The following is a 70,782-nucleotide window of genomic DNA, read 5'->3' on the forward strand; positions in this document are numbered from 1 at the left end:
TTCACCCTCCTGAAGGTGTTCCTCACGGCATGCTCTGTGATGACGAATGCATTTTCTTCACTGGTGCACTCCGAGCACGCGCAGCCGTTTGTTGTTTTAATTGCTGCGGCGTCGAAGCGAGCATAAAACGTGTTCAGCTCATCAGCCAGTGAAGCATCGGCATTCATCATTGAAGAAGCTGGTCGTTTATAGTCCGTTATAGTCCGCAGTCCTTTCCACAGGCTCTTAGAGTCGCACTGTCGTAGCTGTGACTCTAGATGGCAGCCGGAAGGAGCGTGTTTGGAGGCGTGGTCCTGCTCCTGAAATTCCGATACATAATCTCCAATAAATAAAAGATGGGAATATTTCCAAGGTGGAAAAAACAGTTATATTTTGTTTTAGTGTCCCCTAATTCATTTTAACAACTTTGGTATTAGCTTACTTTTATTCACACTGAAGTAATGAGAGACGTAACATTTCTTGCAGTTGTAAAATTTGAACATTCAAAGCCAGTAAACAATGTCTCCCATTTCATGGGTTGGCATTTGGATTAGCTTGTCTTCTTGTCACAGGTTTAGGACATGCTCAGAGAGCAGTTCTGCTGTTCCCACCTGTTAGTGAAGCCTCCACCTCCCCCTGGTGTTCATCTTCAAGAAGAGTTAACCTGTCAACTCTGCTGATGAGCTTTGCGACAAGTCGTGTTACTTAGCAGACTGTTTGTAAAAGCTTTTCACATCTACGCAGAAAATGCAGAGTAGTGGACTTTTGTGACACCGAAAGAGTCCACTCCCCACCCACTAATGCTCATGTACATGTATTTGCCCTAAGAAAAAAATCATAAAGTCTTTATACAACTTAGTTTCACTTCATATATTTCCCTTTGTTGTCCACACCCCACATGTAGTACTTTCCTACCCACCAGTGGGGCCTGCCCCTAAGTCTGAGAACGACCGTTGTAGTGGTTTCTGCTCCTAATTTTACCCACTTTCACCTTGCTTAGTCTTCTGGGAGAGGTGGTGGGCACACTGGGTTTCATTTGATTCTAGTTTTAAACTTAGGGAGGTTTTTTTCTGCACTTCTCCAAAACTGAAATGAACAACATTTGGTTGCTTCCGTCTCTTCCATCTTGTTCAAATGTATGACTCAAAGTAGGTTTAGGTCAACAGAACCTGCAACCCTTAAAAATATTTTCACAGAGCAGAAAATGTCAGAAAACAGCGACAGAACTAAGTGCTCACTGTCAAGATGCACATCCGTTACTCTGATCAAATAATGAATAGAATTTCATTTGAAACTAAAGGTTTTATTAATCAGTCATGCTTTTTCGGTCAGGTTTCAAACAATCAACACAACACACCAAACATGTGATTTCACGTGTGCTTTACACATTGTTTTCACTCAAGAATTCTTTTTTATTAGTTCTTTTTTTGGATGCTGCTGCAGTAGCAGCAGACACGGGGCATGAGACAGACACAAGAAATGATCACAAATGTGTAAATCGTGCAGCTGCTCAGAGTGACATCAGGCTGCTTTTCTCCTCTCAAATTGTGTGACAGGAGCACGTGTGACAGTGAGTAACCATGGTTACAGGGGACGGTCTGAAACTCATGATCCCCAGTAAAAGATCTCAGGTTATTATATCCCTCTAAAATCAAGGCTGTGCTCAAATACTGAAACTTAGTTAAAAAAAATTACTGCTGTAAACTTAATAACACTGACATCATTCCATAGGAAATAATATGTGCACTGTGTCACTGATGTTATTTCAGAAGTGAAAAATGAACCCTTCTCCTGACTGCATTTGGTGTAACTTCCCTGTTCATGTTTTGTTGTGCTTTTCAAAGATATGCATGTCTGGCATTGGGTGCATGCCATGAAGAAGACAATAGAAGTTAATGTATTCTGTTATGCTCCATTTGATACTACTATTCTAAAACCACTCTGTGAAGTGTAAAATAAATACAATGTAGAATCTACATAGAATCTACATTGTATTTACAATGTATTTATCTACATTGTAGATAAATACAATGCAATGACAAAAACACTGTAAAGGGAGAGTGATCATTAAAAAATAAAATACTGCGAGGAGAGGTGGAGAATGAACTTAACCTGGGTGTCTATTGTCTTGTGTAGTCTGGGAGATGATTGGATGATGGGATGGTTGCAGTTTTCTCTGAGGTGGGGTCGAGTGGGCCACCCCGGGATCTGTGGGGCTGGGCGGTGCTGCTGCACCGATCCAGATGGGTCTGGGCCTCCCTGCTGCTGCAGCGCCGGGTGCGGTCTGCTTGTCTGCACCCCAGGGAAAAGGGTAACATCTCCTGGGTCTAGGTGCAGTTTTCCCCACTGGGGGCAAGGGTACCTGAACCTGGGTATAGAGCATGTTTGGGGAGTGTGATTGTGTGTACAGGTCATAATGCTTGACATTTTATATTCATTTAAAAAGTGTTGTTATTAAAAGACAAAAGTCAAAATACAAAAGATTTCAGGGCTGCACAAAGCCCCCAGTCAAAGGAACTTGCAAAGAAAAGCGTCTGGACTTCTTTAAGTTGCTTGAAGACGTTTCACCTCTCATCCGAGAAGCTTCTTCGGTTCTAAGGTCAAATGGTGGAGAGTCCCAGATATAAACCTAGTGGGAGTAACCCCCCACAGAGGGACAAAAGGACCCCCTGATGATCCTCTAATCGCCTGAGCCAAGGTGTGAAACTGGGTGTGGGTCCCAATCAGCCAGGGTTTCGGGTGAGCTCATTGTGAAACCTGGCCCCACCTTATCATGCGAATTCCCGAGGTCAGATGGCCCAGGATGTGAGTGGGCGTTAAGGCGTCTGGGGAGGGAACTCAAAACTGGATTATAGATGGCAGACAGTTGGTGTCGTAAACCCCCGCCTCTGTTCAAAGTAGGGCTGCCACGATTAGTCGACTAGTCACGATTACGTCGACTATCAAAATCGTCGACGACTGATTTAATAGTCGACGCGTCATTTGAAGCTTTGTAAGATCCCAAAAGCAGGAATAAGTAGCAGGATTTAAGAGTGTAATAACGGACTGAAACAGAAGATGGCAGCACTGCATGTACAAGGATGCCAGCTGCCGTTAAACCCCGAAGAAGAAGAAACTGTGTCCCAGAATTCATAGTGCGGCCCAGCGCAGTTGTCAACAATGGCGGCAGCTAGTTAGTTTTAATATTACTCTTATTATTCTTTCTGGGTCACAAAATAAACGTTTAACATATTTTCAGGCGAGAATGTAGCTGTGTAAACCTCAAATATCTGCTCAGTTTATCAAGACACCACATATTTTCAAAAGCGCTCCGACGTTTTCGGAGGCGTCTGTTACCCACTAGCTCGATAGCTAGCCGGGGGCCATGAGAGCACCGGACTCCCGGCAGATCGTTTTCAAACCCACCGCCCTACTCAGGTTAAACATATACAAGTCACTTAGATAACTTAAAAATGTTATTGTTTGGCTTTTTTCAGTATTTTATTTGTTCCTGAGTAAATCGGCTGAGTTTATTAAACTCCACCGAAACAATCTGCACATTTAATTAGAATTCAATTAACTATCATCTTGTCTTTATTTTTAGTTAGCACAGACCTTAAACACTTAAAGCTGTAAGCTAATGATAGTTATATAAGAGCAGATGCTGCTGGTGCAATAAGCTGTACTTTTACGTTCAATGGATGATGATCTGATTAGTCGACTAATCGCAAAAATAATCGGTGACTAGTCGACTATCAAAATAATCGTTTGTGGCAGCCCTAGTTCAAAGATGGTCGCTCACAGTGGACATAGATGGCTTCTTTCACTCCTCTTTCAAACCATCTGTCCTCTCTGTCCAAAATGTGAACATTGGCATCCTCGAAAGAGTGTCCTTCATCCTTAAGATGCAGATGGACTGCTGAGTCTTGTCCTGTGGAGGTGGCTCTTCTGTGTTGTGCCATGCGCTTGTGAAGTGGCTGTTTGGTCTCTCCAATGTAGAGGTCTGAGCATTCCTCGCTGCACTGTACAGCATACACCACATTGTTAAGTCTGTGTTTTGGAGTTTTGTCTTTCGGGTGAACCAGTTTCTGTCTGAGCGTGTTGCTGGGTCTGAAATACACTGGGATGTCATGCTTGGAGAAAACTCTCCTGAGTTTTTCTGATACACCGGCTACATAGGGGATGACAATGTTGTTGCGTCTGTCCTTCTTATCCTCCCTCTCTGGTGTCTGGTCTTCTTTTCTGTGCCTCTTTGCTGACTTTAAGAACGCCCATTTAGGATAGCCGCACGTTTTGAGTGCTTCCTTTACATGTGTGTGTTCCTTCTTTTTTCCTTCAGGCTTAGAGGGAACATGTTCTGCCCGGTGGTGTAGGGTCCTAATTACTCCAAGTTTGTGTTCCAAAGGGTGATGGGAGTCAAAGAGGAGGTACTGGTCCGTGTGTGTGGGCTTCCGGTAAACTTCGTTGTTGAGGTTGCCGTTCTCTTCAATGTGCACAGCGCAATCCAGGAAAGGCAAACAGTTGTCCTTTGTGTCTTCCCTGGTGAACTTGATGTTTTTATCCACAGCGTTAATGTGCGCAGTGAAGGATTCCACTTCTTGTGTCTTGATTTTGACCCAGGTGTCGTCTACATATCTGTACCAGTGGCTGGGTACTCTTCCTTTGAAAGAGCCAAGAGCCTTCCTTTCCACTTCCTCCATGTAAAGGTTGGCTACAATAGGTGACACGGGGGAGCCCATGGCACAGCCATGTTTTTGTCTGTAAAAGCCTTCGTTGTACTTGAAATATGTAGTGGTGAGGCAGAGGTCTAACAGTGTGCAAATCTGATCGGGTGTGAAGTTGGTCCTGTCCTCCAAGGAGCTGTCTTCTTGTAGTCGTTTTCTGACAGTCTCCACAGTCTCCGTGGTGGGTATGGAAGTGAAGAGAGACTACATAGAAGGACATCATGGTTTCATCTGGATCCAGGGTAAGTTTCTGGACCTTGTCAGTGAAGTCGGTGGAGTTCTTGATGTGGTGTGGGGTGTTCCCCATGAGAGGAGCAAGGATGGTAGCAAGGTGTTTAGCAATGTTATAAGTGGCTGAGTTTATGCTACTGACTATGGGTCTGAGTGGGACAGCTTCTTTGTGGATTTTAGGAAGTCCGTAAATGCAGGGTATGGCATCCCCTGGGTAAAGGCGGTGATATGTAAGGCAGTCAATGATTTTGTCCTTTTCAAAGTCTTGAAATTAGCTCACCCTGGCTGATTGGGACCCACACCCGGTTTCACACCTTGGCTCAGGCGATTAGAGGATCATCAGGGGGTCCTTTTGTCCCTCTGCGGGTGGATACTCCCACTAAGTTTAAATCTGGGACTCCCCACCATTTGACCTTAGAACTGAAGAAGCTTCTCAGATGAGAGGTGAAACGTCTTCAAGCAACTTAAAGAAGTCCAGACGCTTTTCTTTGCAAGCTCCTTTGACTTGGGTCTTTGTGCAGCCCTGAAATCTTTTGTATTTTGACTTTTGTCTTTTAATACCAACACTTTTTAAATGAATATAAAATGTCAAGCATTATGACCTGTACACACAATCACACTCCCCAAACATGCTCTATACCCAGGTTCAGGTACCCTTGCCCCCAGTGGGGAAAACTGCACCTAGACCCAGGAGATGTCCCCCCCCCCACCGCAGGGAAAAGGGTAACACTACCTGGCTCTGGGTGCAGTTCCCCCCTCCAGGGGCAAGGGTACCTAGACCCGGTTTGTAGAGTACGCTTGGGGAGTGTGATCGTGTGTACAGCGTCTCTTTATGTCTGTCCCCACGTTGGTTGAGTGTGGAGTAAGTGTATATGAGAGCATGAGGGTGGGAATGGATGTTTGTATCTGTGTGTGCCTGTATGTCTGTGTCTATATGTCAGGTTGGGTGTCAGGTGCCACCTCTCTGGGGACATCTCAGGCCCTCCAAGGTTTGGAGGCCTATCTCCCTACCACCACTTCCCCTGCCAGTGGCGGACTCCCTCAGGTGTCGGTGCGTTGGTGGTTCTTTGTGTCCGGGGATGGGCGTCCAGGTACACACCGGCTCACTCCTTGGCGGCCGCTTATCGGGGCCTGGAGCCTGGGGCTCGCTCGGGCCACTTCGGAGGTGGGGTGTCCCCGGCCTCTCGGCCTGGGGCTCGGTCACTCAGGCACGGCTGGCTGCCGGCGGAGCTCACGGGCGCGTCACTGCAACTCCCCCTGGCTTCTGCTCCGCGGCTGCTGAGTGAGCCCTCATCTGGGACTCTCCTCAGCTCTTTCTGGGACAGTGGCGCGGCTGCCCCTCTGTTGGTCTTCCTTGGTCTCTTGTGTTCTGGGGGCCTCTGGATGTCTGGAGTTTTGATCTCCTCCATACCTGCTTCATGCCCTGGAGGACGGGGCTGTGGCCCCCCCACACCCTCTAGCAGATCATTACATGAAGGAACCTTTAAAAAAAAAAAAACAAGCGCGTCCATGCTCACAGGTGTACACACGGGTGACCACACCCACAAACTACACCCTTTTTGGCTCCTACCTCAAAGCACACTGTGTTCTGTTGATTTTATGTGCTGCACAATAATGTTTAATATTTAGTATTTACTGTCATATTCCCATATATCATTGTCCATCCATCCATCCATCCATCCATCCATCCATCCATCCATCCATCCATCCATCCATCTTCATCCGCTTTATCCGGGGCTGGGTCGCGGGGGCAGCAGCCTAAGCAAAGAGGCCCAGACCTCCCTCTCCCCAGCCACCTCCTCCAGCTTATCCGGGGGAATACCAAGGCGTTCCCAGGCCAGCCGAGAGATATAATCTCTCCAGCATGTCCCTCCTCCCGGTGGGACATGCCTGGAACACCTCACCCAGGAGGCGCCCAGGGGGCATCCTTGTCAGATGCCCGAACCACCTCAGCTGGCTCCTTTCGATGTGGAGCAGCAGCTGCTCTACTCTGAGCCCCTCCCGGATGGCCGAACTTCTCACCCTATCTCTAAGGGAGAGGCCAGCCACCCTTCGGAGGAAGCTCATTTCTGCCGCTTGTATCCGCGATCTCGTTCTTTCGGTCACTACCCACAGCTCGTGGCCATAGGTGAGGGTAGGGACGTAGATCGACCGGTAAATTGAGAGCTTCGCTTTTACACTCAGCTCCCTCTTCACCACGACGGACCGGTGCAGCGTCCGCATTACTGCAGCTGCAGCCCCAATCCGTCTGTCGATCTCCGGCTCCCTTCTCCCATCACTCGCGAACAAGACCCCGAGATACTTGAACTCCTCCACTTGGGGCAGGAACTCATCCCCGACCCGGAGTGGGCACTCCACCCTTTTCCGGGTGAGAACCATGGCCTCAGATTTGGAGGTGCTGATCCTCATTCCCGCTGCTTCACACTCGGCTGCGAACCGTTCCAGTGCGAGCTGGAAGCCTTCACCCGATGAAGCCAACAGAACCACATCATCTGCAAAAATCAGAGATGAGATTCTGAGGCCACCAAAGCGAAAGCCCTCCGCCACTTGGCTGCGCCTAGAAATTCTGTCCATAAAAATTATGAACAGAACCGGAGACAAAGGGCAGCCCTGGCGGAGCCCATCACCCACCGGGAACGAGTCCAACTTATTGCCGGCAATGCGAACCAAGCTCCTGCAACGGTTGTATAGGGATCGAATGGCCCGTAGCAATGGGCCAGACACCCCATATTCCCGCAATACCTCCCACAGGACACCCCGAGGGACACGGTCGAATGCCTTCTCCAAGTCCACAAAACACATGTAGACTGGTTGGGCAAACTCCCATGCATCCTCAAGTATCCTGGAGAGGATAAAGAGCTGGTCCAGTGTTCCGCGACCAGGACGAAAACCGCATTCATATACTGAAGTGCTGGCGGAGCGCTGCTGACGTCGACTGAGAAAATTGTCAGGCGGTGGAAGGAATACTTCGAGGACCTCCTTAATCCCACTGACACGTCTTCCGAGGAGGAAGCAGAGTCTGGGGATGAGGGGAATGACCCGCCAATTTCCGGGGGCGAGGTCACTGAGGTCACTCTTTGGTGGCAGAGCCCCTGGTGTTGATGAGGTCCGCCCCGAGTTCCTGAAGGCTCTGGACGTTGTAGGGCTGTCCTGGTTGACACGCCTCTGCAATGTTGCGTGGAGATCAGGGGCAGTACCTGTGGACTGGCAGACCGGGGTGGTGGTCCCCATCTTTAAGAAGGGGGACCGGAGGGTGTGTTCCAACTACAGGGGAATCACACTCCTCAGCCTCCCTGGGAAAGTCTATGCCAGGGTGCTGGAAAGGAGAGTTCGTCCGTTAGTCGAACCTCGGATACATATATCATTGTGATGTTGTTTATTCTATTACTCTTGTTCTCTTCTGCTTGTTTTCTTTTTTCTTTCTCAGCAGGTGATCCAGGTGATTGATATATGCATTTTTTTTCTTTTTCTTTTTTTTTTCCTGCTCATTCTGTTGGTTTTTGTTTTTTGCCCTTCTCCCCCGTCCCTCTTCTCAGCTGTTTCTCTTTCCCTCTTTCTCTCTCCCCTTCTTTCCCCCAGTCAAGTCTGTCCCGTATTCAGTAAGTGAAAATAAAATGAACAATAAAAGGTGAATCAAATGGACCATTACGGCAAGGCTGGGATGGTCAATTTGGTAAAGTAAATCCGTTGGGCATCTTTCTTTGCCTTTAGACAACAATTCTGATGGCAAAAGAGCCAAACGGGACAGGCCAAAAAAAAAAAAAAGAAGAAGTCCAGACGCTTTTCTTTGCAAGCTCCTTGACTACGATGACCTGGATGACTGAGAACCTTCACAGACAAAGCCCCCAGTGTTTCATTATGCACTTTGTAACATTGCTGTTAAGGACTTTAGACAATTAATGTTTGTTAGTATTATAATAAGTAAGTAAAGTTAATTTATTAAGCATTTTCCACAGACAAACAGTCACAAAGTGCTGCACACAAAAAGCATAAAATAAACAAGAGCATTACCTGGCATAACAGCCAGTTAAAAAGATACAATTAGAGACAATAAATAATCTGAAAAAATCTTTCAATAGAAATCCCGTTTTTAAAAAAAGTCAGAGAAACAGCATAGTTACAGCTGTTCCACCGCTTCTGTCAGAGATCGGAGGTGAATAGAAAAACTGTCTCCAGGACATCGTATTGAAAGGTGTCAGACTTAATTTTCATACTGCCAAGTCAAAACCATGTTTCATGTGAAATAAACACAAGCTTTCGGGAACCCTCTGTGGTGCACAGTGGAAACAATATTCAGAAACTCTCCTTTTTGTCCTTTTGTCCTTTTACTGCCACACAGTGGAAAAGTCTTACTTAAGAACAGGATTTGCTTAATAATACATGTCATATATGTTAAAAACATCCTCTTTATTAACTGCCACAACTCCCCCCCCCCCCCCACAACTTTGTTGCAATTCTGTACTCAAAGAGACAAGAAAAGACGTCACAGACAATTTCAGTAGTTGTTCTGCATTTTCTCGTGACTCACTGCTTACTGCTCTGTGTGTATGTTGCATTTGAGACCTCATAAAATGGTCTCTATTTACAGAAACAGGAAACTATAAAGGGACAAATTTGTGGTTTGGCGGTAACACTTTTATCTGTCTGTTACTAACCTGCAGATGCAAAGGAGATGCATTTGTCAGTATGCAGCTTTGGACAGTGTTTCCTGTCCAAAGCAAAGTAGAAAATTAATTTAAATACTTCAGATTGGACTGGACTATTTAGGACTTAGATTGTTATACATTTTTCAAGGGATTCCATTTTCATTACTTGTATCAAATGCTGTTTCGTCCCTTGAGTTGCTCTGTCATGCCTTTACTGAAGTCACCATCATTTGCTGCCTGTTTTTGGTTCTTAGCATCTTTTGTCTGTTTCAGTTGTCATGAAATGACAAGGGAGCGACTCACCTGATCATTAAACTCCACGTCGGTCTTCTAAAAGCAGACAGCTGTGCATAAAAATGTAATCCATAAAATAATGCAGTACCTTTTGATTGAAGTACTGTGCAAATACTGTGATAATGATCAAAATATTTCATGCCATGCACACATAACTCATAGATAGATGAGAAATTTTTTTGGACATCTAATTATTACATCAGAAATTAGGAAAATGGAAAAATACACTCAATCTTGCTTCCCAAATTTAGACAGTGGAAATTCCCTGCTTCAAATCACTTCACAGTGTAACAGGTACTTAAGCAACACAGAGGAGACACATGCTCACAGTGGCATCAGCAGAAAGAGAAACATTCAGTGTGGCGGTGCACTGCAAAGAATTACTCAGCTACATGTTAACAGTCAGAACGGGGACCACAAGTATTTAAAGGTGAGAACTTTTTTCTTCTCTCATGATTTTCCTTGATTATTGGTAATGACTGTTTATGATCATCTTTAACTACTGAAGTGTTTTTTTATGTTAAGTCTTATTTTTGGATCAGTTACATTTTAGCTTAATTAAATGCAGTTTTTCCGCCATAACATCTAAGTAGAAGTTTTAAATTTGAGTTCAGCTGAAAGGCAATTTAAGGGTTGCATTAAGTGAGCTGAACTTGACTAACAGAAAACAAAACCAGTTTCTACTTCATTTTGGTTAACACTGTTGACATTTTCAGGTGACAGCGTTTGATTAAATCAGCCAAAGCAGTAAATTATGTTTACTAAATTAATTGATCATTAAATGCAAGATTTTCCTAAAACTACAAAGATCAAAGCACAAGAAATATAATCACACAGTGACACAAATGAATAACTAAGACAGAAACTCAAAGTTTTCATGTTGTAAACGACTTGCTCTTTTGCCCTGTAACAGGGTGGACCCTGGGCTATACATAACCACATAAAATATCTTTGATCAAGTGTTCCTGCATTTCAGCAACTGCATTTCATTGCCTTGTACTTGTGACATGTGCAATGACAATAAAGTTGAATTCTATTCTATTCCTGCTCTTCACAACAAAGTAAATGAGCGGTGTTTCTAAAAAAGGAAGTGGTTAACTGTGTAATCCACCTGTAGCTTCCCTTTTAACTTTCAGTAAGCACAGTGCAAAGACATTAACCAGTGTTTTGATTCCTGTTTAGTTGACAGAATAATGATGAATCAAACAAACCACACCGAGGATGTCTTCTCCTGCTACAGTCCTTCTGTTGAAATCTACCGGTACTTCGCTGTGCTGTGGGGATGTGCTGTAACCATCACGGGTACGGTCGGGAATCTGATGACCGTTCTGGCTTTCGTTTTAGACCCACGTCTGAGGACTCGCTTCAATGTGCTCATTGTCAACCTGGCTGTCGCTGATCTCTTGTACTGCACCATCCTGCAGCCCATCTCCGTCGACTCCTATCTACACCTCAGGTGGCGCAGTGGTCATCTGTGGTGCAGAATCTTCGGCCTGCTCCTCTTCCTCTCCAACTCTGTCTCCATCATTACCCTCTGCCTGGTAGCAGTGGGCAGATATCTCCTGGTCGCAAAGAGAGCTGTGTTTGACCGTGTTTTTTCTAACCACGGTCTTACTTTACTCATCATCTTTGCGTGGGCGCTCGGCCTGGTCAGCTTTGGTCCACTCTGGTCTGTCTATGTGTTTGTGCCACAGGTGTGCACATGCAGCTTCCATCGTACTGAGGGTCGTCCTTACACCACCATCCTGCTATTTTTTTATTTTTTTATTGGTCTGGGCTTTGTTGGTGCATTCTACCTGCTCATTTACAAAAAAGTTCAGGCTGCATCACAGGCTCTGCTCCGCTACAGACTCAGCCGCCGGTCATCCAAGACAAAACCAGCAAATTCAGTTCAAGGGACCGACGACAGCGGTGTGGAGAGCGGCATAAAGACATGCACCTCTGATCTGAGCAGCCATGAAATATCCCAAAACATGGATGTGAAAAATCAAAATGTGACCTGTGAAAAGTCTTCCTTTTCCACCACAAGCAATGACACAGCATTAAATTCATCAGCAGCACAGAAGCCTTCCACTGATATCATCGAAAAACCACCTACAACCACACCTGCTAAAACAGCTCACTCATCGCATTCTGCAACCTCAGGGGACGACAGTGAATTCAAGCGTGTGACACGGATGTGCTTCACTGTTTTCCTCTGTTTTGTGTTCTGCTTTGTCCCATTTCTTTTGCTGAACATAGCCGACAAACAGAACCGCGCTCCACAGGTATTGCACATGTTCTGTGCCAATCTCACCTGGCTCAACAGCTGCATTAACCCTGTGCTGTATGCCATCATGAACCGCCAGTTTCGACAGGCCTATCATGTGGTGCTGAGTAAGATGGCGGCTCCCTTTACCCGCCTCTACAGCAGGTAAAACATGCCGCTACTGGATCCTGATTCCTTGGAACTGAAACTTGTCCGACATACAACACTGCTTTTATCACTCTTGTTATTCATGTTACATTACAGCTCTTTAATACGCACAAAAATCTTAACAATTATATTTTTATATGTTGTCATCTTTAGAGGGATGTTTCACAGTGTTCTGTACTTTGTATATACCCAAACCAGAACATGTGTTTTTGTTATGTAATAAATTATATATTGTAATACATATTACATTGTTGTATTTGTTACACGTCATTATTTTGTGTCACTTACATCATATTTAAAAAACCCTCCAGGATTAAAAAATCAGTGCTGGATATTGCTTTTCAATGCAACACGCCTTATTTCAGCAACTCAGGAACTTAGGACTCTACACTGTGTCTCAATTCTGTACTTCCTTTGCTGATAGTGACTAATGGTAAGAATAGGTCAGGTCATGCAGCCTTTAGGGTAATATGTGGGTGAAACGTGCATGTACAAACATGTTCGGGTTATCAGTATTTTACTCACTTCAGCACAAAGGAAGCTGATGGAAAAAGTGCCAGAAGCAGCAATGGTTAATTCAAATGTGAAAGTTGTGACACAGCACAAGTCAAAGCGTAAAAGCAGTGTATGTGGTGCTTTCCTTGGAAATTATAAGTATAGTATAAAGTATGAACTGCTTAACATGTTTAAGCTTAACAGTAACTACAGTAACTTAACCTTGTAAATCTTATCTTGAGTCAGCCTTGTCATCCAGCTGCTGAAAGTAAGTAAAGCCTGGTTGTAATCTGTGGTGAAAAAGTTTGCTGTTTCCACCTTTAGTGGGAGCAGTTTTCTTGCATATTGTGCTACTTTTGATATTGAAGTGTTTTTTCTGTGACAAGGAAACCATTAACATGGCTCTTGCTCTTGGACATGCTTAACCTTGTCTCCTTGTTAGAGGTGGGTGAATCAATCTAAAATACCAACACTGCCATTGGTATTGGATACTAGATAGACAGACAGATTTTTTGCAGATCTATTTATTACATCAGAAATTAGTAAAATGGAAAAATACACTCAGTCTTGTTTCCCCAAATTTAGATAGCAGAAATCCCCTGCTCCAAATCACTTCACAGGGTACTTAAGCAACACAGAGGAGACACGTACACACAGTAGCATCAGCAGAAAGAGAAACATTCAGTGTTGCAGTGCACGGCAAAGAATTACTCAGCTACATGTAGTCAGAACAGGAACCACAAGTATTTTAAGGTGAGATTTTTTTTTTTTGTGGTAATGATTTTCCTTGATTACTTGTTTACGATCATCTTTAACTCCTTTAAGTGTTTTTTTTTTTTAAGTAAGTCTTTCTTTGGCTCACTTACATTACAGCTTCATCAAATGCAGTGTTTCACTAACAGACAGCCAGTGGAAGTTTTAAATTTCAGTTCAGTTGAAAGGCAGTTTAAGGGTTGCATTAAAAAACACACTGATTCTGAATTTTTAGTAAATTGAACAGTAAAACAAAACCAGTTTCTACTTCAATGCATTTGCAGGTGACAGGGTTGGATTAAATCAGCCACGGGAGTAAATCATTTTTAATAAATTGATTGATGATTAAGTGAAAGATTATTCTACAATTACAAAAATCTAAGCACAAAAAATATAGTGTCACACTATATTCATTAACCACAACAAATGACGGATTCTGCTCTTGCTCTTGACGAAGGCAGTCGCACTTTTCTCCTCCTCCTCCTCTCCCTTAGCTTCCCTTCTTAGCCTCTTATGTCCTTGTCTAGTCTCGTGTTTTTTTTGTATTTTCCCTGGAACGTTCTCTCACAGTCTGTTCTTGTCATGGTCCTGGGTCTCCTGACCCAGCGTTTTTAGTTCCTTGTGATGTTTGTATTATTGTACTTGTGTGTGATTTATTCTATGGTTTCTAGTTTTGATCCGTTGCCCTTCATGTCTCTCTGTGTCCCCTCTGTTCTGTGTAAGTCTGTGTCTGCATGTTTGAGTTTCCCTCTGTCGTTTGGTTCATCGAGTCCTCTGCCTCATGGTTTATGTCTCTGTGTTTCTTAGTTGCTGTCTCCACTGTGTCAAGTTCGCGTCTCTGTGTGATCCTTCCTGTTTTACTTTGAAGGTCCGTGTCTTATGTGAATGTGTCCTGCTTTGTTTGTCTCGTCTGTTGATAGGAGTTATGTGGGTAGTTCAGCTTCACCACTAGGGGGCTGTCTAACCAAATTCAGAATCAGAATCAGAAAGGGTTTTATTGCCAAATGTTGAGCAGGTTTACAACATTAGGAAATTGCTGCGGTGCTTCAGTGCAAACATACTGTCATAAATTGCGCTTAAATAGACATGAAAAAATAAAAGTAAGAATAAGAATTAAAAGTGCTACGTAGAAAGATATATACATGAGTGCAGGTGGTGATCAGTGCCAAAACATGGAATGATGCAGTGAACACAGCGTAGGGTCATGTGTTAGTGGTGGGAACAGTCGTACGTTTATTGTTCATGTGTCCAACAGCAGAGGGGAAGAAACTGTTCTTATGGCGAGAGGTTCTGGTGCGAATGGACCGGAGCCTCCTGCCTGAGGGGAGCAGGTCAAACAGACTGTGTCCAGGGTGAGAAGGGTCAGCTGAGATCCGAGCTGCACGCCGCAGTGTCCTGGAGGTGTACAGGTCCTGCAGAGATGGGAGTCTGCAGCCAATCACCTTCTCAGCAGAGCGCACAACACGCTGCAGTCTCTGTTTGTCCCTGATAGTGGCTCCAGCGTACCACACAGTGATGAAGGAGGTGAGGATGGACTCGATGATTGCGGTGTAGAATTGCATCATCGTCCGTGTTGGCAGGTTGAATCTCTTCAGCTGCCTCAGGAAGTACATCCTCTGCTGGGCTTTCTTGATGACGGAGGTGATGGTGGGCTCCCACTTCAGGTCCTGGGTGATGGTGGTACCCAGGAAGCGGAATGAGTCCACAGAGGTGATGGGGGTGTCAGTCAGGATGATGGGGGGGAGTGGGGCTGTGTGCTTCCTGAAGTCCACAATAATCTCCACTGTCTTCTGGGCATTCAGCACCAGGTTGTTGTGGCTGCACCAAGACACCAGACGTTCAACCTCCCTCCTGTAGGCAGACTCATCCCCGTCCGAGATGAGCCCAATAACGGTGGTGTCATCTGCAAACTTGATTAGCTTGACAGACTGGTGGGTGGAGGTGCAGCAGTTGGTGTACAGGGAGAAGAGCAGAGGAGAAAGAACACAGCCCTGAGGGGAGCCGGTGCTGATGGTCCGAGAGTCCGAGACATTCTTTCCCAGCCTCACATGCTGCTTCCTGTCCGTCAGGAAGTCAGTGATCCACCGGCAGATGGGATCAGGCACATTCATCTGGGAAAGCTTGCCTTGGAGATGGTCTGGAAGGATGGTGTTGAAGGCAGAGCTGAAGTCCACAAATAGGATCCTGGCGTAGGTTCCTGGGGAGTCCAGATGCTGCAGGATGAAGTGTAGGGCCATGTTGATGGCGTCATCTACAGACCTGTTGGCTCTGTATGCAAACTGCAGGGGGTCCAGGAGGGGGGCCGTGAGGGTCTTGAGATGGGAGAGAACTAGGCGCTCAAATGACTTCATGACCACAGATGTCAGAGCCACGGGTCTGTAGTCATTTAGTCCAGTGATCCTAGGTTTGTGATATATAAATTGTGATATATACTGTGTCGTAGAAGCAGCGGCAGGTTATGTTTGCGTGCATGGATGTGAGCCACGTTAAAATAAAGAAGCTTGCTCACTACTACTGATGTTTTATTGAAAACACGACATCGTCAGTCCTGATTTCTCCCAGCTGTGCCCTCCTTCTGTGTCTCATTCCCCTCGTTACTCCCCAGTGTATTTAAACCCTGTGTTTCTCTGAGTCAGTGTTGTGTTGTCCCTCATGCTGTGTGGATCTCCCTGTGTCTCCTTGTCTCCCTCCTTGTGAGTTTTAGTTTGTTGGTCCCAGTTTAGATTAGTTTAGTTTGTATGTTTTTCCCCTGCCAGCAAATAAAGCTGTGTTTTGAGTTCACCCCCCCGAGTCTGTGAGTCCTGCATTTGGGTCCAACTCCTGCCTGCCGCACAGCGATTCATGACAGTTCTCTAAAACCTAAAAGAGGAATTATGGATTGGATCAACTGGTCCTTAAATGCAATTAGCACCCCTTTCTCAACGAGAAGTTTGGGCTTGGGTGAGCCTGAGTGCTGAAGATATCTACCTATTCGGAACCATGGTAACAGGGTTCTGGCGGATCGGAGCTGGCTTGGCCCTGACTTATCGAAGAATTAAGGAAGCGGAACCTGTTGTTCAAACCCCCACAAGGCTGCCCGCTGGGATTGAAACAATGGGAGAGGCGTGAGTTTCTCAAAATGGGTTTGAGTGCAGCACGGATAAGATCTTGGAAAGGCTACGGCTGCTATAAATACTCATAAGATCTCTGACTGCAGACTGGATTACACCTCGGAAGGGTTAGCTCGGAATCTCTGTGCGCAAATTGGATGACATCTCGGGGAGACGCACTGCCGTGAGTTCTCAGAATCTGCTCCTTGAGCACAAGAAATGACAACATCACAGAACGACTGTGTTTAGTCTGTTCCTTCCCATTCCATGCAAGGCCACCTGGGTTGGCTGGAAGACTGTTTACTTAGCCTAGCAGGGCGAAGGACACTGTCTCAGCTGAACTCTGGACACGCACACACATACATATACACTGATATGCACACACCCATCATTTTTTTTCTGTTCTCAAACTGATCTCCCTGTTGGAGCTCAGTCTGTGGGGGAGTTATTTTTTTTTCTCCTTATCTTTCCTCATGTGGTGCATTTTTCCATTGTTATACCTCTCTGACCTGTCTTCCCCATGTGATGTTTTGTGTAATGTATGTATGGTCGGAGGGTAAGATGGCGCAGCCATTGCGTGCAATAGGTCGGCAGCCTTATGAAATTTCCCCTTGTGGGACTAATAAAGGTATATCAAATCAAATAAAACAGAAACTCAAAGCTTTCATGTTGTAAACAACTTGCCCCTGTAACAGGGTGGACACTGAGCTATACAGAACTACTATTGAAAGTACAGGAAGTAGCAGGGTGACACTAATTCATGCCATTTCTTTTTTTGTTAAACAAAAATATTTAATCTATTATCACTAGACATAGCTTGTAAATCTTATCTAGAGTCAGCCTTGTGAACCAGCCTTTGTTTCTAACCTCTAAGTTCAGTATGTAGCCCACTGAATTGTGTTTTGTTTTGTTTTTTTGTTTTTTGAATTGTGTTAAATAAATTTCCCTTAGTTATTTTGGAAAATTCACAATACAAAAACATTCACAATATCACAACTATTTTATTTATTGCTTTAAAGTGCTTTAGAGACAAGCACATTTACACTCCAGGTCTCCAAAAAAAACTAGTTTCAATTTTCTGACCAGTTATGGATTTATTAAGAAAATTACTCACATATAATTAAATTATCAGCTCCATCACTGATTTTTTCTTTCAGCTTTATTAGTGAAATTTTCTCTCTCTCTCTCCCTTACTCTATGTGCAGTCGATGGATCACAGCTGTGATCTGTGAAATAACCCAAATACAACCAAAAACAACCCAAAACACCTTGAAATTATCACAAGGGGAACAGAAACATGGTAAACAGTTTCACTTATTGGTTGCAGGCACGTGCTGCTAGTGGTGACCTATACTGAGCCTCTTCGCTGAGATTTGCATCAGTTTTGCCCTTAAACAAGTTATGCACTGTTATGCAACAGTCTGTGGCACCTCGGACTAACCAAGCAACCTGGGGGAGGGTTTCAGCCACTGAGTATGAGTCTCAAGATGACAATCAGAAAGGTAAATTTGGTGTTAGCATCCTTAAAATCTCTCCAGCAAAATAATGAAAAATTACATCTCAACAAGGACATGTTTCTTTAGGCATTAAGCGATCAACTCAGTCACATTTGAGGTTTACTAATGGGAAAGTAGAAAAGAAAATAATATTTCAATGTGACACTTGCAATTCTCAAGAAGTAAATATTCATTCTCTTTTTTGGGATAATTCATGGTTGATTGGCCATGTAACTAATTTTGAACTTTGCAACCTGAAATTAGAAAAAACAAGTATTCACTGACCTTTCTCCTTTGTTTCGGGGCTTTCTGTCATTGAAATATCTGTTTCTTAAGTCAACTAGCTTCCTACTTACTACAAAAGGCAGCGTCATAGGTGAAAGATGAAGCCAACCCTGTGACACGTACTGCAGCTCCTCTAGCTGCCTCTAGATTGTAAGCTATTCCAGAGAAAGTGACTTTTTCAGATTCCTCCTCCTCATATTCATGAGTCTCTCTTAATTGTGTCTATATACAGAGCATTGTTAAATTGCATAAACAGACAGCCAAACAATTTTGTGCTCTAGTGATTAAAATGTAAGTACCAATTAGCAGGCATGTGTGATGCAACTAAAAGCCAGCTAATGACTGAGGGCTTCACCCGTTGTTCAAATATGGCTGCAACAAACTAACATGACAGCATGACTTTCATGTCCAGCCTGTTTCTGTGCAAAAAAAAAAAGTTCTATCAGCAGAAAATCATCATAATAGTCAAAATATTAGTTCTAGTCCACAATTTTTACAGGTAATGAGGTGCAGGCTAAAAATATAAAACCAGTTTCCTACATTTGTCAATGTACAATTTGTGTTAATAATCAAACCACACATTTCTTCTTTACTGGTGCTTTTATTGTGACTTAAATGACAGTGTTACTATAAAAGGACAAACTAAAACAGGAAGTGTGATGTTCACGTGAATTTTATCACGTTGTATGTGCCAATATTAAAACAATAACAAAGGGTTCAAAATAAACAAAGATATAATAAATTATGTGCAGTCTATGCAGTAATAGCTCATACAAACCTTTCCCGCCTCCTTACCTGGTCAGTTTTTAAGCATGATTTAGACTTTATGCCTAATCTTAAAATAATAAAGTATGGACTGATATGAGTGCGGCTCATTCGATGTTCTTACGTGTATCTCTTCATATAGCAGTAAAAATAGTTTAGGATTCACAGGGATGCTCTATAAATTTATACAGTGAACAAAAACATCAGTTATGTGTGATTTTCAGGGTCATCAGATGGGCTGTTGAGCATCTCACATGAAAACGGAATTAAAAGCAAACTATTTCATTTATGCTGGATTTGCCACGTGTGCCACATTTTTCTGATAGAAATGCTGTACTGTGTGTAAAGCTAACAAGTGCATTATGTACAGTGATATGGTTGAATACAAACAGAAGCTAAGGGAAGCTGCCACAGGACTGTGGGAGCAGACAGTTAAATCCTTGAAGGCTGAAATCAGGCAGAGATTGGTCATCTTGCAGGAGGTCGTTGTCAAAAAGGTTTGGATTGTTGAGATACATCAGCAGATCCTGCGGTGGTTCTGGGTCTTCAACAGAGCCATTCATCATGGGATCAGGGTCATAAGATTCCAGTGGTGGCGTCAGAGGATAAAGATCCCCGTCTTGTTCTAAGAGTGAAGAAGGAAAAAAAAAAGTTGAATCTGTTGTCATCGCTGTGTAGTTTATTTATGCTCTCGCTAGGGAAATGAAACTGAAAAAACATGTGATTTGCTGTTGAAGCCCAAAGCAGAAAATAGAAAATCACAGGAACTGATTTTGTACAGAACATTTAAACGATGTCTAACTTAGATAGTTTTTTTTTTTTTACCTCAGAATAGCTCAGTTGAATCGATACTAAATACAAATATCACATACCCTTTGTAAAGGAATAGTTTATTTTATGGCATATTAGAAAAAACAAAAATGAGCATTTTAACCATCCGTAAAATATTTAAATCTGACTGAAAGTGTCTTTTAAGCTCAATAATTTACATGTTACTGAATAAATAATTAACCCTGTACATAAAAATCCTACACATGACTAAATCTGACTACTACTACACCCTCACCCCCATATTTTTCCGTCATAAAACTCAGACGCGCATAGAAAATACTGTTAATATTATTTTCCCTGTGAACCCAGAATCACGGAAATATTAAAATCCGAGAACATCAAGTCACTTAACGAGTGCAAAACCTCAGAAACTGTGAGAGTTTGACTGCAGCCATGAACAAAGCACTGACGCTATATGAATAAAACTAAATTGAACTGAATTGTTCTATATTACAGCACACACACATTTTCATATCTTAGTCCAGACATCTCATTTACATTACACTTTCCCTAGCCGCTTAGCCTAAACCTAACTATAACAAAACAGATTTTGAACCTCAAAAATGCCTTCAAACGCGTGGGGACGGGCATTTTATTAAAGTTAAGCTATCTATGTACATGGTCTAGGACTTTTTTTTTTTCATTTTCCAATTCAAATTATGATTCAACCTCATAGCTGTTTGCCTTCGCTCAAGGCTTAAGTCTTTCTCTAAGGATTTTCTGACGTGTCAATAGAGAAAACAAATGGAAAATTTGCTTCTGAAAGCGGAGCCATTAAAAAAGCGGGCAGTCCCTGTTGCACTCTACAGTTCTCTATGACTTTAACCTTTAAAGCTTGAAGAGATCCAGCATGCATTGCAGATGAACAATTGCAAGTGATGAGAACAGGACTTGTAGGGATCAATGCAAACAGGGCAAAAGCACTTTGAGCAGTGAGGACAGCAGAGAAGGTGACCTCAAAGGGGAGATCGCAAAGATTTAAATCAGGTAAGATTTTTGCTTGTTATGAATGGGATCAAGCAAGGTTTTGATTTGACCAAAAAGTCAAACATAACGTACTGTAAACATTTTTGTAGTAATTAAATGAAGTAAATATAATTTAATTGTGAGTTTTAGAGATGCAAGTATGTATATTACTTCAGTAGTCATTTTAATAGCGACTCCAAGAATGTAATTTAATGTAAAAGGACCAAAAAGCAGCAGGATAATAAAACGTGTTAGTGATTCTATTGCTTGGCCAGAACAAGGCTTTATGTTCACTGCACCATGTGCATGCAGTAAAAGCAGCCAACATTCCCACAAAAGTTCAATTCAAGGATAAAAAATAAATAAATAAATCTTTTAAAAAGCTGTCACCTGACATCTACTATATTCAGACAGCATGCTACGCATTGATTTCATGCACTGCAAGACCATCACAGGGATGGTGACAGAGATTTTTGATGGAAGGTGAGTAATTTGTTTGACAAGGTCTTAAGCTGGATTGGACAGCAAGGAGAGGCATGACTCACCAGCTGCCTCTCCACACAGGCCATTCATTGGCTCCAGGCCTTCACCCTGTGCCATGTCAGAGGGCATGGGTGACCTGGCCTCCAGTGTGTTCCTACATGACCAATGATAAACAGTCATTACAACCATTAGCTCATGACATAAAAAAAAGGTGTGGGCACACCACTTTTTAAGTGAAGTGTATTTAAGTTTGTTGTATTAATGGGATGGGTTTTTTTTTTCTTTAATTCCAACAAGCAAGACACTATAAATTAGCCTGAATGTATATGGACCGCATACTTACTCCTTGGAAACAAACACCAGCTTGGTTTTGATGTACTTTATGTATGGACTGTCCTCTGAAACAAAAAGAAAGAGAAATTTGATTTAATGGGTCATCTGCAGGACTAACTTCAATAATATTTTAAATGGTGGCCTTACCTCCACTCTTCTCAGTGTAATACTTTCCAAAAGCCTTATCTTTCGGGGTGTCCGGATACAGGTAGAGTAGAGGATTTTCTGGGACATTTTCAGCTTCTAAGATCTGGTAATTTCGAATGATTTCATGGAAGGGAATCTGGGAAAGGTCAACTTTGGTGAAGGGCTGGACTGTCTTTACATCAGGCTCACCTAAACAGACAGTGGATGATGTATTAAACAGGTTACCCCGGCCACTGTGAAATGCAGCTTAGTTGTATTTCTTTCAGACATACAAGCAAAAAAAACCCAAAACACTCTCACCAGTCACAGTGATCTCCACCCAGGAGAAGGTAATTCCCCCAATGACGCTTTCACTGAAACGCAACAAGAACGTGCCTCTCTTTTTCTTCTTCAAGAGAGATTTCTCTTTGCCTTTGGTCACAAAACCCATGATGAGCCTGAAGCACAAAAGGAATTTTATTTTAAAAGGCAAACATTTCAGGTTTCACGGAGACTGACGTTATGAGCTAAACTGGACCATGCATATTAGAAACAGAGTTATCCAGATTACAATACTGACAGTGTGGCAAGTGGCTGGATTCTTTTAATCTGCTTAAACATTAACCTGACACTGCTGTCAGACGCTTACTTTTCTTTACATAAAACAGACATTTGTTGATAACATTTGGAGGACAACCTGCAGATTTTTCCAAAAAAGGATTATCCAATATAGTTGTCACGAGTTAAGAGGTACCTATTTGTTCTGTGTGACGTACAAATAATATGGAAGGTACAGTACTGTGCAGAAGTCTTGAGCCACATCTCATTCATTTAGAAAGTCAAAATCCCTTGTTATTTTGTAATTGTGTAAGCTGTCTTGAGCAATAGTTCTCCAGGCTTTCTGAAGGTCTTTCAAAATTTTTATTTGGACACTGGTTTGTTTTTCAGTCATTCTCAGTCCAGTCCTTAAAGTTAACCATGATCAGAGGAATGTTTGTTTTGTTTAACCCATTAAAACTGACCTATGAATCATTCAAGCAAAAAAGCTTCTAAGAATGTATAACAATCATACCCATCCCTCCACAGATCCTCAAGGTATGTTTTCACCATCATCAAAATGCCATCAAACCACACCCAGAAAGTGTCAGGAGTATTCTCCTGTAACACAAACAGCAGAAAATGTCATTTGGACACACTTACAGGCCTATGTTCTCTGCAACGAAATGCTCAGATATATTTAGATGAGATGTAATAATTGTTTTTAGTGGTGAGGCTTAAGGTTAAATTACTCAAGACTTGCAAAGTATGGCTTGAGGGATTACAAAAAAACCAGTAGCTTTTAGGGCTCTTACCTTGGTAAATTTTGACCACGGGACTGTGCAGCTGTCATAGTTTGGCTTTTTGCCTGGAGATTAAAAAAACACGATGGACAATCACAAGCATGCTTACAAGCCACAAAGGACAACGAATTATGTCAGTCTTGTGCTACTATCTATAAATGTAAAGTTTGCAAAATCAAGATACATTTTAACAGTACATGAAAGTAGGTGTTGTCAACAATGAGCAGAATGAAGCAGAAGACGGTGGAAGAATTTACCAAAGAGCTTGTTTGCAATCATTTCCAGCTGAGTGTCATCCAGGCCACGTTTTGTGGCCGAGAGAAACTGCCAGCTCAACATCTCTCCAAACTGAGGCCAAGTAGCTGCAGGAGTGTTGGCGAAGAACATAACATCCTGGGAAAAGCAGACATATGCACATCATATGTACACGATTAATTTAGTCTGGCCCGTAATTGTATTACAAGGGAACTTGAATGCAAAAGCACAGCATGTCTGCCAGTAACAGTGACTTATCACCTTGGGATCCTGACTGAGCATGTTGAACCAGAGGACAGATGCCCAGGCACTTTGCTGCTGGCTGGAGTTTGAGATGATGACCACAGGGAGGGTGGAGGCCTACAAGTGTGTGTGCCATAAAAACATATAGCTTCTACTTAGGTCATAGTTCTGTCACCAAAGCTGCAAATTAATGATTAATTTTTAAACGGAACTAATATTCTTTATCTGTGATGGCAGCCATATAACATGAAAAACGCAGAAGAAACTCCACCTGCAGCTCAACAGAGAAGCCTTTCAGCTCAAATACAGTGTTGAAGTAGATGATATGCAGCTCCTCTGTAACACTCAGAGAAATCTATAAACAAGAAAGTAACACACAGATCATTATTCCTTTATTATGATGTAACATTAAGAAGAGATGGTATCAGCAGGGTTACCGATATTAACTCACATCACTGACTCCTTTGCCACCACCTCCTGATTTCTGCTCCTTCAGAGTCTACAGACAAATAGTATTTATGAATTAACTAGTAAGAACGCACACACAGTCACTCCCAAATAACAAATAAAAATTCTCACCTGCCAGTAAAGGCTGTATATTGATATAAATGTTATTTTTTGAATTACTTGAGTGTAGCTGATGTATTACATGTTAAATACATTGTTAAATATTTGGTTTTAAACCATTTTTGTGTCACAGTTGTATAAAAGTCTTTGTATCTAATTGCTTATGAATTCATTATTGAATATACCAGATGTCTGAAGTCTGCCACCATGCCTCCATTCGTGCTCTCAGCCATGTTCAAGGCCTTAATTTTAGTCCCCAGGACATTGAAACGTCGATACCTACAAAAGACAGGAGGTTTACTAAAAACAAGTTCACAGCAAATGTCAAAGCTCAACGTGGCTTCTGAAACTTAGATGTAAATGAAAAAAACTTGCCCTTTGATCTGAGGAGCCTCCCTATATTCAAGGGTGAGAAAAAAACACAGCAGACGTGATCACAGGGAGGAATTAGACATCTTTCTCTAATGTTAAATCCTGGAAGTTTGTTTTAAGGGTAATGAAAACAACTAAAGGTCTGAAAGAGAAAACTTACTTGTCCATGGATACATCCACTTTCATGGAGTGGTTCAGTTCCGGAAACTTCACAAGAAGTCTGAAATGGTTAAGTCAGGTGCAAAATGTTAGAGCTTGAGAAATATGAAGATGATGAAGACAAAAATGTAAAAAAAAACAGGAAACCAGGAATGCTCCCAAGGTCACAGCATGGAAGAAGATGAGATGGCTCTGCAGGAATGCAACAAACTTTCAGACTTACTCGCATTATTTCACAATTGATTCTTTGTTTACATGGTGGAAATAAAGGCCAACAAAACCACTCTCTATACCAGTCTGTTTCTATAAAGATACAGCAGCTTGATATGCACATTATCCTAATAAGTACAGCATAGTACAGTAAGATAAGGGGGGCGCAATGTCAAACATATATTCTTACTTTGTGTAATATGCTGAGATATTTATAATTTATAATTAATTAATTTTTTGTAACTTTGTAATATACTGTATTATTTAATTTGGTTTAGTTAGTAAATGTTCTTACTGTCTTGGAGCACAATAAAGTATTCTGATTCTGACATTATTTACTGTAAGCTCATTAGTGGCTCTACAGGTTTAAACATTTTCCTAAAAAGCAAAAGATCAAAGTTCAATCCCAGGAGGAGACACAAATCCCTCTGGGGTTGTGCCAGCCAGGACACCCAGTGTAAACAAAATCTGCCAAATCAAACATGTGGATTAGGGAGCAGCTGAAAGTAGCTCTCTTATTAATGCAGATAAGTCCATTGAAACACTGCGTGCACGCTGATTTCTGTGCTGGGCACTGACCTGGCTTTGACAGAGAACTGGACATTTGTGCGGAGAACCAAAGATCCTTTCCCCTGAGGCATGGATGGCTGAGTTTCAACCACAAAGGAGCTAAATGTAAACGTAAAAGAAAAAAAGGGAATGTCATTTAATTAACTAAAAAAAACATAAAAGTGAAAGAGAACATCATAGAGTGTCCTAAAAGAAATACCTCTTGAGTAAGTCTCTTAGAAGAGTGTCCACTCTCTTCTGCAGTGTGGGGTTTTGGGCCTTCACAGGGTCATTTTCATAGGACACTTTTCCTACTAGCTCCTCCAACTTAGTAAGAAACTCCCACACCTGGAACAGACACACTGCCACACAGCTGAACCTAGAGATTCAGAAAGAGAATTTATTTTAATTTCATGCAGATTTTAGAGAATGGGGGGATGGACTTTGGAAATACAAATTCAGCTCAAAGAGAATAAACATACCACTTTTCCAGCTGATCCAGGCAAACATTGTCCAGAGCACCAATGCATGCTTTCTGCTGCCTCCTCTGCCACTCCACCAGCTCCTTCTTCACAAGCACATCAATGATGTCCTGAATCCTGTCCAGAATATCATTTAGGCCTGACAACGTGCTCTAAAAAGTGATAAAATGAGATAAGAATGTAAATAATTAAACAACTACAATAAAACATTTAAGAATATATTTAGGAATATTACTGACTCCATACCTTCCTGCAGTTATTCAACTTGTTGACAAGCAACTGAAGCGCTTTAATCTGTTCTTTTTTCCTGGCCTCGTCTACCACAGCTGCTTAAAAGTTTCCATGGTGGGATGAAAATTTCCACATGACAAAGACCAAAACAAAAGAGTACATGTAGCTCTGATTTAAATCTTTTTTAGATTTATTACTAACTCTCACAGACATTAAAGCATGCAAATATAACCAGATTGTTTTCATTTGTTTACCTTCCAACTTCTGGGTTTGGAATTTAAAATCAAACTCATCTTGCTGCTCCTCCAGACATATGATTGTATGTTCCATACACTATAGCACAAAAAAGGAAATGAAAAAACTGCGACATGCTTTATCCATATAATACAAATAATAACACAAAGGAACATAATCTCCACCTGCACTTCATTCCTCAAGCCAGCCAGTTTACGTTCAAGGTCCTGCTGACTGCTTGTCTCCATTGCCTCTGGCTCAACTTGCAAAAGCTGGACCTAAGAATAAACAAAGGTGGAGCTAATACCAAGATCTTATTGTCTTTCAGATGTAATACTGGGTGAAGCTGTCACAAGGGAAATAGTAAGTGAGAGTGTAGTGTAAAAACTGCTGGGGGGAAAATCTTCACGTTTTAGCCCACACAGTGAGTTTCATGGTTCTATTTCGCACACACAGCTCTTTTTAAAAAACTGAATGGAAAAAACTAAAACAGGATAAAAATTTACACTAGGCTCCTTGAAAGTTTGCATTTAATTTTACACTTAAAAGCTGAATTGCAATACTACAAACACAACAGCTAACAATGGAGTCATAACATAAAAAAAGCCAAAACATGGCAATACACCAATAGATCATATGATATAATGTTTTCCTGTAAAAAAAAAAATACCACATACAGGTATATCCAAGTGTGCAAGTGTAGTGTTGGGGCACTATTTTTAGCAGAGCATTACCATTTTACAGTACATGCTAAATACCTATGCTTTTCTGGGTTTATTTCTTTTCTTAAGGCACTTAGCTACATTGTTATCAAAAGTGGCTATACATAAAGTTTATTTTTAATTACCACAATGAGACGTTACACCAACCTTTTCAGCCAGTTCAGCGCTCTCCAGGATTTCCTTCTCTTTTTCCAAAAACCAAAGGATGGTGGTTGCCAAAGCACACGGATCATCCACATACCTCTGTAAGAGAGAAATAGCAGAGGCTGGGAGTCACATGTGTTAAAGTATATTATATTACACTGATACAGTATATAGGCCAATCAACTGTGCAGACTTACTGGAGGTCATTAAAAGGCTTTTTTTTACTTTTGTCACTTTTTATAAACCTTTACTGTCATATTATCATTTCTCATCAGCCAATAAAGGATTAATAACAGGTTAATGTTTTCCTATGTCTAAATATCTCTCACTTGGCTAAACAGGAAATTCTGAGCATGTAAACACATAAGCAAATCATGGTAAACGGAGTGGTTGGAATTATGATACTATTATTCAAAATTTGCTTTTCCATTTTAAACCAGAGACGTCACTGGGTTGCTCCTTTACTGGACACACCTGAAAGTTCTGCTTATAGCGCCTAATGTTGTGCTGCAGTAAAAATGACTCCTCCTGGACAAAGCGGCTGTGTTGGATGTCCAGATTCTCAAGCAGGACCTGGAACAGCACCATAGCAAAGGCATGGTCCCGTGCTGCCCGCTGCCTGTAGAAAATGACATAATAAGAGCTTTTCACAGCCATACTCACTTACAGTAATCATTGAAACTCGTTGAATCACAGGGTTCCTTACCACTCCTGCTTCTCTATCCAAGGGGCCAGGTAGTGCCGAACATCCATGGGTAAAGCATCTCTGTCATAGAGCTCGTGTAACTGCTGTCGGTACGCAATAGGAAGCTGTCTCAATCTGTCCCACTGTGCCATCCTAAGGCACACAAACAGCCAGCAATCACATTAAAGGCTGGATTCAAGTCAACGGGAACGAATGTGTATCTATGCCGGGTGTTAACTTGTCATCCTAGAGTGCGACTACTTTATAAACAGTGCCATAAAGAGTATAGTGGGCGAGTTTGTACCAGTATGAAATCAACAGCTGAGCGAACAACAGATGACCGTTGACCAAGTCCTTACTGCATGACGTGAAATCCGTGCACACTGTTTAAGAGCGATACTGAAAATTTAAACTTTATATCTGCAGGTTAGCTAGCTGCGGAAAAAGTGCCAAGACCACAAATACCCGTCGATAATGACCCGTCGATAATAACACATTTACTCACCTCAGTGCAAGATATCAGTGCGAATCCACTTAGTATACCTTATTAGCTTTCCGCTAGATTAAGACAATGTGCATATCTAGCTCTTCCGTCGAGCTACTTTGGAACGCTGGTAAAACAAAACAACTGTCAAGAGCAACCAAGCGTGTAAAGTGTTTCCCCGTCAAGTCTTTATTTTACTGCTTTTTCATTGGATATCTATTTGTCCCGCCCAAGAAGACCATGACGTCTAAACTCCCGACGCCATTTTGGCTCTGAAAGAATTTCCACCAAAGGCAGTTAAAGAGCCGAAATGTCGCGAGAAGACTCGCAGATTCCTCGTGAGTTCAGACTTAACGCCTGATTGGTTAGTCCGTGGACAGGACCACGCGTTCTGCTGGTTAACGCATCTGTCAATCTCTCGCGTTGCATAGCAGTGAGCAAAATAGAAACTTACGGCCGTGTAACCAAGAGATTTCCCGAGAAATGACGTTTCGAAAGTGACAAAGCCAAAGAGGAGCATGTGACTCACAACAAACCTCAAAACAGGTTGTGTGTCTTCGTAGAATCATCTGAGAAGAAAGCGTTTTTTATTGTATTCCCACGTCGTTTTTATTGTATTCCTTTATGCAAACACAATGAAAATGAAAAAAAGTACCTTTACGTTTATTGGAGTAAAATTCGAAAAGCATGACGTTTTATCCTTCATACCTAGTATTAACAACAACGTTAATACTACTAATAATAATATTAATACTAAGAAGAAGAGTAGTTGGTGTTTTTGTCTACCAGTGAACTAAAACGTTGACACACATGGAAAGTCTCCAGTTCTTTGTGCATATTTTCAGTACAGTAGCTGCTCCCCAGAGCTGGCGTGCAACGAAGTACTTAGAAGTACAAGTACTTCGTTACTGTACTTAACGAGAATTTAGAAAAATCAGCATACACAGACTGTCATTTTGTGCGCAGTTTGTACAGCTTGTTGCTAACTAAAGGTCCAGTGGAGATGAAGAAGAAAGGGTAATATATTAAAGGCAAGAACTGCTCAGAGGTATTTACGCAAGTCCTCATGTGTGTAAATCAGATATTGGGTTTGTGCATGTGACATTATGTTTTTCATACTGTGAAAAGTGCTGAAAAACAAAATCTTTGTGTTTTTAAAGGTTGAAAGAAAATACTCAGCAATTTACTGCTCCTTAACCCACAGGGGCTATTCACAGTGGGTGGCTCCGCATGTTTTGATTTACAAGCCAGGCATATTTTGCTTATTAGACGACAGCACACTGTATTTAATGTGTTCATTCTCTCGATTTCTACTGTCACCAGTAGATGTCACACTTCACTCAAAGAAATTAAGATGCCAGTTTGGATTTTTTTTTTTTTTTTAACTTTGACTCAAATGCGCCATGCAGGTGTGAAGAAATTCCTAAGTTCTAAATATAATTTCTCTTTTGCAAATCTAATATAGTTATTATTATTAACTTAACCATACATTCTATAGGTCTGTTGGGCCTATCAGATTAAATATTTTGATTCTTATCCTTTTTTCAGTATATTTAGAGTGTGGCAGGTTATTTTAAATAAATAATATGTTGTGTAAGAATATCTTGATCAAGTCAGAGGGAATTAGGCAACAGACAGGCAACACTCTGCACTGGTCACTGGTCAGTCACAGGGCCAGCACCAAACACACACAAAAAAAGAAACACAGTGGGTTTCTTTCTTTTGGTTCATAAATAATCTGCATCAACAGAGAGAACAGACAAATTCACAAACGTCTCAGACAGCTGGAATTAAATAGAAATTTGAGTGTATCCTGTAAGCCAATACCAAGGAGCGTCTCTTAAATCTAAGTCTAATTTGCAACAGTGTGGCCAACTGCAAAATGTCAAGGCCCTGAAAGTGAAGCAGTTAAACAGAATTTTTCACCCCCCTGAAGGGAGGCAGTATGTAATCAGTTCGGTTTGTTTGTCTGTCTGTCTGTTTCTTAGCAGCATAACATCCACTGTTTTGAAGATATCAAAATTTTGTGTGATGGTAGATATCAATAACAGCTCGAGCTGATTTAATTGTGCTGAAAATTGGGCCAAGGTTAAGGTCAGGGTCACCCCAAATGATAAAATCAGTGAAAACTTTAAATCTACCGACAATTCTTTATGGCTTATCTTCAAATTCCACAACTGGCTAAGCATTTGACCTTGAACTTCATTGTTAGCGTTTACTTTGAAAAAAATTTAAATAAAACATAAAGAGTTTTATTGATTTCATTTAAGTCTGTTCTAGTTATATGGGTAAAGATAATAAAATACATCACAATCACACACTAACACATCTGCACTTATGGCCAGTTTGTGTTATCTGTTGGAGTGTGAATGTTAGGTAAAAGTCCTTAGGTATTGCAAAAAGCCTTGTACAAATATGTGTGTGTGTGTGTGTGTGCGCGCGCATGTGTGTGTGATCGGCTGACTCAAATTTACAGTATGAAGCATTTTGATTGCTTAAATTGAGTTTGAAGGCGCCTTATAAGTGCCAAACCCCATGCCACTTATTTTCTTCTTTTTAAAGTATTATGTAAATATTCTTTAAAGCATCATTTAGCGTCAGCTGAAGTACATACACAGTTTAAATTCCCATGATTAAGACTGTGTTAGGTATGTACTGCAGTTCAACACGAGCGTGCACATTAAATATTTTCAGCACAAAAAACAATCTGATAACATTATACACTGCCACCAATTTAATGTAAAATTTAATAACATTTACAGGAAAACATATACAGCAACAATATTTTATCATGAGGCTAGTGTCCCTGCAATTAAATCCGAGCTGAGAATATGACTGCGACCTGACAACCTGACTGTAGGTTTCAGCTGAAGGAAGAGACAAATTAAAAATAAAAAAGATGATAAACAGAGACGGGCAAAATCAAAGTGTTGAGGGACTGAAGGTTTTGTTTCCTGAGACCAGTCATCAGTGTTGCTGCCTAATACGATTAACTAGTAAACTACTTTATAAAGTATATACTTAAAATATTATTTCTAAGCAATGGCTTAAAGCTTACTTTCTGAGGATATAAATTATTGGATCTGTTTTCAGCTCATGTGGACATTTTTCACTCTGTGGAATGACTTTTATTTCATCGTTAGCTTACATTGTCTCTTTTATTATTTTATATATGCAGACAATTTGGAATCTGTCTTAATAATATTCTTTCGTTGTGTACACACTTACAAAAAAAGAAAAGAAAAATTGCACTGCAAATTATCACTAATAGTTACTATGCAAACAGGTAAGCTATCAATTATTGATCCTCTATCTTTACACATGTAGCTATGTCAGTATTTATTGCCAGAGTTTAAGAGGGTGATTCATTGATTCTTCAGTCTATGGTGATGACACCCTCCTCCACGCTGAACTGGTTCACCAGCATGTCATCTTCCTCCTTCATGGAGTTGAGCAGATACTTGACCCCAGCTTTCACTCCGGTCTTCACCCCTGCACCCAGAGCATAGCCTGCTACCCCAGCAGTCCCACCCGTGGCGACCATGAGGGCATCTGTTCCGAGGTCAACGGCGCTCAGGATGGCTCTCTCCTTGGCTGTTTCAGAACAGTTGACTGAGGCGTAATACACAGCTGTGCCAAGGTTATAGAGTGTGCTGACTCCAGGGATCCACTCCATTACACTGTACACGCGCTGCTCGCTTTTGTTGATGCAGTTCCTCTGGGTGCTGCGCTTCCACCGGTGACCAGTTGCTGCTGTGGCCCTGCACTGATGGATCCAGGTCTCAGATTCTGTGGATTCAGATGGCAATATGCGACTACCTTTTTTCCACACTGCCTGGTACATCCCGGGTGTGTGACGCCCACTGCTGGTCACACCAGCACACAGGAATCCCAGGCTTTCACAGCTGCTCACAGCATCCTCCAGTCCACCTGTGCCTCCCTCCACAGCGTTTCCTATCAGCACGGTCCCATTTACTCGACTCCAACCCTCGCAGTGCCCCTCCTGAATAGTGTTGCCTTCTCCCACGAATGCCAGCTGCTCAATGTTAAACATCACAGCTTTTATGTGTCGCTGAGTTTGATCTCTCCCTGAAGGCAATGATGCTGATGTGGGTGTTGGTGCAGCTGCTGATTTACTCATCCTTCGCTCTATTAGGCCTTCTACCTCCATCAGGAGCTCCTCTGTATCAGCCACTCCCAGCAGATCATACAGCTTCAGCAACAGGGTCTGTGCTTCCTTTGGGCACCCTGCCACCACCAACACAGGCACCAAAGAGAGACCCAACAGCTCCTGTGGAAACATGGAGGACAGCGAGTCATCCACAGCGCTGGCTGACAGCAGCTCCTCACAGCTGATGTTCCCCTGAATATGTAAATGAGCTTGAATCTGCTCCTGAAGCTTCGCCCCAAGGACCGATGTCATTCGTTGGGCAGATCGGATTCTTTTAGATTTTTCCTCAGGTAAGAGACCAGACTGAACTTGAGATCCCAGGAGAGAGTCCAGATTCTGTTTGGACACCTCCTCTACAGCTTCATGGGTGTCACTTCCTGGAAGCAGAGTGCTCTTTTGCACCAAAGGAGGTGGGACCCTGCACAAGGCCTGTTCATTCAGCAGGAGCTGGATCACAATCAGCCACTTCAGCTTGGAGGACATCATCCTGCTTTAAAAGAACACTTTTCCAAAGCCACTACACTAAATCGGAATAGTAAAAACAAGGGAAAAAAAACATTAGGGTTATTATTGTATGTGCTGAGTAAATAGTGCAATCAAAGACCTGGATTATTTGGTTAGTTTGTCATCACAGTAAATGTAAACCACTTTGTCTTATAGATGAGTTCATAATTTTTTAGCTGCCGTGCAGTGTTATTCTTGTGGTGTTAAATCCTTTGCTGCAGGCACTAAGCAAATATTGACTTAATGGTGTTTATGCATTTGCAAAGGTATGCTGTGCAGGAAAATAACCTTAGTAGAACATTTAACCTTTAAATCCAGAACAAAAATGCTGTTTGTAAAAAAAAGAGTTAATCGCACTGTAACTTTAACAAAAAAAAAATGCTATTAACAAATCTATTCTACATCTAAAGTGAAATTAAACCCAAAAAAAAGCAAAAGCAGTAAAAAAATGATTTTGTTTAGCAAAGCAAGAAAGAGCAACACGTCCTGAAACTGGCCTCTCACTCGGAGCTGAAGCAATTGCTCATGTCCTGTTTTGTTCTCAAAAACAACAAAAACATCCTGTTCCATATGTTTATCGTACACCTACCTTATTAATAATTAGTGTTGCTCATGAAGTCCTGAGCGTCTGACCAAGATGGCTTCACCATGTAGGATGCTTTTTGTATTCCCCTTTTTCCCTTTTCTCCAAACGTACATAGTGATCTTCTCTCCCTTTGCCTCCAATGAGAATCTCTTTCTTTACACATGACATCCCACAGCCCTCCCTCTGTATCATCCGTCTTTCAACTCCCTCTTCTCTTTGGCCTCATTGCTCAACAGGGAGATCAGGGCTTGAATATTGATTCACGTGGGGGAAAGTCCATGTGTTCTAAAGCAGTTTTGTTTGTCTGCCCCGCCATCCTCTCATTCTCCCCGCCCCCCACCTAGTCCCTCTGCTCCCCCTGTTCCCTCTCACACAGTCGCCAGGTTTTGTTTTTGACCCAAATACTTGAAAGAAATCTCCCCTCGTGCCATTAGCGAATTTATCTCTTACAGAACCAAGTGAAGGGGAGGGAGGGGGGGGGGGGGGGGTATTTAAGGTAAAGACCCATCACAAAAGCCCACATAAAACTCTGTGTGCTGTGTGTGCGTTTCTTTTCCTTGTGCCATTATTTTACATCCTAATGCATTACACACTGCTCCATTTACAAACATACTTTTTCTTTTTCTTCTTTTTTTTTTGCCCTGAAGCTCTGTTGACACACAATATAACACTGGTAAAAGTCCATCTTGCACCCAGAATAGTTCAGTTTTGACCTGGAGCATCAGTGTCTTTTAGAAATGTGACTTTATCAGAGTCATTGTGATGACGCATTTAAGTCGTTACCTTTATTACATTTTTAAAATTACAATCTAATGAATTGCAATGCCTGCTTGTTTTTTGTTTGTTTGTTTGTTTTTTTGACTGATTTGAGGCGTGAAACATTTTCAAAAATAAGCACATATCCTGTTTGTTGTTGCTCTTGGACCGGCATTAAGCACAAAAGAACTTCTTATCCAAAGAACTTAACTTCTTCTCCTGATCCTATACCACTCACTCATTATGGCTACTCTCTTTCTTTTGTTCTTTACACACCGATTTTACCCTTACACAAAAATAGCTTTACCCTGTTAGAATCCTGCAGAACTCTCAAATAACAGGAATAACCCATATTTGGTGAGGAACCGTATTCGGTAACTTAAATAGACATCAAAACTGGCCTCCCCGGGACTCACTCTGAGGTTCCACATGGATTTCTCCCACTTATTCAGCAAATTCAGGTTATGTGACAGAGAGTGATATTATTGCATTTAACCAGTCAGTAGTGGACTGAAGCATGTCAGACTTGTTCAGTGTTCTTCCAGAATTTGGAAAACTAGGTTTTTCATCCCTATGTTCTCCCACACTTATAGTTTCCAGTAGTAATAGGTTCCTTGTAGGTTCCGATAACACTCTAGAGTTAAAGTTTTAAATTTCCATGTATGTCAATGAGTGTCCTACAAATAAATAAGATCATTCAGAACCAAATTGTCCAACTACCATAAAAAAATGTAAAAAAAAACATAAATAAATAAAAGTTAATCAGTCATTTCATGTGTTCACAAGTCCTGTTGTCATTCTTGCATGTCTGGTAATTCAGTAATATAACGCTCTGCACAGACACATAAAATTCAGAGCTGCTTCCAATTAGACGATAATCAATCATATCACATGAGCAGATTGTTTTGGCCCATTTATGTTAACCAGCAATAGTTTCTTAAATATATGCACTCACTGGCCACTTTATTAGGTCAAGAAGACCTGCTGAAGCTCTGCTAAGCATCAGCATAAGGATGAAACATGACTTTGAATGTAGTGGGTTGATGGTGCCACACTAGCTGGTCTGAGTATTTCAGAAACTGTGCATTTGCTGAGATTTTACTACACATCCATCTCTAGGGTTTAGAAAATGAGCAGAGGTCAGAGAAAAATGGGCAGGCCACTTCAAGCTGATTGGAAGGCAGCAGTAACTCAAACAATTACTCATCATAACCAAGATATGTAGAAAAGCATCTCTGTGCACACAGGACATCACATCTTTAAAGAAGATGCGCTACAACTGCAGAAGACACCATATATGTCAGCTAATGGTGTGAAAATATTTCATAGCATACCACTTTGGATCCCTTTATGATCACTGTATTGACTACCCATCTTACAATGGCTGCTTTCAGCAGGATAACACACAAAGCTCAGATCCTCTCACACTGGTTTCTTGAAGATGTTAATGAGTTCCCCCTATTCAAACAGCCTCCACAGCCACCATAACTCAATCTGACAGAAAACCTTTGAAATGTGGGTGAACGGGAGATTCACATCATGGATGTGCAGCCAACAAATTTGAAGCATGTGTGATGCTGTCATGCAACTATGTAAAAATGGACAAAAATCTCTGAGGAATGTATCCAGCACCATGTTGACTCAATGGCATGAGAATTAAGGCAGTTCTGGGGGTAAAAGTGGGTTCAACTCAATAGTAGCAAAGTGTACCTAATGAAATGCCTGGCATAATGTGTGATAGGAGGATTTCTTGGCACTAGGGGGCGATGTTGGAAATATTTTCTTTTTCATGGGAGCAGATGTCAATATAAATAAAACTTCTGCTTCTTCAAGTTGCTTGAAGATGTTTTCACCTCTCCCACTGGGTTTAAATCTGGTTTGACCGGATGAGAGGTGAAACGTCTTCAAGCAACTTAAAGAAGTCCAGACGCTTTTACTTGCAAGCTCCTTTGACTACGATGACCTGGATGACTGAGAACCTTCACAGACTTAATGATTCGAGCAAAATGTTCTGAAAAGAACGCTGTCTGTTTTTTGTTTTTTTTTACATCTGACGCAAGAAATATGAACCACCTGAATGTTTCACCTATTTTTTAAATATTAGTATTAGTTGCTGACTATTTACATCCCAACAGAACAGATTAGGGATGTGGTAGAAGGGGAGAGTGTCATCGTGGATGTGCAGATGATGAATATGGAGCAACTGTGTGATGCTGTCGTGTCAGTATGAATCAAAGTTTTAAAAACTTTGTTGAATCTGTGCCATGAAGAATTAGTGCAGTTCTAAAAGAAAAAGGAGCTCAATCAAGATAGCAGCAAGATTTCTTAATGAAGTGACCGATGAGTGTACAACACAAATATATGACGCTCTTGCCCGGACACAGGAAAGCGGTCCTATTTAATGTGGTTGATAAATTATATAAAATGTCTAATTAGAGGACTGATTGCTTACACAGTAATTTCTGCAAGGAATTCAGTGGAAATGACACATATGGATATGATTAAGACCCTAGGGTCCAATAAAAAATCCTCAGAAGCTTTTTCATATAAGTGGAGCACTTTATTTACATCAACAGGTTTTGAACCACAGGTTTTTTAAGTGCCTGCTTCACTTTGTTTGTGCAATGTATGACTGAGCACGACTGCAGCCATGATACCGTGATACTAATGAGCATTTGTTTTTGTGTAGTTAGAAAGACTTTAAACATTTAGATTTATTGTTGCAATAGAATATTTTTGCCTATGGCAAAACTGAATTCAAAGTAACTGAGGTTAAAAAAAGAAGAAGAAAGAAATAGAAAAGCTCAGAACTTTTATTTGTGTCTGAATGACAAAGTCCTTCAGCGAAAGATGAATTGTTCTCCATGCATTTCATGTTCTGTACAAAATGAAAGCGTTAACATTCTAGATCAAGTTTAAGAGATGCTAATACCAGGTTTCAGCAACTATGGACAGAGTTAGCTGGGTGATGCCTACTGCTAACTGCTAGAGTCATTTGAAAATAAATAAAGCTATCAATAAAGCATTATCAATTTATCAAATTAACCACCGACAAATTGAATAAAAGTGTTAAAAATATTTTCCATTTAAAATTAAAACAAAAAGAAAACGAAACCAATTGTTCTGCATGTGATGAGTCTGTAGGGGTGTTTCTTCTGTCTCATCAAGCCACTGATGAGCTGTTGGCACTGTAATTTAATTCAGTTCAGTTTAATTTATAATCTGACCTAATCACGACAACAATCGCCTCAATGTACTTACAATAATGCAGAGAAAACCCCAGCAATCAGACAACGCCTTATGAGTAAGCGCTCAGCAACAGTGGGAAGAAAAAACTTCCTTTTAACAGGAAGAAGCCTCCAGCAGAACCAGGCTCAGGGAGGCCATCTGCTGCGACCAGTTGGGGGTGAGGGGTGGGAGACAGGTGAAAGACAGAGATTAATAATAAGTAATAATTAAAATCTAGAGAGTGAATCTAGAGAGAACACATAGTGAGTAAAAAAAAGGTGACTGAAGAAGAACCATTGCATCATGGGAAGTCACCAGCAGCATAGGCCTGTTGCAGTGTAACTAAGAGTGGATTGAGGGTCAACTTATCCAGTCCTAACTATAAGATTTATCAAAAAAAAAAAAAAGTTGTAAGACCAATCTTAAAAGCAGAGGGTGTCTGTCTCCCAATTACAAACTCACAGAGAGAACTGGTTTCACAGAAGGAACTAAATGCTGATGGCTCTGCTTCCCATTCAACTTTTAAATACCTTACGAACCACAAATAAGCCAGCAGTCTGAGAGCGAAGTGCTCTATTGGATTACTATGAGGTCTTTAGGATGAGACGGGGTTTGATTATTTACTCTAATTTTAGAGATTCTGCACAAATGCAAGAATATATATATATGTATATTTGTCTAATGTGCACACTGAAGAAGATATCCTGGTCAAAAACAAGTCCACCTGGTTAGACACCATGTTTCTAGGATTTTTACAATAACCTCAGTTTTGTCTGAATTTAGTGGTCATCCCAGTCATTATGTCTAATAAGTAATAGCTTAAATTTTGCATGTGTCATCTGGCTGCACGGATAGCTAAAGCTGGGTTTCATTTTCATAGCAATGACAACATACGTTGTGTTTTGTGGCATATGGTAAACAAAACTGCCAAGGGAAAATGTCTAATGCAAATAGTTTTTCCTAGCAACGAGCAACCAATTCTGTGGAACTCTGTGGAGCAAATAAACTGTAGTGTTTGACAAACAGGAAGGCTGACTGACATGTTTGACAGGAGATAATAGTTAAAACTTTATGGCACTTACTTTGGAATGAACAAGTTTCATAATGTCTTGTGGCAAACACTACATGCTCATATATGTTCACATTTAATGTGGTGATGTCACTCATTACATTAAAGGGAGCAGCGATGCTAAATAATTAAAAACACACGCATCTTTAAATTTGCTCTTGTGAATGTCTGTCACTGTAACACAAGTCATCCTAAGAGTAACAGGCAACAAATATCTGCAAGCTACAACGCCCTAAAACGTTAGTTCACACCCTGACCACAAACGTAAACTAAAGCTTCAAACATGTTACTGTAAGCCATCTGACACTGTGTTTCGTTTTCTTAAAGAGCATGCATTTCAGTGACAAAGAGATTTCATGTGAGAGATACAGAAGAGTAATTCTAACAAGATAATCGAGCAAAACCTATTCCACATAATGAATAGATTAAAAAGTATGATTCATTTTCCGATGGCTGCTTCCAGCTGGATGATGCACCATGTCACAAAGCTATTATATACCACATTAAACATTTTCTTTTAATGTCTCTTGCATTAAATAAGGAATGGACAAAGGTCTGTACACAATTCAGCATACAAATAAGCTCCAGATTACTTTCTTTTTTTTTCTTTTAATGTTTAAGCCAAAGTTTTATCCACATGAGGATGAAACATTTAGCTTTATTGTTAGATTTGTGTAGATTTTTTGCCTGTTTCTTTTATGTCTTAATGGGAAAAAAATATCATTTTTTCAATGAGGAACATCTAATGAGGCAGTTACAACAAATTATGTGTATACATGTGCTAGGGTGGGACAGAGTTTTGGGTGGTGGGTGGAGTGCTAATCAGATTAAAAATTAACTCAAGCTATATAAAATTTGAGAAAGAGAAATCCTGCTGTCTTAAAAGACAGGCTTCAACGTGACATGGCGCTGCTCTGATGCGAAGGGAAAAGCTGGAGTGATTGTTGGTTTATACATAAAGATCAGCTCAGGGTAAGATTTTTTACACTTTTGGTTCGTTACATGAGTCTTTACATGGCTGACTGCATGAATTAAATTATAATGTGGGATTATGTGATAACACAATACTCCATGGCTATTTTATTCCATTTTGACTTAAATCATAAGCAATTAGGTCAAAATGTATCACTTGATGCACTATAGTTATCTGATTATTTAAAACTTGCTATATTATTCCTTAATTATTCATATTTCTAGCAGCCAGTTGAGATGGGATGAGGTGAGAATAGATAAATATAAGTATAGGTAAAAAGCAATGGAGTGATAGCAAATAAAAATAATTGTCATACTATATGCACAAAATATGGCATACCTACACATCACAGCTGCAGGAGCTGCTCAGACATTGAAATCCATGCCATGAAGCTCCTAGCACAGTTTTTGTGTTGATGCCAGAAGAAGTTTGTAGCCTTTCAGCTCACCTTTTTCCACCTCAGGACTCAGCAACTCGTCATCGCAACTTGGTTGCAGCTGGGATAGGCTGCAGACTATCACAAAGAGCTAACACAAAGAGCCAGACAACTATTTGCACTCATACCTACAGGCATATAGAATTACCAGTAATTCCATGTCGCTGGACTGCGGGAGTGAGTGCTAACAGTGGCACTCACCCATTCCATCATAAATATTTGTAAAGGTGGACTGCGTGGCTACGTATTTGACTTTCGTCTTTGAATACAACTGAATTCAAAGATTAAGAGGTGTGACACAATACTTCATCTACATGGTGTTTGCTCAGTCAATAAGCACCTTTCAAGTTTTTATGAACAGCATAATGTTTCAAAGGTTAAGCTCCTCCTTAGACTTCTGAAAAGAGAGAAAAAAATGTAAACAATAAAATAGGAACTGCTCATGTTGGCTAATAGACAAGTATTTGACGTTTATTTGACAGAGATTGACAATAGACAATGCCATCCTCCTATCACTTATCTGGGTTTGTGTTGCGTGGGCAGCAGTTCGAGCAGAGAGTCTTAAGCCATCTGAGAAATATGATCTCTCCAGCCAGTCATTGGTCTGCCCTGAGCCTAGGCAGACAATAGACAATGTTGTGTATTGTCCATATCCAGCTGACGTGGTTATTAGTTCAAAAGGTGTTAGAGGAAGCACTGAAACAGTAGTGTTTACTCTGTATTCTGTTATGAACACACTAGAGAAAGTTCACTGTAAGCTTGGGTTTCAGCTGTAACATACAAAATTCAAGAGGAATGCTCATGAAATTCTGGAAGAATGTCTTGCTGTTAACAGCACGAGATCTACAAAGTCATTTGAAGCACAATAAAAGGGAACAAGTGAATTATTTTATGAAGAAATGGCTGTGGTCATGGACAGCAGAATAGATTAATAGATTACATAATTCACACGAAAGTTAATGGACTTTATATAATGATGGTGATGCCACAGAGGCAAATTGAAGCTTTACCAAACCAGTATTAGGCCTTTAGAGACTCTGACATAATATTTAAGGCTAATCAGTGGGCAGATATTTGCTATGCATCTAAAACCACGTTTTATCTATCCATGAACCAAGATGACACACACCAGTTAGTTAAACTGCATGAGTGTCTTTAAAGACATAAAGACCTGGATGATATCTGATTTCCTGCTTCTATATTCAAATCAAACTGAGGTTATTGCACTCAGCCATAAAAATCTGACATCCAGCCAGATGCTTATTCTGGATGGCAACATCCTGTCCCAGAGTGATACTGAAAAAAACTAGTTCCTGCATTTGTTACTTCGAGACTGGACTACTGTAATTCATCATTATCAGGATGTCTAAAAACTCCCTGAAAAGCCTTCAGTGGATCCAAAATGCTGCAGCAAGAGTACTGATAGGGACTAGAAAGGAAGAGCATATTTCTCCTATACTAGCTTCTCAAATCAAATCAAATCAAATCACTTTTATTGTCACATCACATGTGCAGGTACATTGGTACAGTACATGTGAGTGAAATTCTTGTGTGCGAGCTTCACAAGCAACAGAGTTGTGCAAAATACAATAATGTAAACAAGCAAAATACAAGAATGGCTACATCTGAAACTAATAAATATATGCTTGATTCCCAGTGAAATCCTGAATTGAATGTTTAATCCTTCTCCTTATATGTAACGTCTTGAATAATCAGGCCTCATTAAGACCTCACAGTACCATGTCACTTTGAATCAAGCTCTTCACTCTCAGACTGCTGGCTTACTTGTGGTTCCTAGAGTGTTCTGAAGTAGAATTGGAGGCAGAGCCTTCCATTTTTAGGCCTCTCTTCAGTGGAACCAGCTTCCAATTTGTATTCAGGATACAGACACCCTCTCTGCTTTTAAGATTAGGCTTAAAACTTTCCTTTTGGATAAATCTTATAGTTAGGGCTGTATCAGGTGACCCTAAATCCATCTTAAGTTATGTAGCAATAGGCTTAGGCTGCTACATATTAAATGTTTATATTTGAGCCAAATGCAAAAATAGATGTGCTTTAAACCAAATACTCAAAAACTCATATTTTAAGACACTCTGGGGTCAACAATAATTTGATATGCATCATTCATACAACTATATGAAAATGAATGCCACAGTTCTGCACAAGACAGATGAGTACCACTAAGATAAACTGGTGCCTTAAAGAAGCAGTATTTAACTATACTCAAACAGCTTTGCTGCATCGTTGTAAACTGAAGTTACACAACAGATCGCTAAGTGTTGTGGAGGACAGTTCAACAGAGAACAAAGAACACCTTAACCACAGATACATGGAGACGCCTCCCATCTGATTCCCTAATGTGTAAATTCACTTGTAGCTTACTTATGTCTTTTGTTTTTCTTTTTACCTTTAATCCAGTGATTCACAGTTCAGTGAAGTGATGGAGGAAACACATTTTTCACTGGTTGCATTGAGTATCTTCATTTTACTGACTGTGAGGTGCTGTTGTGAAGAAAAGGCCTACAATCCACTGAAAGAGGTATGACTAAGTCAAATGAGATGCACTCACATTTCCACGCAGAACTTCGCAGCCACTTCAGCAAACGTATTAAATAAGAAGTTGAAAAAATAACAACACTGAGCAAAAGGCTACAGTGGGGCAAAAAAGTATTTAGTCAGCCACCGATTGTGCAAGTTCCCCCACTTAAAATGATGACAGAGGTCAGTAATTTGCACCAGAGGTACACTTCAACTGTGAGAGACAGAATGTGAAAAAAAAATCCATGAATCCACATGGTAGGATTTGTAAAGAATTTATTCGTAAATTAGGGTGGAAAATAAGTATTTGGTCACCTCAAACAAGGAAAATCTCTGGCTCTCACAGACCTGTAACGTCCTCTGCAAGAAGCTTTTCTGTCCCCCACTCGTTACCTGTATGAATGGCGCCTGTTTGAAATCATCTGTATAAAAGACACCTGTCCACAGCCTCAAACAGTCAGACTCCAAACTCCGCCATGGCCAAGACCAAAGAGCTTTCGAAGGACACCAGGAAAAGTATTGTAGACCTGCACCAGACTGGGAAGAGTGAATCTACAATAGGCAAGCAGCTTGGTGTGAAAAAATCAACTGTGGGAGCAATCAGCAGAAAATGGAAGACATACAAGACCACTGATAATCTCCCTCGATCTGGGGCTCCACGCAAGATCTCATCCCGTGGGGTCAAAATGATCATGAGAACGGTGAGCAAAGATCCCAGAACCACACGGGGGGACCTGGTGAATGACCTGCAGAGAGCTGGGACCAAAGTAACAAAGGTCACCATCAGTAACACACTACAACGGCAGGGAATCAAATCCCGCAGTGCCAGACGTGTTCCGCTGCTGAAGCCAGTGCATGTCCAGGCCCGTCTGAAGTTTGCCAGAGAGCACATGGATGATACAGCAGAGGATTGGGAGAATGTCATGTGGTCAGATGAAACCAAAGTAGAACTTTTTGGTATAAACTCAACTCGTCGTGTTTGGAGGAAGAAGAATACGGAGTTGCATCCCAAGAACACCATACCTACTGTGAAGCATGGGGGTGGAAACATCATGCTATGGGGCTGTTTTTCTGCCAAGGGGACAGGACGACTGATCCGTGTTAAGGACAGAATGAATGGGGCCATGTATCGTGAGATTTTGAGCCAAAACCTCCTTCCATCAGTGAGAACTTTGAAGATGAAACGAGGCTGGGTCTTCCAACATGACAATGATCCAAAACACACCGCCCGGGCAACAAAGGAGTGGCTCCGTAAGAAGCATTTGAAAGTTCTGGAGTGGCCTAGCCAGTCTCCAGACCTCAACCCCATAGAAAATCTGTGGCGGGAGTTGAAAGTCCGTGTTGCTCGGCGACAGCCCCAAAACATCACTGCTCTCGAGAAGATCTGCATGGAGGAATGGGCCAAAATACCAGCTACTGTGTGTGCAAACCTGGTAAAGACCTATAGTAAACGTTTGACCTCTGTTATTGCCAACAAAGGTTATGTTACAAAGTATTGAGTTGTATTTTTGTTATTGACCAAATACTTATTTTCCACCCTGATTTACGAATAAATTCTTTACAAATCCTACCATGTGGATTCATGGATTTTTTTTTTTTTTTTTTTTTTTTTCACATTCTGTCTCTCACAGTTGAAGTGTACCTCTGGTGCAAATTACTGACCTCTGTCGTCATTTTAGGTGGGGGAACTTGCACAATCGGTGGCTGACTAAATACTTTTTTGCCCCACTGTAACTCTTTTTCCCTGTCCCCCAAGGCTGGATCGGACCGTGATTTGAAGAGATTTGATGACATCGGTTATGACAGCTTTCTGGGTCTGATGGGACGGAGAAATGCTGCTCTGACAAACAGTATGCCAAGAATTTTTGCTCCACTTTTCCTAAGAATGAAACTCATTTAACCTGTAGTTGTTTTAACATAAAAAGCAGCTGAATTTGGTGTTAAACAAGTTTTCATCATTGTGCTTTACTGAATGCAATATTTTTCTTTTGCAGGGGACACTGATCACAGCCTTGCTGATCTGTTGGGGTGGAGAACAAGTGAGTGCCTTTGGAATCAGTAGAACAGTTCTCACTAGAAGGAAGATGCGCTGATAAATGAATTAGATGCATTTTCTTAAATCTCAGGTCACTTTTAAGCAACTTCGGAAGCACTTGTTAGTTAGGTTCAGACTCCAAAAACAACATGGTTAGGCATAGGTGTTAAAACAGTAACAGTAAACCACACTTGTTGATGGATGAGCTGGGAGCAACTGCTCGCTCTCAATCAAGAGGCAGCATTACACTCTCTACAGCCTCTCCTGATTTTTTTTTTTTTTCACGCCTATCACAAGAGCTCAGGCTGAGATTGTGAAAAGGTGTGGATCTGTCAAGTCTGGTATTCCATGGCAAGTGACAAATCTAGTTCCAGGAAGCAGTGAGCAGTGTTTCTTGGTCAGTGTAGATAGCTTGAAGGCACTTTACTTTTCTTTGCAACAGGTATGACTAGTCTGCGTGAAAACAGGTATTCAGAAAAGAGGAGGCGGTTTCACTGATGATGGAAGGCATAGGTAAGAAACCCGCTCACTTGAGAAAAAAGAAATACAAGAAAGAAAGTTATGTATCGCTTTTGTGGAAATGTTTTGACTCCATTTTGGATTTTTTTTTCCCCCCTCAGGATGGAACGCTTTGTTTAATGGACACATGACACATACTTGTATCATGAACCCTCATGGTGAAACTTCGGCTTTTCCATCGCGCTGTAAACCCTCAGGGCTACTGTGGACAATGACCATCCGCCCATCAAATATTATTCAGTCATAGTAACCCTGCATGAATGTTCCTCTGCTGTGATGAGAAAAATGCTCTGTGCAAATACATGTAAACAAAATCAAGATATAAAATAAAATATGCTTTTATTTATAGTGATTAAATTACCATTTCACTAAAAACAATCCTGCACACTGATTATATCATGTGTGCTCACACATTAAAATGAACTCATATCCACACTGAAGTGTATCGACTCAATTAAGATTTCTATTCCAATATAAATACGTTCCAAATATAAATATAGCACTGTACACCATTCCCTTTAAGAAAACTCTGAAATGAGAAGATTGTCAAGGACCATTAGAAATGATGCGGCTGATATCAAATGTGAACGTGAGCAGCCAAAAGAAAGATGAGAAGAAAAAAACATTTTTTTAAACCATGCTCTGGTGAACATGCATGTGTTCGTGCACATACTACAGAAACCAAGTGTAAACACAAAGTTATATTTGAAAATATCAACCTCATACATTTTTAACCTTGAAGAAAATGTGGTCATAAAAAGAAAAAAAAATGGCCACCGTTCCATGAAAACCTTTAGTCACTCTGCAGATATGTGCCAAATTCCTTCTTCTTCTTTCAGCATTTAAGCTCACCTTTGGTGATTACTGCATCTACCACAGGTTTAATGTCTGGTTAGAAACTAGCAAAAGAGCTGTTATTAATTTTATTTTTTACATGTGCAAAGTGTACCAACTTCAAATGAGGCCTGACTGGCAAAGACTTTCAAAATAACACCACCTTTGTCAAACTTAAAAAAAACCAAAAAAGACATTCACTGACTTGAATGAAGCTCAAACACATTACAACAGATGGATTCAGTAAAATAAAACAGCCATCTGAATCAACACTCTCTTCACGCTCATGTCACAGTGCTAAGTCAAGTGTGCAGCTAATGGCTGGCTCATACAATCTCAATTTACAAGGCACAAGCTAATGACTCCACTGTAGGAAGATGCAGGAAACTGTGTGCAGCACGTTACACAGAAAGGTAACAATGTGCTGTGGGTCGGTTGATTAAGATCATTTTTCATTCCAGAGAAGACAAAAGAAGTTTGACTAACTTGTTCTTCATCCAACTGACTTCCCAGAAAGTCTTTGCTGACTAAACAAAGTCCTCTTTAACAAAAGAAAGAAAGAAAGAAAAAGACCCACAAGCGCCACACAATTAGCCCGATCACATATAACAGCTGAAAAGGCTCATCAGCCTTCACTGTGGTCTTGTGTGAAATCTTTGGCTGCATTGTAGAAATTTAGATTCCTTTTAAAGCATAACAGTCACCTCACTATTGAGGAGTATGCAATCAAAATATTTTCCTAAAATACATTTAGTAACGTATGATATCGGTTATATCAAATATTAATACAATCAGTTGCCAGTTTATTAGGTACACCTAGGAACACATGTAATAAATTCTTCTTTCTACACTAATTTCAGACATGTTTTATGTGTAGTTTGAACATTGCACAGCTGGATGTGTTAATTAAACAGAGAAAACTTCAGGATGGATTCTGTTTCAGCTCTTGTCTACCTAATAATCTGGCAACTGAGATCATTTTTAATAGCTGTTACTGTTTAATTAAGGCTGAATGTGTGATAAAAAAATTTATTTTGCCAGATTTTGAGAGTGTGTGTATATATATATATATATATATATATATATATATATATATATATATAACCATCCATGGGACAAAATATTTCATTTGATAGAGAATAAAAGATTGACCTATTCATCACTTTTTTAAAACCTTTTTTTTTCCACTGTTACTTTGAAAAATAGGAGATCCACTTTGATTAGCCTATTTACTTTTTAGGAAAACAGCAGTTTTTCACCAATTCTGATGTCTGGTTTACCAAGAGATGCAGACTAATGGGTACATAAATATTATTAGTTAACTGTAACTACTTCACTTAAGTAAACCTTTTAGACTTATGCAACGTCTTGGTTTAAAACATGTCTTCAAAGAAGGAACTTGTCAAAACACAAAATAACCAAAAATAAAAAGTAAAGAGATGCTACCCTTGTATTTTATGTGAAAAGGCTTTTAAGCACAATCCTAAACGCTAGTGTTTGGGAGGCATCAAACTCTCGTAAACAACAATATGATCTGACATAAACCAGGTTTCAGGCACATAGCTATAAGTGTGAACTGAAGCCTAACAACTCCAGCAAGCCTTAAAGAGTGTTAGAACAAGTTTTACTGGGACTTTGTGGTAAGAAATGAAAGAACAGAAAAGTCACTTTTTTAAAAATGCACTGGAAATACTGGTTTACTTTGTTTTCAGAACAACAGAAAGGTGAGTCCTGTTATGGAACAATCTGTGAAAACACCTGACAAAACTGACATACAGAGCCACAGGTCACCTTTTAGCATGGGGAACACCCAGTCTTGCTGTCAAAGTTCACTAGCAGTCTAAGTGGACAAAGTTTTTATACTTCACTTTGATTATCAGAATGGATACCCAAACACTCAACACCCCAAATCCACCGCATATCCTAATGATCAGTACCCTCAACACTGCTACAAAGTCCTACTGTTATTTACCCTCTGCAGCAGCAGGACCATCTTTACCATCTACAGGAGGGGGATCTTCATTCTGTCTCTTGTCAGTTCTGGATAGGTCTGGATGGACTAGTTTTTGTTCCAGCTTTTTGTCTTTTTTCCCAGCATCCCACGATTCAAACTTATTTATACTGTAGCCAGGTGGGGTGGGAGGCTGATAGCGATATCTGTAGCCAAAGGCACGCAGGTGATAAGTGTAATATTCCATTAAATACATCCCTACAGCATCCACGTAATGGAAAGATATTGACATGTCCGAGCAGCAGTTAGGACCCTGAAAAAAAAAAAACAAGATATGGTTATTAATACACATGGAGGAATGTTTGTTTTGTAAACAAAAGAAAATGTCAATGTGAATGGGTGGAGTACAAAAGAAGACTAATGGTCTTGCATCAGACTATTTATTCATGCTTGATAAATCCAGAAATGAATGCAAGACTCCATCAGTTTGGTTAAACAGTAGGGCTGTAACAAAACTGCAGTACCCAGCCCACAGTCTTGTTGCGATATCACCATTTTGTGGGTCTAAACACCATGTGTATAAATGCTAATTGACAGTGACAATGTTGGTAACACGCATCATGTTCAAGATGCTCATGCAGATTATGATTTAACCAGGTGTAGCTGTGCTAGTTAATGACTGATTAAAGAATGCTAGTCTGGTTAAACATATAATGTTAAAACTGGATCTATTGCGGATTTTATTCTTGGACTCTACTAGAGTAGCTTTGCAAGATACAAAATTTTGAATTAGTTCAACCACTCTCTTATATTAGCTGCTCTTCCAGTAAGCTCACTTTATTGAGACTGGCTGCACCTCACAAGCAAGAGAGTGCAGTCCAAAGCTTCAGCGTTTGGCTAATAGAGATTAAGCATATAATGCTAACCTCAATATTAAAGAATCCATATTAGCTTCCACCACTTTGCACGCATGCCAGAAAGAAAAAACAACAAGCATAACAGGTCCACTTTAAACATTGTTCTAGTATGGAGTGAAGTGGAAATGCATCCAAATATTGGATTTTATTTTGCAGGTGAGAATTCAGTTAAAATATTAATAGTGTTCAGCTTTCTTTAAACCTCTTTAATAGTGATGTCAAGAGTAAACACAATGTCAACGGTGTTTGCCACACTTGCCTCTGAGATGGGGTAGTAGCAGTAGCTCCAATACCAGAAGCTCTTTGGAAATTTGGCAGTGAGGTGCTGCTCAAGGACAAAGGGGTGAAATGTCTCCCTATGAAAAGAGTCTCTGGAGTCTCCAGCCAGCACCCCAACTTTCTCCATGCACTGCCCCATTGCCAGGTCCTCTACGGAGGTAGTATGAGTACACTGTTTGCTTTTAAAACCTTCAACAAATCTTCGCAAAGCCTCTTTGCTCAGTACGTAGCCTGCACCACCACTCATGTAGCCCTGCTTAGTGTAGGGCTTGAATCGTCTGCCGAAGTAAATAGGTTCCTCAGGAGTGTGGTTTGCAAGAATCCAGCGCAGGTTGTCCACTATGACGTAGGTGTCGTCATCTGCCTTGAGGAACCAATCTGCCTCATCTGCATAATGCTCATAAGCATAATGGTAGGCCCGAATTGTTTTCCAGTACAGCTGATCCCGACCCTCCTTTGTACCTAATCCCACTGTGGGAAAGTCGGGGTCATCCACAGAGCTCATGAAGACAACAATATTGCAATGGCGACTCCAAGTGTACTTCGCATGTCGAGTCTTCGTCTCCAGGTTTTTGGGTCCAGTCATCACCCAGCAAAGAATACGCACCTTTTTGTACAATTCATCAGCCATGCGGCTATCCTCACCTGGTAAGGACACAGAGACGTTATTATCATTTCACTGACTGAAACAAAGATAAGTCCAACTGTTTCAGGAACCTCCTACAACTACTGATGGTCCTGGAGGGTAAACTAATGGAAAGATGTTTTGCTCACATGTTATTGTTGTTGACTGTGCTTCCAGGTTCGCAAATAATCAATGCAGAAAAAAAGACAAGATTTCACATTTAATTTGCTGATGGCAACTTGGAAATACTGAGACTAGTTATGGTTGGTAATAATTCTGTCACAAAAAAGCAGTGCAGATCAGTGCAGTGCAACAGCTATTTAGATAAACAGTTTGGGCAAGTTACCAGTAATGAATTACTTCACCTTAATTTCACATCAAATCTGAGTACTAAAGGTATATTTGCACATACATAAGATACCAGATTACTGGAAAAGTGGGGATCAATCAGGTAATAACATGCTTTCATGCACTACAACACCCCATGAAGTGTACGGACCCCTGCAACATTTTACTATAGCATACAAAATCTGTCTGCCTGTGAGATCCTCCAACATAATCAGGACTTGAGCAACCAAAATTGGCATAGTACACAGGTACTGCACATATTAACCCGATTAAATTCATGAATATTATGAAATGCTTGGCAACCACCTACCAACGGGTAAAAGAATCCATTTCAGCATTTATGCACCTATATTATTTTATAAAAGTGTTATACAATTGATTGGTCTGATAAGCAGTGTAAGGTGATCAAACCCTCTCGTCTGAAAGATTCAAAAAATTTATTTAACTTTCTTTCCAGTTTTATCTGTGATCTTCTTTAATAGGTGTCATGGATGCTTTGAATATTTCATTTCACTCTTATGAGTGATTCTGTGTGTATTCACTTTTGTCTTTGCAGGGAGAACAAAAAGCTCTAGTAACTAATACTCATGACTCAGTACGGTGATATGCACCTTTATTCACAGCTTAAGTGAAACTGTTACTAAAATGGTTCTACTTATCAGCGGTCTGCTAGAAATCTGCTGACTTAAACAAATTACAGAGACATGAGAGGTTTTTGTTCCCCTGTCCTGGATTACAGAAATCAGCTTCCAATTCTCACTAACACAGTTGGACTCTTCCCTTCAATGTATGCTAATACACTCGTTTCCCTGTGCTTTGTGTTCCTGAGCTTTCACATCTTTCTTCTTCCTTGTGGATTCCAGTCAAGACCTGGCGACTGCTGAGCTTCCTGAGGGTGTAGTCAATCATCTCCACTTTATCCTCATGATTATATGACTATTGATTTCTTGTTTGTTCTTGTCCACAGTTCTCACTTGGTAATGTTCAAATCTTGATTGGTTATAAGGGATTTATACTTCTTTGCTAAATCTACGCCATAAGCACACTGTAACCACAAACCTCTTTGAAATCCTAGATTGTGTCCTGACGTGCACGTCCCTGGAAATGTAAACACACAGCTGCCCGTAAAGCCCACTTTTGACTACATTATTGCATCATGGGTTTTACATAGATTCATATCATACAGAAAGTACTCAGGTATAACAGGAAAGGCTACTTAGCAGTTATAAACAAGGCTTGAGAGAGTTATGGCTGCAATAAACGAAAACAGCTGCAATCTAAAACAAATGTAACTTGGCTCTGTTAATCGTCAAACACAGAGCACATTTTTGTTAATCAAAATAAAAAATATTGAAAAATAAAAAATGGATTACTGCAGACATTTCAGTTAAATAAGGCAACAAGGTGACTCCGAACCTGTGCTCTAAGTAAGTGAATATGTACAATCTTCAAGGATATAACTATGTAGCTCGTGGTCACGTGCAAGAGATAAAGTTTTATAAACCGGACTCAACCCTTTTCTTTGTTGAGAACATATGTCCTAAAAGTCTGAAGATAAATAGAATCACGTCCTCACTTGGCCTGAAGATAAAATATTGTTCTGGTTTAAGACAAAACATTTCACCCCTTTAAAACATTGAAAGGTTTTTACCTATATTTGTAGCTACTGAAGCAGTCCATGGCTTTCTATGCTTCACTACCTATACATATAATGTACAAACTTGCCTAGCAGAAAGTGAGACTACTATGGTATAAAAGAGACTACAATGAAGAAGTGAAATTTAAAAAGGAAGTTTTCATTTATGCTGTAAGTGTAGCTGACCAAAGTCCAAAGCTGAATACCGTAAATTATTAATTTATCAGAAGATTCAAAGTCTGAAACACACAGATTGGTGTTTAATTAAGGCATTAAAGAGGCACATGCTGTGATACCTATGTGATGAGGGTGCTCGAGGTTGAAAAGTGCAGACCCCTCTTTCTTCCACATTTTCTTTTCCTCCTCGAGCTGTTGCTGGTAGTCCTGAATTCTAGCCAAGGTGGTGACTTGATGCATTGGCAGAGTCTTCTCAAACCAAAGCTGCCGCAGAAACACGTACAGCGTAAAAGTTCCCACCACAAAGCCCGCATAAAATGAGATTCTGGGTCCGAGGGTCTTCATGGTGGACCGGATATCCTCACGGGCAGAGACTTAACTTGGCAGCAGCTGCGTACGAGAGCAAAGGAAGCATGGACCTAAGTTTCACTACAGTCTCGAGCTGTAGACGTGTTGACTATGAGCGTGATTACAAGTGTTTGTCACTCCCTGTTAAAGGTGTGGTTTACTCACCAGCTTTAGCCTATCAACCATATCAGCTTTATGACAGCACACAGCTAGTCCATAGGTGTTCAAACACTTCTGCGCATAAAGCGGCGTTTTTCTTCAGGTAGCCCAGCTAGCCACACTTGCTAAGTTAACACGTATGATGGTGGGTGTGGGGGTGGGGTAAAAACCTGCTAAAAGAATATGTATGTTAACCGAGAAAACAAAATTTCCCCGGAAGAAAAATAGAACTAAGTACAGTCACAGTCATAACCAGTTAATCGGTTTCTCCAGTCATGTGTGTTAGGACAGCTGGTGATAGCTAACTAGCTAGTCCGTTATTTTTCCGAGTGCTAACGTTAACTTTCCATCACGTCGCGGTTACACGGAGCAAGAGGAAACTACTAAGCCCACCAACGGGCTGAAAAAAATCCTGACAGGAATAAAGTCAGAGAGTTTAGTGAAACTGTCACGCAGATTACAATAGTATTACTAATATTATACGAAACACGCCAAGAACTACATCTAACTTGTCTGCCGCTTCCTTCCGTCTAAAAAAAAGTAACTTCCGGTCAATTTATTCAGAAGAAAAGCGCTGACATGTTTTCACATAAGTTAATATGGAGAGTGGTGTGTTTTCTTTATAAAATAATACGTAATAATATGACTTTTGTTTTCTCAGAAAAAGATGTGAGTTGTGGAATATGTTTGACTGTGAAAGTTGAGCATAAATACAGTTATATAAACAAAGGAAGCAAAGTCTGGTTGCAGTGACAAAGAGAAAATACAAAAAAAAGGACTGACATTTGTTCCGCCTGTGTCAACACACGACTGGATCATGTGTTGACCCCATCACCTCTTCTTTGTCTGTTCACTTCTATGTTTCTTCCTTTTCTAACTAAATTGATTTCGTTAACAGGGGTTTACATATGTGGTAGGATAAAACTTCCAGTGCATAATTACTGTTCTTTAAAGTGTGTTGATATTAAATAAATGAATTAAATAATTATAAGAGTCATGTATCAACAAAATTAAAGCCGAATGTTAATTTATACCTTATTTCAACTGTTATTTTTGTTACCCAATTTGGGTACAGGACAGGTTTTAAAACTGAATAAAATTTTAAAATTCAGAACAAGCACTGCAGTCAAAAATGTCCAATACACACATTGTTACAAGCAGCTTTATTGGTATACAGATACATATAAATCAATTAAACACTTCCACTGGTCCTATAGGGATTCACTTAAGAAACACGAGGCACAGACAGAGGTTGTGGCACAGTCTTAAGCACTAATAAAATGACCGCTCACCCTAATTCAGAGATCACACTCTAATACTACTGCACACAATCCCACAAGAAACCCAACTGATCCCAGTGAGCAGACAGGCTGCCACCACGAAGCTCTAAAGCACACAGCAGGACCCAGAGATAAAAATCACTAACGAAATAGGCTAAAAATACCAAGAAAAGAAAAAGTTGTATGTTAAAAATACAAACAATTAAAAACACTGGTGGATAATAATCAATACTTGACAAAAAGGAGATAATTTTGCTTAGCTTTTCTAAAGCATACCTAGTACAGGAAGTGCAACAGGGTTTTGAATTGACCAAACCTCAACATATCCCTTATATAGAGGACTGTGTTGAATCAACTTCATTCATTAAGCAAGGAAAAGGCCTGACACTGTAATTCTCTGTCTATTGCACAGTGTCTGTCCTATATTTATCAGCTGTTTTATTACAGCGATATGGCAGCCTCGCTTCTGTCAGTCTGCCCCAGGGCAGCTGTGGCTACAACCGTAGCTTACCTCCACCAGTGTGTGAATGTGAGAGTGAATGAATAGTGGCATTGTAAAGCGCTTTGAGTGCCTTGAAAGCGCTATATAAATCCAATCTATTATTATTATTATTATTATTATTATTATTATTATTACAGGAATAATCAGGAAGATTACAAAAAAATCAAAGAAAAAGTATTGTAGAAGTTGCCAGATGATACATGTTTTTTTTTTGTTTTTTTAAGATTGTATGTTTCACTGTCAGCCCCTTTTCATACTGCACACTATGTGTTCTCATTTCAGATTCCACTCTATAATCTTGGTTAACATAGAGAGGTTTCTTATTTCCAGCTAAAATTACAGTGCAAACATATTCTTTAGAGCAGGAGTCTCAAACTTGCACATATTGATGTGAAGAAATATAATACAATTCGGCCCTTGAAGTTGCTTTTATTAGAGAGGATTTGTTTGTTGTTGAGAGCAATGTTAAAATAGGTTCTTTAAAACACCCAAAATTATTTAATATGAAGGCAGAGAGTAAACATGTCTAGGCTGTGTTAGTTAAGTGAGAGTTATTTGTAAAGAAAACAATTTTCACTTGCAGTCAAAAACTAATGTGTACACTTATATATCTGCATTTTTATTTTGTTAAATACAAACAAAATTATAGCAGAAGTGCTGCCACGTGTCTGGCCAGAAAGACAGTATCAGTTAGTTTATTTGGTAGTTCAATGAAAGGCTTCAATTAGTTAAGAGTGAGGAAAGAAAATTGCGTTCACGTTTGCGATTTTGTCTTGTTATACAATATTTGAAATTTAGAAAAAAAAACCACTACATTTTCAGAAAGATTTGTGGGTGTTTTCTTGTTTGTTTCTTTTGCACTACTTGAACACTAAAGTGGCCCTCCAGTGAGATGACAGTGCCAGCAGTGGCCCACAGCTCATTTAAGCTTGAGACCCCTGCTTTAGAGCATATTTGTCTCCCATCTATAATGTACATTCTCTGCACTATCATTAAGTAATTGTTACACGTTTGTCAGACATTCAAACCACAAGAAGTTTTGATTTCTCACCCAAAAAGTGTTTTTATTTATTTATATCTGAACACACTATATATACACATCTAGAAATAGACTAGTGTATGTGAATCTCTTATGCCTGTTGCACACTTTTACTCGTGTCATCATTGTTATCTTTAATTTTGCATATTTGATTTTGGTGTTGTCTGTGAAGGTTCTCAATCATCCAGGTCATAGTAATCTAAGCAGCTTGGAAAGAAAAGCATCTGGACTTTAAGTTTCTTGAAGATGTTTCACCTCTCATTTGAGAAACTTCTTCAGTTCTAAGAGGAACTGGTCGAGTCCCAGATTTTTAAGCCTTTTTGGGAGTGTCCCTAAGAGGATCACTGACCAACTATTGATCGTCTGTCCAATCACATGAACCAAGGTGTGAAAACAGGTATAGGTCACTATCAGTCAAGGTTTCAGGTGTACACATTGTGAGACCTTGCCCTATCCTATCATGTGACTTACTGAGATAAAATGACCCAAAATGTGAGTGGGCGTTAAGACTTCTGAGAAGGGATCTCAAAACTGGATTATAGATAGCAGACCGTTGGTGTCATAGGCACAATGTGTTCACCCGTGAGAGTGTCACCTTGACTTCTGTGATTAGGCAGAGGATCAATACTGGGTCCTTGACCTTCCAAATAAGATTTTTAAACAGTCCAGATGCTTTTCTTTATAAGTTTAGACATAACACCTGATTTGTCAATCCAGGTTTCTATCAATTTTTCATGCTGTACCACAGCGAGCAAAATAGAACTTTATGGCACTAGGATTTTTTTAAAACTAAATTCAACAAAAGATAAGACAAGATAAGACAAGATAAGACAAACGTTTGCTCTTTTTCATGTGGTACTAATAAAGTGTGAGCTAAGAGCTGTAGCTACCTCAGTAGCACAAAGACATAAAATATATACTGTACAAAATCTTTTCAGAACTTGAACATTAAAGGAATGCAGATGTGCCAGCGTGAGCAAAAAAGAAAAAAGCGACTACTGAGGAAGTTTTTTTCCCCCTTTCCTCCTCATTTTGTATCAAGTACCTTTTTGAATATTTAATTGAGAGCAGAACAACAACATCTTAACTGCTTTATGATTAGAGGGAAATTTGATAGTGTCAGTTTAGTTGAGGAATTCCATCATGAAAATGGGGAAAATGAGTTTTCTTGTGAATATGAAATTTGGTCCAAAAAAAAGAAAAAAAAATAGAATAGTAAAATGATGTATTTACTTTTTTTTGTTTATGACTGAGGTTTACCAGCAAGTGAGGATTGGTAACAGGAGGAGGAGACAAGTTCAACAAATAATATAAATAGATCACGTCAGACACTTGTGAACATGCATTCAAGTGTGAAGAGAACCCGGCACCAAACACGCACAGCACGGAGGAACAGTTCCTCAGAAGGCCATCCACCACCTTCAGCTCTCAGCCTGGACACACACACACACACACACACACACACACACACACATTTATTTAAGCAATGCTTGATCAAACATTGCATAAATAATAATGGATTGGATTTATATAGCGCTTTTCAAGGCACCCAAAGCGCTTTACAATGCCACTATTCATTCACTCTCACATTCACACACTGGTGGAGGCAGCTACAGTTGTAGCCACAGCTGCCCTGGGGCAGACTGACAGAAGCGAGGCTGCCATATCGCGCCATCGGCCCCTCTGGCTAACACCAGTAGGCGGTAGGGTAAAGTGTCTTGCCCAAGGACACAACGACCAGGACAGAGAGCCCAGGGATCGAACCGGCGACCTTCCGGTTACAGATGCGCGCGCACACACACACAAAAGATCAAAACACCCAATTAGGGAATCAAACGTAGTTGCTGCGCAACCAGCGAGGCAATGTGCAAGGGCCGCAAACCCAAACAATACCAAAGAACAAATGAAGTAAAACTTAAAACAAGACAAGAAGAAAAAAGAAACAAAAAAGAAAAGAAAGATACTGCGAAAAAAAACGGAAGCAGCTCCAACATCTGCAAAATGACAAGTTGCATTTAGTGGAATGCCGCTTTAAATTTGAAGCTGAGTTCACGGGCAGCTTACATATACCTGGCCCGCTAAACTACTTCATTTGGACAAAAGAGGAAAGCTTCCCAACCAAATGCCCGGTGGGCCGATGGTGATTTTTCGTTTTTATGGGCCAATGGGTTTTTTGTTTTTTTTGTTTTTTTTGGGGGGGGGGGGGGGGTGTTTCGTTTTTTTCCGTAACGGTATAAACACTGAAAGGTGGTGGATTTGACCGGATGCTGGGAGATGTGTAAAGTAACTCAGTTGTTTGGTGGTGGCTATGGCAGAGCTGCCACAGATTCAGTAACATTAGCAAGTGATGGAGGCCAGCAGATGCAACATGCTGGTAGGTGGATGACGGAAAGGCAGGAGGAGCAGAGACCCAAGGCGGTGAACTGAACTTCAGGTAAGAAGTTATGACCTGCAGTCTGTCTGGGTCAGATATAAACCAAGTTTAGGTGTAGTTTATTTTCGTTATGCTGACTTTTTACAGTCAGTTATAATAACTCCTACTTTGTACTAGCTAGCATGATGGAGTTTATATACAGCTGGGCGGGTGCTATGATGTTAAACTTGTTTTATCTTACTTTATTTGTGAGGTTAGTTATTAGAGTTTCCAACCGTCCCGTAAAAAACGGAATCGTCTGGTATTCAGAGAAAATATTGCACATTTTGTGTTGAGGTGAAAAGGAACACAGTTTGTCCCGGACTTCAGCTACAATGAAAAAGACACAAAGCTGGATTTATTCTGTGTCTTTGCTGCACAGCTGCCTCTTCTTCTCTCATTCTCTCCCCTCCCGCTCCTGTTTCTTATTTCAATCATGAAACTGATCAATGATCAGCTGATCAGTTTTACTCTCCTGTTTGTTTATCGCCCACTTTGCGCCACAAAGAGGAAACCAGCGGTTGTCGCGCTAAACAACGGCAGCACGTTTAAGCTTGATCAGCTGTTGTTAGAATTTATTTAATATTAATTTCTAGTATCAGCTGATGTTTGCTGGAGCCACAGCTGTAAAAGCTGCTGGTCATGATATGGGTTTGGTTATCTGGTGAGAGGGAAACATGAAGATGAAACCAGGAGATGTCCTTACTGAATCATCAGAGCTGAACAGGTGATGGAGAAACAGGTTTACCTTTTAGGTGACATGGATGAGTTGAAGGGAAGTTATGAACTGTTTCTGAGCGACAAATAACCCCAGGATCCTTTTTTATGTAGCTGACAGCTGGTAACTGTGCAGGGGCGGATCTAGCAAAGTTTTGCCAGGGGCCAGGTAGGGCATTAACACAGAAAGAGGGGCACAAAGACATACTTTTCTTTCTTATTCTCATTTAAAATGTCTTGCTTTTAACAGATAATTATCTGAATCTTACAACAAATGTTTTCATCTGATGTAAAATTTATAGAAATCCATTATTGTACATAGTAATTTTTTTAGGGTCCCATCATAATTTCTTCAGAAGTAGCTAAGTACTGTATATGATGCCAGTATTTTCCCACATTTTCTAGATACTGTATCAGTACTGTGTGTAAAATGCCATCAAAAAGTCAATTAAGTTTTATTCTTTCTCACCTGTCTTTCTGTCTCCTTTCACTTTTTGAAGGTTGCCATGTTAGAAAAAATATTTTTGCCCTGCCATGCTGTTTGTTGATGTGGCAAATGAATGGTTTATGAAAATATATCTAAATCTGTCATCAGTAATCAGTAATGATCATGTCTCACCTCTAGTCTTCTCTGTCTTAATTTCAGGTTTTCGTCATGTGTTCTAGATAGTTTAGGAGGTTAACTCGACCAAGCAGTCTACTTTTGGGTACTGTTTAGAATACCAGAATAGGGAGGATGGTGTAGGTTTAAGTTTATTACATTGATACATATATACCAACAAGACAGTGTACATCACTGTGACAACAGCGTTTGTTTTCATTCAAAGGCTTTATGGTTTTTCCTTTAATACCTGGTGAGCCGGTCTCTAGTCAAAATGCCCGGGCAGATTTTTTTGTCCCAGTCCAGCCCTGTTCCCAACCCAGCAGCAACAGGTGACAACATGCCAGTTTAGGCGAACAACGCGATGCATACATCTTCTATTGTACTGTGTTTTCCTAGGGAGGAGTGGTAAATTTCCCACCACAACAGAAAAAAGAGATGCCACAACAAAAGGCCTCTAAGTGGATAGCCAAGTTTGATTAAGCTGACAAAACGTCTACAACTTCTGTGCAAACACACGCACTACGTAAATGAATGCACCTGTTCAAAGCAGCTGACCAAACAGAAAGCGACAACAGACGCTAGGAAATTCAGCGTCCTCATATACACAGCGCCCCTCCTGGCAATAGGTCAGCATGTTGAAAACAGGCATTGAGACCAGGCTTAAACCATCCTACTGCAGACAAGAAATAAATGTAAGTCTTGAATTTTAGAGAGGATATGAAAAGGAATGACATTACAAATACTTGTAGGGAACCTGAAAAATTGCAGAATCCAATTGACCTATAAAGTGTTGTTTGTTTGTTTTATTGTTTTATTCTCCCAGACAAAACTGAAGAGTAAATGATTAATTTCCTTGTAAATTTTATTTCCGACCTCCAAAGCCAAGGCAGCATAAATTAACCTGGAGTTGCCCTCGGCCTTTCCACCTTAGTCATTAAGACTCTGCCTCTCAGAGGTAGATCCCTTAATAGCCACTGATTGAAACGTTTTGGGAGGCTTTTTCTTTTTCAATTACAAGATGAAAGTTCTAACAGCAGCAATAAAGTTACTAACAAATTCCAATTTATCTAGAGCTTGAAAAATAGTTGCACTCTATGGTATCAAATGGTTTGTAAAAATCTAAAAATAAAAGGAAGGGTAATCGAAGATATCCAAAATTAGCCTTATGTTATTTGTTATATGTTTGTTTTTCACAAAACCTGATTGTGTCTCATCAATAACTAAGTTTAAAATGGACCTTAATCTTTTTTCTTTCTTTCTTTCTAGCAAGAATTTATGCTAGAATTTTATAATCATTATTTATAAAACAAATAGGATGCCAACTGTCAATGATCAAAGATCCTTCTTTTTTGGTATTAGAGAAGTTAGACCCCGAGTTAAAGTTGTTATGAGAAGTCAGTTTTGTAAACTTTCTATATAAACTTGCATTAGAAAGGGAACTAACTAACACTAGAACTGCAGCTGAGGGAGGAGGAGGGGGCTAACTCTAAATCCCAGGCCCTTCTCAACAGTTTTTGACCAATCAGATAGACGCACATTATCCTTATAAATATGTGTACCGCTAAGGTAGGGCATTCCTCTCCTGGGAGTTGACTACAGCAAGCTGCTGCTAACTGTAGTTTTCTAACTGAAGGGAGATCCATGTACATTAATTATTCTTTGAACAGCTTGAGGCAATATATCTGTTTAACTTGAATAGGTCCAGAGCTATCTTTATCCTTGTATGGTCACCTGTAATCCTACACCAGGTCACATAATGTCCCGTAATTCTTGATCAGATGTGGAGATCTGATCTACCTTCAGAGAGTTTAATGGTCATCTGCAATGGTTTGACAAAAACTGAAGCTGATAGCTTTTGACGCTCACGTATGGTCTCCATTGTGTTTTGCTCCATTATGTTTCCTGTTCAAAGCCTATTCCATGTTTTCCAAACACAGATTTCCAGTAGTGCCCATCAGCTCGAGTGTGTCAACGAGCTTGCTCAATATGGCACTGCTAATCACTTTCCTCAGCTGGTTTTTCCTGGGACAGCTTTTCCATGTGCTCCTGTTCCTGCGGTTCAGCTTCCCCCTGCAACTGTTCCAGTTCCCCAGGTAAGGGTCGCTAGGGCTCGACCGTTCTCCAGCCTTTCCCTACCAGTGCCTCGGGTGAGGGTGGCCGGGGCTCAACTGGTCTTTGCTCATGTTCCTGGGCCAGCTGAGGCTCCGCTCATTCCTGTCTTTATGCAACATTACTCTGCCTCGCCTCTCTCCTTCACTGTACACAACTCCCCCATGCACGGGGGCTGCACGCCCTAAAATCCTTTCATTTTCTCAAAAATCGACAGTGCACCTTATGTATGAATTCTGATTGTGCTTACTGACCGCAAACCGATTTTGTGGTACACGGCACTCAGCAATCTTTAAAAAAAAAATTATTTAGTACGACTTTGGTAAGCTACGAAGCTGCACCGCTGTCACAGTCTGGCAGAGGCAGACTATAGGGAGTGAAGAAGTTGGACCCAAGTGCGTACACGCAAAATAACAAGGCTTACTATTAACTGAAAACGAGCCGTTTATTGAAGGCTGATTTTAGCACCTGTTAAGAGACACAGTCTCAAAGAGGATTTCAAACTCGAGGCTTTCAGTCACGCAGCGGCACTTGGAAACAGAGCAGCTGTGAAATCTGTCTTTGTTATTATGCTCAGCGTCTTTTAGTTTACATTTTGACTGCACAATTGTGAGCTTTTTGTAATGCAAAAAGACAAAAAAAATTTATTTTATTTATGGAGCAATAATTTTTTAATAAATGCTGATAATTTATTTCTGAGTAATTTTTTCATGTACATCTACGCTGTATGTTAGTAAAGTGCCTGTGTGAGATCTGGGACACAGCTTTGACTAAGAATTCTCTTTTTGTTCGTACTTTATGATTTAAAAAAAATATTGAGGTATATATCGTATATCGCCATCCAGCTAAAGAGTATGGAGATATGAATTTTGGGCCATATCGCCCAGCCCTGTGCTATGCCTTCTGATGGTACTGCCTAAGGAAAGCATGTATAATGTAAACAGAATTGGTCCCAGTACTGAACCCTTTGAAACTTCATAATTAACGATTCTCTTCTTCTCCCTTACCAACGGTGTGCCACAAGGTTCCATATTGGGGCCTTTATTGTTTTTAATATATCTATTTCCTCTCCAGCATATTTTGAGCCCGTTTAAGGACATTTGCTAACACTGCTATGCAGATGACATCCAGGTATACGTTTCTTTTAAGCCCCAAGAATTATCTACGCTGCAGATTCTGAATGAGCTTAGAATTATTAATGGTTGGATGGCTGCCAACTTCCTCTAACTTAATAGTAAATGGACTAATTCTTATATAACGCTTTTCTACTCTCCCGGAGTACTCTATACAACATGCCGCATTCACCCAATCACACCCATTCTAAGTTTCTTAGTGCTTCCTAACTAATATTCATACATGAATGAATGCATCGGAGAGCAATTTGGGGTCAGCCCAAGGATACTTGGGGATACTTGGGCATACTTGGCATGCAGACTGCAGGAGCCAGGGATCAAACCACTAACCTTCTGATCAGTACATGACCTGCTGAGCTGCAGCCAGCCCCCATGAAGGAAAGACTGAAGTCCTTGTATGTGCTTCTGACAGACTTGTACCTAAAATAATGAATGCTCTTGGTCCCCTTTCCACATTTGTTTGAACCCAGTTCTCACATTGTTCATGTCAAATGTCTGTTTCGGTCTTGCTTTTATCACTTAAGAAACATTGCCAAATAAAGGCCTATTGTATCTCGCACTGAACTTGAGATTATTATACATGCATTCATTTCATCATGTTTGTACTATTGTAATTCACTCATTACATGTCTAAGCAAAAACTCCCTGGAACGTCTGAAGGTTGTTCAAAACGCTGCAGCAAGGCTTCTGACCAAATCATCCCTTTGCAATAGTAAGGGATTACTGTGTTTTACTTGCATCTATTTGAAAGACTGAGTGTTAACACAAAAAAAAAGAAAATTTTATGTGCTGGAATGTGCAGAAAATTACGGAAGCGTAGAGCTGCCACCCAGGCAAAAGAAAAATACAAGTGTATCACGTTATAACGTGAAAGGTTTATTGTTCTAACAATATACTTTTCACGTTTGAACAACATAATATCACGTTATTACAATATACATAATTATCACGTTCGTACAATATAATATTTATATTGTACAAACATGATAGTATATTGTACAAACAGGAAAAGTATCTTGTTAGAACAATAAACCTTTCACGTTATAACGTGATACACTTGTATTTTTCTTTTGCCTGGGTGGCAGCTCTACGCTTCCGTAGAAAATAGGTTTAAATATCAAACAAATTTCTTCCAGTCAGAGAATGTTGCATATAATTACATTTTTGCTTGATGCATAAAGTTAAAAGATTAAAACTAATAAAACAAGTTTTAAAAAGGGACTTTTCCATTTGATTACATTTTGTATGATGGATTATGTAGAAAAAGTAGAATTGGGCTGACAGATCTATCGCTTTATCACCTATTCAGGTTGTAAATCATGTTTTTAAGAAGTAACTAAGTAATTAAGTAATTAATTACTTTTGAAAACAAGTAATCAGTAAAGTAACGGGATTACTTTTTGGCTGAAGTAATCAGTAATTAGTAACTGATTACTTTTTTCAAGTAACTTGACCAACACTGGTCACCAGCAGGCGAGTTGGTGCTACCTTTAGGGACAGGTGAATTGTAAGGCCTGAGACAATTGTAGTAAACAATTTGAGACTTGTCTGATTGATCCAGGAGGTAACGAATCCTGTATGTGACACCAGGGGTTTCTTCATCTGATCCAAGGCACCCCAATATCTCTAAGTAGGGATGGGTATCGTTTAGGTTTTATCCGATACCGGTGCCAAATCGGTACTTTTGAAACGGTGCCGGTGCTTAAACGGTGCTCGAACCGGTGCTTAAAGAATGGAGAACACAAACTTTGTCCAAAAACCTCTCATGTTTAGCTGGTTTTTTTTGTAAAAAGATAACAATGTGTGCCTTTTCTGCAGCTATGTGGCATATATGGTATCACTCTTGGCTGGAAGCAGTGCTTAATCAATGGAAAAAACGCAAACTTTGTCCAAAAACCTCTCATGTTTAACTGTTTTCCACTTTTTCTTTGGTCATTTTAGCCTTTTTGGCCAGGGTGAAGGGAGTATCTGCCATCAAACAAGAAGACAGCCGCATGTAGCTATGATGATGTTTGCTAGTTCACCTTACGTGCATTAATGTAATAACGTGGTTAGCCTACTCAACGTAAATTACTAACAACATTAAGCTACTCACGCAGAGAAGAACGGCTGCTGCTGCATCATCATCCTCATCATTTCTGCTACACTGGCAGGGCTAGGGGCCAGGACTCTATTCTTCGGGTTTTTGGGGGATGTTGCTCCGGGTCCGATAACTGGCAACCCACCCGACGTGCTCGGTGTGAGGTCTCGCAGCAAGCTATCAAATACGGCGCATTTCTCGGCTTTTAAAAAAAAAACCGCTATGCGTCGCCAGCTGTTTAATCGGATTCTTGGTGTTACCTCCTTTGACAATATCAGCTTAAAGCACTTGTTGCAGGCTGCTGAGTTTGCATATTTTGCTGTGAAGTACAGCCAGACTTTTGACCGCTTCGCCTTGGGCATTTTTAATCTGTAGCTCTGCTCTAAAAGAACGTACGTACCTGGCCCCGCCTACTATCCTCGGAAACGTAAAATGATTGGCTAGAAGTGTATCACAGCTCAGGAAAAAAAAGCACCGAAATAAAGCACCGAAATGTGCGCTGCTTTTCGGTCTGGTTACTACCGTTTATGTCAGAACCGGTGCCATCATGGCACCGGACACCGGTACCCATCCCTATCTCTAAGGGGCCCTTCCCATGTAGAGCAAATTTTTCCTTTGCTGTTGTGGGGTCATTTAACCACACCAGGTCACACAGAACATTAGGAGTGTGTTTGATGCCCCTGTTGTTTCTGCTGGTCATAGGCACAGTCTCTGTTCCATGCAGCATTGCTGAAGACAGCTGAAGTCTCTGAGTTAACTAGGTGACGTAGTCAGCAAGAGAACCAGAAGTAGAAGATGCTGGCATGTTGGTAGGCAAGAGCATCTCAGCAGGCAACCGTGCTTCATGCCCATGTGTAAAAAAGACTGGTGTAAACCCCGTGGTAAAGTGAGGGCTCGTGTTATAAGCCAAAGCAACTTGACTGAGGCAGTCATCCCACTCACCAGGCTGCTGAAAAAGTAACTTAGCTAACTGGTCAATAAGTGTTCGGTTGAATCTCTCAACCATCCCATCACATTGAGGGTAATATGGGCTGGTCTGTGTCTTCTGGATGCCCAGCAGCTGACACAGGTGTTTCACCAGGTCAGATTCAAATTGATGTCTGTGTGCAGCATTTCAGGGACGCCGTGCTAACAGATGAGGTTGTCAAACAGGCATTTTGCAACTGTTGTGGCATGTTGGTCTGGAATAACATAGAGACTGACATTTTTTGATAAATAATCTTGAACAATGAGCACATACCTGTTGCCATGACTAATGATGGGCAGTTCAAGATGTCAGCTGCCACCTTTTGAAATGGCTCAGTAGCAACAATTGTTTTCAATAGAGCTCTGTGTTGAGGTGTGGGATTCCATCTGGCATCACATGGAGTGCACTGTGTGCACCATATTCTGATGTCATGTGACATTAATGGCCAGCAACATTAATGTAACATTAATGTTAATTAATGTAACATTAATTAACATTAATGTTACTGGCCACGTGGCCACGTTTCAGGACCTTATCTGCGGATAGGTGACCCGACACTGGGTTGTCGTGCAGCAGCTGTAGGACAGTGTCTTTTAAAGCTTGAGAACAACCAACTGATGCAGCACTGACTTTTGGGATGGGTTGAAAGCTTTATGACAGAGTAAGCCATTGTGAAAGGTTAGTCTAGAGTACTCATGCCATAGCACTCTTTCCTGAGGTTTGCATTTTTTCATAAGCCAGTATGGTGGTTTCCGACCCTTAGCTTTCCAGCCAGTGACTTCTGACAGTACAGGATCTTTTTGTTGTTCACTTTTGAGATCATCTTCAGGCAGCTCAAGCACAAATGTGGATGAGACAGATGGCGCAGCACACTACAGTCGTGAATCAGGAAAATCATTGCATGGAATGTGTTTTTGGGCAGCCCTGCAGGACCTATGCAGCTCTCTTCAGGTTGTAAGGTACCAGAAGCAGTGCAGACTGTGTCCTGCTCTTCTTTTTCACCAGTGACAGGGTGACGTTACAGTGCATCTGCATTGAGGTGGCAGTGGCCATCTTTATGAATCACAGTCCATTCAAAAGGATCGAGTTCAAGAGCCCAGCGTGCACGGCGACCAGTTCTACCAATGTCAATGGGTATTTTCCAGAGACCCAGGAGGGGCTTGTGATCCTTGACAATAACAAATGGCTGCTTGTAGAGGTAGTGACAAAAATGTCTAACTGCCCAAACAATGGCCCAGAGTTCTTGATCATAGGTCGACCACTTTCTTTCTGCCTTTGTGAGTGCATGGCTAGCATGAGCAATGACTTTCTCTTCCTGTCCCTGTTTTTGAGCTAGTACACTGCCAATAGCTGTGCTTCAAGCTTCAGTATACAGGGAAAATGGCAATGTGAAGTCAGGTAATGAAACCACCAGAGGGTTTGAGAGGGCATGTTTCAGATACATGAATGCATTCTGGCACTGAGAAGTCCATTGAAAAGTTGCTTGCTTTTCAGTGAGAGCATCTAGGGGAATATGGAACACTGTGGTGTGCAAAGTTTTTAATGAACTTAGTCTAGAGCCCTGGGTTGTGGCTGATGTTGTTGAGTTTTGCCGTACTTGTAAAGCATGTCAGATTGCAGGGAAGCCAAACCCTATTGTTCCTATAGCCCTTCTTCACCCTATACCAGTACTTGGTGAGCCTTTTGAGCATGTCATTGTGGCGTGTTGGTCCATTGTCCAAAATAAAGAATGGTAATCAGTTTTTGCTGACTGCAATTTGTACTTCACTGCTTTTCCATAAGCAGCTACACTCAGAAGAATAACTGAACCTTTGGTGATTACTGTGTTGACAAAGTTTTTCAACACTTTTGTTTTACCAAAAGAAGTCCAGACTGACCAAGGAACCAACTTCCCATCTAAACTTTTCAAGCAGGTCATGCAGACTCTTGGGATTAAACACTGTTATGTATTTAGTAAAATCAGTTTATAGTTTTGTGGTTCTACTTTCTGTGTAAAGTAGAGAACACCAAGTGTGGTGTATGTGCGCATTGATATGCCTGTGCCTTTCCACAGCATGGTTAATAAAGTAAGTTACTAACAACCAAAAAGGTGTTGTTACTTTACCAGTTAAGTTATAAGAGAGAAGTGAATACCATCCTGAATTTCAAGTAGCATTAGAGCACTGGCACCAGACATTCAAGGCAGTAATGCAGAAATACTGTTTGGATACTGGAAAAGAGTGGGATGAGGAGTACCACTGATGTTGTTTGCTATACGTGAAGCTAAGCAAGAATCACTTGGGTTCAGCCCAAATGAACAAGTGTTTGGTCATTCTGTTGAGGGACCTTTGAAGTTGCTAAAGAACAGTTCAATTCAACAAACCATCCAGTGAAAATTAATATTCTGGATTATATTTCACAGTTCAGAGTGTGACTCCATAAGGCTCGGTCGATGGCAGCAGAAGCCCTCTTATCTGCTCCGAAGAAGATAAAAAGTTGGTATGATAAGAAAGCCATTCCTCAATTTTTCAATCTATCTTCCTGATAATGATGAATTACAGTAGTCCAGCCTAGAAGTAATAAATGCATGAACTAGTTCATGCATTTATTACAGTCCTACATATTAGTTTAATATGTGCATTGAAGGACATATCCTGGTCAAAATCACTCTAGAAGTGATTCTAGAGTGATTCTCTCTGTGGTCCTGCAGATAAGTCTGCTGCATCTAAATCTAAATTTACCATTTTTAAATCAGAACCAATTTCATTGTTTCTTTGGGACTGAAGTTGGGTTTAGATATGAAGTTGAGACCTGTGGAAAGATGTAAGGTTTTCAAAAGAATTAGCTCTGGTCATTATAGTGCTGTATTCACTGCAAAGCTGCGGATGTTTCACAAGAAGATTTGATCACACTGGAGATGTTTTTTACTAACTCTTGTAGAAAAACAAAATCCTGTCATTTATATCCCGCACAAACAGTTTGCAATGAATTCCAGATTAAGTTTAAAATAAGAATGTGTGCAAGGCTAAGCAGTGCTAGCCAATAGATCCTCCTGTTTGGCTGTTACTCTGGGAAAAGACGAGAAAGACATTGATGGAAGCGTGACTGGAGCTGTGATGTAGCCTATATAATATTTATATTGTACGAACGTGATAATTCTGTATATTGTAATAACGTGATATTATATTGTTCAAACGTGAAAGGTATATTGTTAGAACAATATACTTTTCATGTTATAACGTGATATAGCTCTATTTTTCTTTTGCCTGGGTGGCAGCTCTACGCTTCCGTATCCGAGGCTTTTCAATGTGGCCTCACAAAATTATCAGGACTACAACAACCATGAAAAGAGCTGGATGGACATTGCTGCTCAATCACAGCTGCCTGGTCAATGTTTTTCATTAGTAATTTAGCAAAGTTGACGGTGGTGGTGTGTGTGTGTCTGTAAGAGGGAGAGCGAGAGACAGATTTTGTATGATAAGCTTCATGTTATGAATGCACAGTTTGAGCACTCAGGTCGCATCAGAGCATCAGGCCGTATAGTGTGAGACCCTGCATCGTGACTTAAGAACTTCTAACCCCTGCGATTTAATTGTACAGTTTGAGCAGGAGCGGAATAACGTAACTGAAAAAGATCGCACAGTGTTTGCCCAGCTTAATGCAGACTGTTTAAACTAAACAAGCTGCTGTTTCACATAATAAATCCTGTCACCGCAGTATTGCCTTCTGTTTTAACAGTTAAAGCAGTAGAGACGAGCTGTTTGCATTCGCATGGAACTCAAGCGTCAAGACAATTAGTCTTCTTTTGTACTCCACCCATTCACATTGACATTTTCTTTTGTTCACACAACAAACATTCCTCCATGTGTATTAATAACCATATCTTGCTTGTTTTTTTCTCCTTTTTTTTCAGGGTCCTAACTGCTGCTCAGACATGTCAATATCTTTCCATTACGTGGATGCTATAGGGATGTATTTAATGGAATATTACACTTATCACCTGCGTGCCTTTGGCTACAGATATCGCTATCAGCCTCCCACCCCACCTGGCTATAGTATAAATAAGTTTGAATCGTGGGATGCTGGGAAAAAAGACAAAAAGCTGGAACAAAAACTAGTCCATCCAGACCTATCCAGAACTGACAAGAGACAGAATGAAGATCCCCCTCCTGTAGATGGTAAAGATGGTCCTGCTGCTGCAGAGGGTAAATAACAGTAGGACTTTGTAGCAGTGTTGAGGGTACTGATCATTAGGATATGCGGTGGATTTGGGGTGTTGAGTGTTTGGGTATCCATTCTGATAATCAAAGTGAAGTATAAAAACTTTGTCCACTTAGACTGCTAGTGAACTTTGACAGCAAGACTGGGTGTTCCCCATGCTAAAAGGTGACCTGTGGCTCTGTATGTCAGTTTTGTCAGGTGTTTTCACAGATTGTTCCATAACAGGACTCACCTTTCTGTTGTTCTGAAAACAAAGTAAACCAGTATTTCCAGTGCATTTTTAAAAAAGTGACTTTTCTGTTCTTTCATGTCTTACCACAAAGTCCCAGTAAAACTTGTTCTAACACTCTTTAAGGCTTGCTGGAGTTGTTAGGCTTCAGTTCACACTTATAGCTATGTGCCTGAAACCTGGTTTATGTCAGATCATATTGTTGTTTACGAGAGTTTGATGCCTCCCAAACACTAGCGTTTAGGATTGTGCTTAAAAGCCTTTTCACATAAAATACAAGGGTAGCATCTCTTTACTTTTTATTTTTGGTTGTTTTGTGTTTTGACAAGTTCCTTCTTTGAAGACATGTTTTAAACCAAGACGTTGCATAAGTCTAAAAGGTTTACTTAAGTGAAGTAGTTACAGTTAACTAATAATATTTATGTACCCATTAGTCTGCATCTCTTGGTAAACCAGACATCAGAATTGGTGAAAAACTGCTGTTTTCCTAAAAAGTAAATAGGCTAATCAAAGTGGATCTCCTATTTTTCAAAGTAACAGTGGAAAAAAAAGGTTTTAAAAAAGTGATGAATAGGTCAATCTTTTATTCTCTATCAAATGAAATATTTTGTCCCATGGATGGTTATATATATATATATATGTGTGTGTGTGTGTGTGTGTGTGTGTGTGTGTGTGTGTGTGTGTGTGTGTGTGTATATATATATATATATATATATATATATATATATATATATATATGTGTGTGTGTATATATATGTGTATATATATGTATACACTCTCAAAATCTGGCAAAATAAATTTTTTTATCACACATTCAGCCTTAATTAAACAGTAACAGCTATTAAAAATGAT

At 40.5% G+C, this 70,782-nt stretch overlaps 5 protein-coding genes across 6 annotated transcripts; 2 read left to right on the plus strand and 3 right to left on the minus strand.

Annotated features, from left to right (window-relative positions):
* Positions 1 to 10,166: 10,166 nt before the first annotated feature.
* On the plus strand, positions 10,167 to 12,569 carry LOC146574316 (G protein-coupled receptor 84-like). Its single transcript, XM_085275552.1, has 2 exons — positions 10,167 to 10,283; positions 11,036 to 12,569. Exon 2 carries the CDS (start codon positions 11,047 to 11,049, stop codon positions 12,268 to 12,270), a length of 1,224 nt encoding a protein of 407 aa, XP_085131678.1. The 5' UTR covers positions 10,167 to 10,283; positions 11,036 to 11,046; the 3' UTR covers positions 12,271 to 12,569.
* A 6,399-nt stretch (positions 12,570 to 18,968) lies between these two features.
* Positions 18,969 to 28,769, minus strand: stat2 (signal transducer and activator of transcription 2). Of its 2 annotated transcripts, none has more exons than XM_085273887.1 (24): positions 28,590 to 28,769; positions 28,106 to 28,237; positions 27,874 to 28,018; positions 27,403 to 27,498; positions 26,719 to 26,811; positions 26,554 to 26,632; positions 26,315 to 26,397; positions 26,069 to 26,220; positions 25,807 to 25,965; positions 25,617 to 25,706; positions 24,829 to 24,888; positions 24,672 to 24,692; positions 24,482 to 24,575; positions 24,181 to 24,228; positions 24,001 to 24,084; positions 23,748 to 23,846; positions 23,489 to 23,624; positions 23,244 to 23,296; positions 22,964 to 23,049; positions 22,213 to 22,349; positions 21,913 to 22,101; positions 21,776 to 21,830; positions 21,495 to 21,586; positions 18,969 to 19,777 (listed from the first exon to the last, which is right to left on the minus strand). In XM_085273887.1, the coding sequence occupies exons 2-24, from the start codon at positions 28,234 to 28,236 to the stop codon at positions 19,548 to 19,550; spliced, it is 2,412 nt and encodes an 803-aa protein (XP_085130013.1). In that variant the 5' UTR covers position 28,237; positions 28,590 to 28,769; the 3' UTR covers positions 18,969 to 19,547. The 2 variants fall into 2 exon arrangements, with proteins under 2 accessions (XP_085130013.1, XP_085130014.1); XM_085273888.1 differs by having other exon boundaries at positions 26,315 to 26,394; positions 28,590 to 28,768.
* A 2,515-nt stretch (positions 28,770 to 31,284) lies between these two features.
* Positions 31,285 to 34,047, minus strand: apof (apolipoprotein F). Its single transcript, XM_085273889.1, has 2 exons — positions 33,833 to 34,047; positions 31,285 to 33,261 (listed from the first exon to the last, which is right to left on the minus strand). Exon 2 carries the CDS (start codon positions 33,223 to 33,225, stop codon positions 31,945 to 31,947), a length of 1,281 nt encoding a protein of 426 aa, XP_085130015.1. The 5' UTR covers positions 33,226 to 33,261; positions 33,833 to 34,047; the 3' UTR covers positions 31,285 to 31,944.
* A 5,729-nt stretch (positions 34,048 to 39,776) lies between these two features.
* Positions 39,777 to 45,983, plus strand: tac3b (tachykinin precursor 3b). The gene is made up of 6 exons (XM_085273892.1): positions 39,777 to 39,854; positions 42,710 to 42,830; positions 44,586 to 44,679; positions 44,824 to 44,868; positions 45,307 to 45,377; positions 45,485 to 45,983. Exons 2-5 carry the CDS (start codon positions 42,732 to 42,734, stop codon positions 45,360 to 45,362), a joined length of 294 nt encoding a protein of 97 aa, XP_085130018.1. The 5' UTR covers positions 39,777 to 39,854; positions 42,710 to 42,731; the 3' UTR covers positions 45,363 to 45,377; positions 45,485 to 45,983.
* Positions 45,984 to 47,306: 1,323 nt separating this feature from the next.
* On the minus strand, positions 47,307 to 53,188 carry c1galt1lb (core 1 synthase, glycoprotein-N-acetylgalactosamine 3-beta-galactosyltransferase 1, like b). Its single transcript, XM_085273890.1, has 4 exons — positions 52,664 to 53,188; positions 52,270 to 52,540; positions 49,345 to 50,009; positions 47,307 to 48,481 (listed from the first exon to the last, which is right to left on the minus strand). Exons 2-4 carry the CDS (start codon positions 52,493 to 52,495, stop codon positions 48,182 to 48,184), a joined length of 1,191 nt encoding a protein of 396 aa, XP_085130016.1. The 5' UTR covers positions 52,496 to 52,540; positions 52,664 to 53,188; the 3' UTR covers positions 47,307 to 48,181.
* Between the last annotated feature and the right edge of the window lie 17,594 nt (positions 53,189 to 70,782).

The sequence above is a fragment of the Mchenga conophoros genome, linkage group LG5, assembly GCF_057382185.1.
Source record: "Mchenga conophoros isolate Kocher_MC1m ecotype Shallow Benthic linkage group LG5, M_conophoros_male_GT1.1, whole genome shotgun sequence".
NCBI classification, from domain to species: Eukaryota; Metazoa; Chordata; class Actinopteri; order Cichliformes; family Cichlidae; genus Mchenga; species Mchenga conophoros.

What these genes read in the sequence shown, in the direction of transcription:
- LOC146574316 (XM_085275552.1), top strand. Translation starts at nt 11,047, where the DNA reads ATGATGAATCAAACAAACCACACCGAGGATGTCTTCTCCTGCTACAGT.
- stat2 (XM_085273887.1), bottom strand. Translation starts at nt 28,236, where the DNA reads ATGGCACAGTGGGACAGATTGAGACAGCTTCCTATTGCGTACCGACAG. An exon ending in TGGATAGAGAAGCAGGAGTG is followed by an intron (nt 28,019 to 28,105) that starts GTAAGGAACCCT and finishes CATTTTCTACAG; the next exon opens with GCAGCGGGCAGCACGGGACC. An exon ending in CCAAACCCAGAAGTTGGAAG is followed by an intron (nt 26,398 to 26,553) that starts GTAAACAAATGA and finishes GAAACTTTTAAG; the next exon opens with CAGCTGTGGTAGACGAGGCC.
- apof (XM_085273889.1), bottom strand. Translation starts at nt 33,225, where the DNA reads ATGATGTCCTCCAAGCTGAAGTGGCTGATTGTGATCCAGCTCCTGCTG.
- tac3b (XM_085273892.1), top strand. Translation starts at nt 42,732, where the DNA reads ATGGAGGAAACACATTTTTCACTGGTTGCATTGAGTATCTTCATTTTA. An exon ending in AAATGCTGCTCTGACAAACA is followed by an intron (nt 44,680 to 44,823) that starts GTATGCCAAGAA and finishes TTTCTTTTGCAG; the next exon opens with GGGACACTGATCACAGCCTT. An exon ending in TCTGTTGGGGTGGAGAACAA is followed by an intron (nt 44,869 to 45,306) that starts GTGAGTGCCTTT and finishes TCTTTGCAACAG; the next exon opens with GTATGACTAGTCTGCGTGAA.
- c1galt1lb (XM_085273890.1), bottom strand. Translation starts at nt 52,495, where the DNA reads ATGAAGACCCTCGGACCCAGAATCTCATTTTATGCGGGCTTTGTGGTG. An exon ending in CGAGCACCCTCATCACATAG is followed by an intron (nt 50,010 to 52,269) that starts GTATCACAGCAT and finishes TGTCCTTACCAG; the next exon opens with GTGAGGATAGCCGCATGGCT. An exon ending in GCTACTACCCCATCTCAGAG is followed by an intron (nt 48,482 to 49,344) that starts GCAAGTGTGGCA and finishes TTTTTTTTTCAG; the next exon opens with GGTCCTAACTGCTGCTCGGA.